This window comes from Nicrophorus vespilloides, unplaced genomic scaffold, assembly GCF_001412225.1.
Source record: "Nicrophorus vespilloides isolate i.1.1-1 unplaced genomic scaffold, Nicve_v1.0, whole genome shotgun sequence".
Lineage (NCBI taxonomy): Eukaryota > Metazoa > Arthropoda > Insecta > Coleoptera > Silphidae > Nicrophorus > Nicrophorus vespilloides.
Genome location: NW_017097713.1, coordinates 1 through 68,583, shown reverse-complemented (window position 1 = coordinate 68,583; position 68,583 = coordinate 1). Strand labels below are relative to the sequence as shown.

General features: G+C 27.9%; 4 protein-coding genes and 1 non-coding gene across 5 annotated transcripts; 1 reads left to right on the top strand and 4 right to left on the bottom strand.

The window, feature by feature from the left end:
* Positions 1-6,153: 6,153 nt before the first annotated feature.
* Positions 6,154-11,813, bottom strand: LOC108560794 (protein takeout-like). Its single transcript, XM_017918475.1, has 6 exons — positions 11,738-11,813; positions 10,983-11,075; positions 9,141-9,279; positions 7,470-7,603; positions 6,489-6,638; positions 6,154-6,426 (listed from the first exon to the last, which is right to left on the bottom strand). Exons 1-6 carry the CDS (start codon positions 11,802-11,804, stop codon positions 6,275-6,277), a joined length of 735 nt encoding a protein of 244 aa, XP_017773964.1. The 5' UTR covers positions 11,805-11,813; the 3' UTR covers positions 6,154-6,274.
* Positions 11,814-18,081: 6,268 nt separating this feature from the next.
* LOC108560792 (protein takeout-like) lies at positions 18,082-22,091 on the bottom strand. Its single transcript, XM_017918472.1, has 5 exons — positions 21,929-22,091; positions 21,771-21,863; positions 18,842-19,114; positions 18,567-18,716; positions 18,082-18,233 (listed from the first exon to the last, which is right to left on the bottom strand). Exons 1-5 carry the CDS (start codon positions 21,999-22,001, stop codon positions 18,082-18,084), a joined length of 741 nt encoding a protein of 246 aa, XP_017773961.1. The 5' UTR covers positions 22,002-22,091.
* A 2,677-nt stretch (positions 22,092-24,768) lies between these two features.
* LOC108560795 (protein takeout-like) lies at positions 24,769-26,158 on the bottom strand. Its single transcript, XM_017918476.1, has 6 exons — positions 26,022-26,158; positions 25,867-25,959; positions 25,669-25,807; positions 25,479-25,612; positions 25,275-25,424; positions 24,769-25,060 (listed from the first exon to the last, which is right to left on the bottom strand). The coding sequence occupies exons 1-6, from the start codon at positions 26,089-26,091 to the stop codon at positions 24,906-24,908; spliced, it is 741 nt and encodes a 246-aa protein (XP_017773965.1). The 5' UTR covers positions 26,092-26,158; the 3' UTR covers positions 24,769-24,905.
* A 261-nt stretch (positions 26,159-26,419) lies between these two features.
* LOC108560793 (5-hydroxytryptamine receptor 1-like) lies at positions 26,420-38,803 on the bottom strand. The gene is made up of 3 exons (XM_017918473.1): positions 38,592-38,803; positions 38,268-38,522; positions 26,420-27,692 (listed from the first exon to the last, which is right to left on the bottom strand). Exons 2-3 carry the CDS (start codon positions 38,475-38,477, stop codon positions 27,417-27,419), a joined length of 486 nt encoding a protein of 161 aa, XP_017773962.1. The 5' UTR covers positions 38,478-38,522; positions 38,592-38,803; the 3' UTR covers positions 26,420-27,416.
* A 21,088-nt stretch (positions 38,804-59,891) lies between these two features.
* Positions 59,892-59,963, top strand: Trnap-ugg. The gene has a single exon. It is a non-coding gene; the product is annotated as a tRNA-Pro (tRNA).
* Positions 59,964-68,583: the final 8,620 nt, after the last annotated feature.

Genomic DNA, 68,583 nt, shown 5'->3' with positions numbered 1-68,583 from the left:
CAAAACTGCAGAATCGACAGATCACACGGTGAACAGTGACCTGAAGCGGAGCGTCTTCTCAAAACGTGCCTTACTCCTCAAACTCCACATTCATTTTTTTTACAAAAACTTGCATTAAATAAAATACTAAATCATCAATATGATGGAAACGTTTATCAGTTGAAAATACGAAGAAGCCGCAAACGATCACTGTCTTCCGTGGGATCTGCCTACTCTGCATATTCATTCTGTTAATGATCTATAATTTAGTGGTTGGACACAACAAACAAGAGAATGTGAAAAGTTGATCTAAGTAATCAGTCTGTGTACACTTATCGTATTACTTATCGTGGAAAGAAATGGTGGTGGGTACTTTATACCTATATGTTTAACCTAACCATGACGAATAATTGATAACCCTTTACGTTCTCAAATATGTCACTCTATAATCAAATGGATTTGTAATAAAATGTAGTGCGTAGAATTACAAAGTACATACATTCATTGAAACTAATTAGTATAAATTGCGTGGTTACAAATATATATCACTCATATAAATTACAGTGTTATTAATTATTCAGAAAAAAAATATTTATTGATGCGACACTTTAGTGCGACTTTTTAGTAATATTTTTTATAGCAGATGTAAAAATAGTTAACCTCGTTCTGACATATTTAATAGATTACTAACAAGTAACAATTATGATAATCTCAAAATAGTGGTTAGGAGATTTGTTAATGTGCCGTATTTTTTACGAATATCTTTGCAATTAAAAATTGTATAAAAATTTATTTCATTCAATCAATTATTCGTACAAAAAGGAATCAATATTGGCTGGGTAGCTTTCAAATCAATTTAATTGTTTCAAGTGGTTATTGCAGTGTTGAACTTACATTTATCGTAACATATATATGTGATAATAACTGATGTTCTATAAATATTGATGCTTGCTTTTATGAGTAATTTAATTCTAAAGCAATAATATACAAAAGCGGTAACTATCATTTTTTGAACAACGTTAGTGGCAAAGGAGAAAAATATTTGCAATTAATAATATAAATAATTGCTGTCACTTTGATTTGATACAATTAGAAATAGCCTTGTAAAAACGTTTTTCATGTAATTTTTAATTGGTTCCACTTGCATATGGATTATTTTCATTATAATTTAACAACCATAACCGGTCAAACGATACTTTGATCATTTTAAGTGTTTTAGCAAGTATATACATATATATATTCACAGCATAATAGTTCTTTATATATGTTTTCATAGAGCTATCATTTTGTCAACTAATTTATAATTGAAAAGTTTGATCTAACCAGTTGGCGACCATACACATCTGAATTAATCGTTTGGTTCCTAGGAAACAGCTTAAACTATATAATACATTTGTAATCCTGTCAAACTCACAGCATAATTTTCTTTTGGTGCATTTCAGCTTTCGTAGTTGTTTGCGCTGGTTCATTTTCTTTAGACTATGACCATGACTTTCGATTTACGTTATGATAAACTATTGATTTTTATCACCTCTAGTTATCAGAATTAAAAAAGGTTCGATTTTATTTCGTTTGAGATACAAATCGCAGATGTTAATGCGTTGAGTTAAATTAATTTTCTATAATTCATGAGGAATCCAAGTATTGAGTTTTGTAATGAATGCCATGATTTTAAATTGTTGTGTGTGATACATTTAACCTTTTTGCAATCTCTCGCACAGAAATATGACGATCCGAATCAATTATGGCTTTGATTTGAACATCATCAACTTCATTTGGCCTACCAGATAACAGATCATATTTGAGTGAAAAATCATCAAAACGAAATGTATTAAACCAATTCTGGCACCGTCTTTCATTTAGAGCTTCATTATGTGTATGCTTAACTTTTTAGCAGCTTGTGTTGCGTTCTTTCCTTCTCGGAAATAATAAATAATATGACGAAAATTAAACCTTTTATTCTCCATGTTAAAATTTAACCTACACAAACAAATCTCACAAAAAATATACTTAGTTTGGTTTTTAGAAACCAAAAATTGTCAAAACTATATAATTGTAACAAATTTCAAATTGGCAATTTCTTTATTGTCAACGGTTCTTCTGGTAACTCTGACAAAGCTTTTATATAACAAAGTCAGCAATTTCAAGCAAAAGCTAAACAGAATTTGTTAACGAAGTTATTCATAGACGTTGAACATAGTTTTCTAAAATGACGATAATGAGGATGTTAAAAAAAATATTGAATACCGAAGATGATAATTTTTCAGTAGATATTTTGGAAAAACCTTGTTATCACGAAATTGATGAATTCTAGTTAGAAAAAAAAATAAAAGGTTCTTGAAAATGTATTATATTTTGCTTTGATAATTATCCTGATTTAGGAAGAAGTATAGTTGTCAATCGATCAACATTAAATACAATATCTACTACAAACATTGCTTTGGACTCATATTTTAAAATGTAATTTATCTTTCCATTCAAATTTTGTTTTTATTATATTTGAATTTTACTACTAAAATTTTGAAAGTATAATCTTTTTTATAGTTATATTTTTTATATGTTCTTATATGTGAAATGTGAACGTTATATTACGTGTGGCTCTTTATATTACATATGAAAAAAACGTATTGCAGTGATCGCATGTGTGCGGTTATATTAATATTATATATCAGGGCTGGCTGATAATAAAATAACATAATAATTTTGTTAAAATTGATTATGAAAAAAAAATGAAGTAATTACAAAAGAAATATAAATTTATATTTTGAAAAGAAAGATAAAGAATTTACCAAGGCATATATGCGTTTAAAGTAAATGTTTTTCAGACCAAGCAACAGAAATATAAGTTCTGTGTTATTTTGAACTAATATTAATTCATAATATATAATTATAATAATAGTTTTTAGCCCTACAATAAATACAAATAAACAAGAATAAAAGCTTTTCATTGTTATCCATTATCCAAATATAAAAATTAACCTATAAATGAACAAAATACTAATACATGTTATAACAGTAACTAATTGATGAATCGTCTCAAGCATTTTACTTACATATTTAAAAGCTACAGTAAATTTAGTATTAACTTAATACTATATATATAACATTTTATTTCCAATCTAAAATTCGATCAATTGCATAACAAATTCAATGACATTCTGAGGCAAAGATATTAAAAATATGATGATTTTCATTGAATCAAAGAAGCAATTGACAAAATAATTATAAATATAAAATAAAATAAATATAAGTGAATTTATAAGTTACTGCAAATGAAAGAGTTTGAATTAAAGAAAGCGATATGTAATAAGTAAATTATGTTTGGCCATTTGACAAGTTTCATGTACTTAAATCATTTTTTTAAAGATACAGTAAAACGCCTATTATCCGGGTATCAATTAACCGTCTTTGCTGCCGTTTTTGTGTTTAGTTATTTTATAAGCTAAATAGTAAAATTGTCTCTGCAAAACTACCGTTTAGTAAATAATTTTACAAGGAAAATAATCAAAAAATACAGAAATGATTAAAAATGTGTTTTTGTATATCAATTCAAAGATATTAAGTTTTTAAACCAAATAAAAGTGATGTGTGTTTTAACAGTGTTTTTCAATTGTCCTTGTTTTAGCGTTTTTGTTATAATAGATACAATAGATACAAAATTACTTCTGTAAGAAATGCGAGTCATTTAAGCTCTCCCACTATAATAAAACATATTAATTTCATGAAACTTTTATTTAATTAAAAATATATATGGAATCAAAAACATTTAGTTTATAAGCATCTTTGATTTTTCACAGGAAAATTCTTCCTTCCTCCAAAAATCATGAACCATTTGACTATTAGCCAGATGAATGTACAAAATTTTTGAATTACCCTGACATCCTCTTCTTTTAACACACCTTCGATTGTCATTCTTGCAGTTTCGAATGCAGATACAATTATCTCCGTGTGTTGCCATATTTTTTCGCAAAAATCGGTAATGTCTTTTCTCGGCTGCAAGTTTTGGTTAATGTATTCACTTCTTCGTGTACATGGTATGCTTTTATCGACCGCTATCCAATCATCCCAAAGGTATCTCTGCCTCATAATTGCATGGAATTTGTTATGCAACTGATCGAATTTGCCGAGGGTGGATTCTAAATTATCAGTTTGATTATAATTTAAGATTATACCCATGCACTGATTCAAGATTTCAATCATTTCGTCGCTAGCTGTCATGGAAACTTTATCTTCAAAACTTGCCATCTTAATTTTTGATGATAAGTATTGATACAATCTAATAAAATGGTTAACTTCACTAAAGCTCGTGTTACTTCAAACTAATGCATTGTTGATTCTCTACAATATATTTATACCCAAAAAATATATAGGGTATTAGTGATAACAAAAGTGAAGGTGGGGGACTGTAGTGATTAGGATGTAAATAAAATGAACCATAAAATTTTCAGAATTTAACTTTCAGTTTCATATGTTTTTAAATATTGCAATTCTTTAATTGACACTACATTTTTTGATGGATTAATGATGGATATTTTGTACATAAAATTAAACTAGTTTTCATTTTAGTAAATTCAAGAAATATAGATGAAACTTTCATAATTTTGTTTTGATCTAAAACAAATATACACTATACAGACACTGATATGAGTATGTTTATTTTATAGTATGTAAATAAATAGATTTCCTAAATAGGTTGTTTAAAGTTTTTAATTTATATAAATTTAAATGCATATGAAAGTAATTTGATATGGTTATGAAAACGTGTTTTATTTGCATCACGATAAATCAGCTGCAATCATCTCCTGTTTTATGAAGAACCATCAGCATAATCGAGGAAACTCTACATAGGGACCACGGGTGGAGTTGTGATACTGTGGGATTCTTACCGCACTAAAACCTCTCCCATTCTTCGTCAATATGCAGGACCTGTATCACTCTACTACTGTGCGATGCTAATTGTTTTGGCCTGTTTGCCAGCTCTCCGCACTCTTCAGCATTTCACTGACAACATTTTCCGGTACCAGCAGAACTTCCAATTCTGTCTCCGCTTCGTGCTTCCTTCTAAGCCATCTGCAGCACCTAAAACGCGTGTGCTCCGGGCTATCGTCCTCATCAGAGTACCAGCACCTTTCGTCTTTCTTTTTTTGTAATAATGTGCAGGTACTTGCCAAAGCATCCATAGCCAGACAGCGCCTGGTTGAGGTGAAATGTTGTTTTGTCGTGCTTTTTGCTTATCCAAGGCTCTATTTGTGGGATTAGGCGTCGAGTCCAAGCTTCCGACCTATGCTATTTATCTTGCCATTTTTTCAGCAGTCTGGCTCTAGCATTGCCAATAAGGACTAGAAGTTTAATAAGCATGGAAGTTGCATAAAAGTTGGAAAAATGTCATAGGACAAAAAGTAAAATATATAATTGATTAGAGTTCTTTGTATAACAAAAAGTGAGTTTTATTTCACAATAAAAAACAGACATTAGTTTTTTCCCTACTCTATATAATATATATAGTATATATGAACAAAATGAAATATTTGCTTACAAACAAATCACTAATTTTTATTTATTTTCTCTACGGTCTTTTTCTGCTACCCTTTCGGTGCTTATCGACAATACAATGAATTTTATTGTTGGTGAAATTCAAACCTGTTACCTTTCCTATCAGATTTTATGATACAGACGTCCATATTATATCATTATATCTATAAATTAATTTTGAACCCGTGAGCTCTCGCACACAAAGCAAAAAATTCAATGACCCTTTTACAATTTGCAAGGGCACAAACATTTATCTTATTACAAATCTCTTTACATAATTGTTTTAGGTTTGCATCGGTTTATATTTCTTACACTTTTAACAATATTATGGAGATAATTTCCGAAGTAATTATTTACATTTGAAGTGTTTAGGATACTTAAAATTAGAATTTTAAACTATGGTTGTTAGTACATACATGAAAATCTCAACTTTGAAATTTACTTTAAGTATCATAATTCTCTTTAGTCATCAACAACCAAAAAAGAGTATAATTACATACTAAAGAACGTACGTATGTACTTATCGTTATACAGTGGAGATCAACAGAATCGGTACGCAATTTTTCAATTTCTGGTACAATCATCACATTTTCTTAAAATTAATAAACACATAAAAGGAACAAATACAATAAAAAAACAGAGTTAAATTTTATCTAATATTTAATAGAAAATACTTATATACATACAACTGTAAATACGTCTATGATGTAAAAGGAGTAGAATACATTTAAAATAATATTGTAAATATCAATGTTGTCTATTTTCATGGACGTACAAGTTCGTGATAAGGAATTACATTTAAAACGTTTTCAACGATTTCAGTTGCAATTGCTGAAATCGTTTCAGTGATACTGGGATTCAATTCTTTGGACATCTCTTTGTGGTTCTCATTCAAGAATTTGTTCATTTCCTCACCTAAAATCAAAGTTATATAATACTTAATTTTCATATTGTCTTATATATATATATAACATTACCAAGTCGTTTATCACCGTTGAACAAGTTATCCAATTTGTAATAAGTGCGTTCTGATACCAAAGTTACATCAGGTTCAAGTGCTTTTATGTATTCAACACCGTTTTTCTGGATAATATCATATTGGAAACTGTATCCAATAGCTCCATTAACTGTAATTAAAATATATTTTTAATTTATATACTAAGTACAATATATTATTCAGGTTCATAAAATTACAAGCGTTTGCTTCACGTTATTTCATAAATTGAATAAAATTAATTAAATGATGGCAACAAAATAATATTGCCACGATTTATATAAAATAGTAAAAAATAAATAATTAAAATTCCCTTCCCTTTAAAGCAATAACCAGTAATAATTGAATTAAAGGTATTGTTTGAAATTTTGTTAGAAGATTATATTATATTTTGATACAGTTAATCAGTAATATTTCTTAAAAATCTTTACTCAATCAAACAATTATTAATTATTTTCAAATAATTAACACTTGTTAAACTTGGTAAACTTATCATGTCTTTATATAAAAGTAGATCATAAATCGTCATTATTCATTTGTATGGTAAACCTTGATATACATTTATGTCCACAGTTTGACCTATCATTCTCAACAATAAAATAATTAATAATATTCAGTATCTGTATATAAAGCAGCATATTAACCTATAAACATTACAGGCTATAAAAGGTCAGATTTTAACATTTAAATTTAGCTGTTGCATAAAATATTGGAAAATATAGACAAAATACTAAACCAATTTGTGATTTATTTTTATAGAAATATTTTTTTTTTTTTTTTTTTTAGCGTTTATTGTTCATTCACAACCTGCCATCTCGGGCTATAAGTTGAATGCTTATGTTAGAAAAAAAAAAGAAAATAAAAACAGAAAAAACAAAATGAAAAACATATGATAACATAAATTTAAATGAAAATAGGATAAAGTAAAATAAATACAAAATAAGAACAGAAAAATATTTATTACCCATTGTGACGTTAATTTTTCCGTTTCCTGTGATTGGCAAAATTAAAATCCTTCCATCGATTGTGTAATCACCAATAACTTGGATGTTATCGTTGTGCATATCCAATGATATAGTCTGCTTCTCAAGATCGAAACTAAAAATATTAAAAATATTTAGATGAGATATTTTTCATAATAATTACATAAGTACATAAGATTTATTTTTATGATTATGTTTTCGCATTGGCTATAATCAATCTTTTTTTTATATAAATACAGAAATACTTCGCATAGTGAAATCATTATTTAATCGAGGACTTATAGCTTCAAATTAATCATCACAAATTGATTTTCAACTATAAACAGAGAAAAATCGATCATTTATGTATAAAAACTAATTTTGTATTTGTTTTTAAACTTTCAAACTTTCGCACTTATTGAAACCGCACTATTCGAAGTATTGCTATATTTGAATACTTTTACAATTTATTTGTGCAAAATAAATAAAAAGCAGTATATAATTCATTATTCAATAGTGGAAAACTGATGACTTACAAAGTTTATTCTAATCATTAGAATGCTCACAATAAATATCAGGAAACAATGTTTTATTTTCTGTTTATAAATAATAACGTTGCCTAGCTACGAATGCTAATCCCATATTGACCTTGACCGTAAATTCTTTTTCTGGTAAAATATTTACTAAATACTTATTTTGAAAGAAAATTAACTGCTTAGTTTCTCTTTTTAAATTTAGCCTTGACATTGAATGTAAAATAAGATTGATATTTACTTTTATGTTGTTATATAAAAACTCTTTTTCTATTACTAAACTATACAGCAATAGCAATAAAAATTACGTTCTTGCTATTTTTTTCTGCAAATAATTATTGATAATGAAGTAAATTAACAGTACAGCCTCCATTGCATTACTCTCTGTCTCCAGTGTATGTATGTATGTATGTATGTATGTGCATTGGATGTTGCAAGCTATTACATAACGTTTTTCGCGTACGTTTATCTGGGTTATGTTAATCTTCGTGTACTCCAAGATTTGTCTTAAATCGTTTAATTTCAAAATACTGACATACATTTTCCATTTTAAGAATGGTTTCCATTACAAAATACAAACACTAAGATTTGCGATAATTCTCTTGAATATCATTGGCTAACCGATAGAGTCATTATTTTAAGTTTAAATAAATTTAACATCAACATTAAAGTATGATTAAAAAAATTAATTGTTAATGAGAAATTATATTTTTATTAATTAAAATAGTTTTTTAATAGATTTCATTCAAACCATTATTTTATTAAATTGAAAAATAAATACAATATTATGAAAATCAAAATTCTGAAAAGCCTCTGTTTTCGAATATAAAATCAACACCAAAATCGTTTTGGTTTTTGCAAATAAATATAAAGTATTAAAAACTAGATATTTTCCACGTTATAAGATATTAAACATTTTACTTTCTAATATATTACATTTATTAGCAGTGAATATAAAAAAATATGTTTATACATTTTTCAGAATTTATTTTTATTTTGTTCGTTCATTATATACTTTGATTAGAAATTTATTATAATGAATGAACTAAACTGATTGAAACCAGACTATGGATTATATAATTTGTAATTATATAAATAAGTGAATTTATAATATATAAAATAAATAGGAATTTTACTTACTTCATTTTTCTTAGTTGCATATTTCCTAATCCATAGAGGATAACGTCAGTAAGTGTCAACTTTAAGTTACCACTAGTATCGATGCGAATTTCGGGTATGGCTAAAGGTTCCAATACTCTTAATTTCAATCTTTTATCACCTGCAAGTAAATTTCATATATTTAATTTAAAACAATAAAAAATCAAATGTATGGGCAAAATATATATTTTAATACTTATATAAAATGATGTGTCTAAAAAGATGAAGATAATCTCATATAAAAGAAAATTGTTAATATATGTTAGTTATTGTTTGGTTAATTTAGAATGTCTGCAACAATAATTGTTTAACAGGTGTTAAGTGTAATTGCTAGCGTTCGCGAGTGAGAGGTTTCCTCAATTAAATATTTTGTTTCGCATCGAATGAATAGAGTATTGTGCAATGATTTCCGAAGGTTACAAAAAATTATTATATTGAAAAAGAAAAAGTTAATTTGTAATAAATTATTAGAATCTTAAACTCATCTTATATAATAACTCGTATATGCATAATCAATTATCATCAGCTTTTCAAAGATAAGCATAGATTTTACAAATATATTTGCATGGATAACATTTTATATTAGAAAATATTAATTAGGATCTTATACTGAAAATAATACAGTAAATGAAGAAATTTTTAATCTCAATTTATTACAGACAAATAAATATTTTCAATATTTATCAAATTTAAAATAATGATTAAATATAAAATGTGTCAACATTATATATATATATATTTATATAAATAAAAACAATTGTTTTTCTATTGATTATTGAAGTTCTAAAATCAGAATTAGAAATTTGTGTTTAAAATTATTTTATTTCTGACCTATAAATATTATTTTGTAATAAAATAATTTTGCTAATGCCAATTTAATATATTTAATGTATTTGAAGTTCAGTCTAATCGTCCTCAAAGTGCTTACAAAAATACAATGGGAATACACAAATTTTAAGCCATTAAGGCTATTACATATTAATACACAAAGATAATTTGGTATTTCCGGTAAGCTACAAAATTCATATGAAACGGAAAGTTATTAAATGGCAATTTTCGAAATTATTTTTTCCAAGAAACGATGGATATGTTATTTTCACAATCTTGTTCACTACTTACAGAACTGGTATATATTAGACTTTGGATGGTCATAGCAGAAGTGATTGTATATTACGGAAAGTAACATTTCGTTAAATTACAGTATTACAAACAGAATTATTGCTACACTTTTGCATTCCATTTTATAAATTCAACTGGAATTTTGTACCTCGTAAACAAATAAGTCTTTTTATTATTTTTATTTTATTGTGTATACACGTGACTTATTTATAAAGAAAAACAACATAAATATATAATATTAAACAATTGATTGATGTAAATTTTTTACAAAAAAAAAAGCCGAAAGTATAGTAAAATAAACTTATGATATAATAATTATATATTGCATATATCATTTTCTCCATACTTGTTACATTGCACTAGTTGAAACTTTATTGATTACATATTAATATTGGAAAAGCAAAGAATACTAGCAACATCTAAAAATATAAATAATAATCAGAAAATATGCATGCTTGTTTTCATAAAATATAAAGAATTACTAAACAAAAGATTGTATTAATCATACACTAAAAAATGTTCAAACTTTTAAAGAATTTTTATTTATAATATATGTTTATATATGTTTATTTTTCTTAAGTTTTTTTTTTGTAAATTCAAATTTTAACTAACTTCTCAGGCAGAAATATTGGTTTTGTAAATTAATAAAAAAAATATTTAAATAAGATAAGTTTATGATGATAACCTACATTTTTATAAGCTTACCTTTAGCTAATTGTGGAATTGCTCTACGTCCAGATTCCAAACAACATTTCTGAAAATTGGGATCTGATCTGCTGCATGTTGTTAGGTAACTTGCTGAAATATTAAGGATAAATGTAATTAAATAAATAAAATATTGTATTTAATAATTTATATATCTGAAATTATTTATTGATAAAAAATAATTTCTTTACATACATTATTATCAAAAATTGTTTGTTTTTCAATAAACTTGTAATAATTAAAAGTTTTAACTTTTTATTGTTTACAAAGTAAATAATAATGTTATTATGAAAAAAAAAACTTTTAGCAATAACAGTAAATTTAACATAAAATTACTTTAATTGTAATAAATATATGTATATTATTAAATATACCTCATAAAATATGTTAAATTTTAAAGCGTGTAAATATCTGTTACTTTTAAATTACTATACATTATATTTGGTTGTAATAATTATTGACTATATTTTAAATAAAACTTGCAATAAAAAATAAAATTATTTATTTGATATTAAGTACTTATTATGTTGATATTTTGCGAAATTTTAATATTATTGTATAATTAAATTGAATAGTAAATGATTCAATAAGAATAATATGTATTAAAAGAGACATACAAAATTATTAATTAAATATAATTAAAGAACTTTATAAATGTTCAAAAGTAATAGTGTTATAGTGATAATATTAATTTACATTTCATTTTGATCTATTTAAGTTACTTATGAAATTAATTAAACAATTGCAATACTTACGTATTTCAGCAGAGTTGCATGAAAGGAAAGCCGCAAAAACGGCGAGCAATTGCACGAACCTGGACATGTTAACAACTGAGAGCGAACTTGAACGAAAAATGTTCTTCATTCACTTTTATATACGTCTCTCTTCACCTTGACTTCTACGTGTGCATCACATTAAACACATACAAAAGTAACTACACATATACATACATTTCACATCAAATCTACTTAATTACCAAAAAAAATATATTCTGGAAATAAAATTAATGGGAATAGCAAGTCCACTTTTTATTTTATTATGTATATTTTTTGGTTCAACAAATCGTCGTGTATAAGAAGAAAGTAAATATATTGAAATGTCTGAATATCAAAAAATCAAAACAAACAAGAAATAAATAAAAACTCAATGAATATTTATTAACGTATTTTTCCAATAAATTTCAGATTTCCTTTATGAAGTGTTATTTATTATATGGTAATAATTCCAACTTTTACGAATGATTAATGATCATTCGTAAAAGTTGGAATTATGTAATATGTAATGTATACTTAAAATTGATTGCAAAACATTAAACATAATTATTTTTTAATTTTATTGTATAAATACGCTTCAGTTTTTTATTTATGTGTTTTTAAATGTTTCAGTAAATATTATTATAATATTTCTCTTTAACCTAAGACCTTTTTTGATAATTTATTAAAAAATATATACATTTTAACTATATTATTTGTTTTTCCATTATTATTGATTTAATTTAAAGCAGATCAAAGAATTCACATATTATTTTGTTATTTCTGAGTAGATCTGAGTACAATCTTTTCATTATAATATAAGTTTGTATCCATTTCTGGATTAAATGAAGGCTCTTTTGTACGTGATATAAAGCACGAGCACTATTTCCTTCGCTTGAAAAGAATGCAGTTCCATTTACAAAGATCTTCTTGTCTTTATATTATAATAAAAAAAAAAGCCAGGTTATAAACAAATTCGGGTATAATATAATGTAAATATATTAATATCAGGGGGTCGGCAATCTGGGGCTCGTTTTGTTCCTAACCTTTTACTACTCGCGCCGGTGTAAAAAGTACACCAATTTTCTAAGAAATTATACTACATCTATATTATCTTTACCTCATCTATGACACTTAAAGTAAACTGTTTACTAAACACCGGTGCAATATTGTCGCAGTCAACACAAAGAAGTTGTTTTTGTGGACGTTTCTACTGACAAATATATAGAGGGCAATGACGACAATTCAGATTCAGAAATTATTATATTAATGTATTACACATAGTTAGGAATCTATTAAAAAAGCATTATTTCACATGAAAAAGATTTTTCTTGTCGTAATACAATCATTTATGGACTCCATTCAAGGTTAAATAACCTTTAGAAGCAACTAAAGTCATCCCGCAGTCTATTGATTCTCCATCACTTTATGCGATTATTTAAATAACAATACTCATGGCTCTTTGATCCAAAAAGGTTGCCGACCCATGAATTAAACTATATTATTTGATATTCTAAGTAAATAATGATTAATTGTCATAATAGATGATGAATTTATTACGTGCTCAAAAACAAATTAATTTTAGTAATTTGGTTTAAATTTCACCAAAATTTTGTAGCATCGCTAAAAATAGTTACTTAGTTGTTTTAATTAGAATTAATTGCATTATCTGCTTGCAAAACTGTTTAGTTAAAAAAATCATTGGAAATAATTATAATTAAAACTAACGTCAAATTTATGTTAATTGTTCAGATTTGCCATATATTTGTATACTTTTTGCATTATTTGCAATTCTTTTACTAATGACATCTATTGCATAATATCTATATTAATATAATTAGCATTAATTACTATTATGGTCACTGTTTCTCATCTTTAATCACTTATCATAAATTAATTTTAAAAAAAATAGTAAAAATAATTACCATAAATACCTATAATAGATTTTCTAAAAAGTACCATATAATTATATCAATAATAAATTTAAAAGAACTGTAATTTTCTTCAATTATTGCTTTATTGAATATTAGAATGATTTTCGCGGGAATTATTAATTAAAAAATCAGAATTATTAATACAAATAGTTTTTCTCTTTCTTCTCTTTCCTTTTCTCTTATAAATATAAATTATAAATATATAATGTCCAAAAATCAGTGATTTCGAATAACTAAAAATAATATAATCTTGGCTCTTCCACTTATTTTAATTAATATATGTTATATCATAATATTTTTTTCATATGTGATGACCCTGAGGATGATTTCCAATTAAATTCCAATATTGTATTTATGGTTATACCAATATTTTTTGAAAAATATATTTCTTATATACTTTTCGCGCCTCTTTTTATATTTATATATATATATATGATTATGATTCACAAAATAATGAAAAATGCATTTGCATTGCACTTGAAAAACAACCTTGGTTTAATTCAAGAAAATATAATAAAAAGATTTAGTAGAATCAACGAATATGAAGCAATGCATGTCACGTTTTCAATGACTAACTATTTTATTGTTCAGTAAATCTCAATAATACAATCAACTACCATTCATATCGATCATAGTTAGTAATCTTTCTAAAATTATAATTACATTAAATATTCATCATTAGTTAAATAAAAAAAAAAAAGAAAATTTACATTTAAATTTATTGTTTACGAATTTTCTATTATATTTCTATTATAGTGAATCTGCACTGATCTTAGCCACACTATGCGAGGTATTGTTATATTTGCAACTCAAAAAGTTTGATTGGAAATGAAAAGTTCCATATTTTTGGATGATTTTTAGAAAGATATATTTTATTAGGTAAAGGGTGTCCCAAAATAAACTGATATTTTAATTCTATTAATAAAATACATTTTTTAATTGATAATAGATTTTTTTATTTTAATAGAAAGTAGAGACATTTGGACTCTTTGGATGAAAATTTCCATAACATGTTAACGTAATTGCTGGTAAATGTCGGCAATGATGTATCAAATTCATCTTTATGGTCCTTATGTTTTGTGGTTTATTGATGTACACTGTATTTTTAAGATAACCACAACAAGTAGTCTAACAGTCTCAAGTCACATTGGCATCACCTCGCTTCTTGGCAGTGTGACATGTTATACCGTCTTGTTGAAATTATATGTCTTCTACGTTCATATCATTAAATTTATACCATAAAAAGTTTGAAGCTATCTTAGTTTGTAGTTAGGAGCCATCTTAGAAGTAAGGTCCAAAATCCGTACTAAAGCGTGTTCTGTCGAGGATGCCTATGAGTTCTTCAATCACTTTTTGCGCCTATTTTTTTCCGAAAATTTACAATCAATTTGCTTTTTCAAAATCCAATTTGCAAACTCCCAACAACATTATTAAGTGATTTTTACAGTATCTACACGTTCTATGATCATGTACTCTTCTATACTCTTATCTATACTCTTAACCTCAATGTTTACTAATAACAGCATATAAAAATCACTAATATGGTTTTATCGCAAAAAAAATGTCGACAAATTTAAATTGTCAGTTGTTTTTGGGACAACCTTTATATAAATACATTTTTAAATTTTTCTATGTAAAAAGCTGCGTCTTATAGTCCGGAAAATAGTTAATTATTTTAAATTTATTTACAATGCTAAAGTTATTAATAGTTACACCGCTTCAACAAATATTATTGAAATGCATTAATTGAGAAAAAATATGTTTCACAAACATGTTTTTAGTAAAATTGAAATTTATAGTAGGTTATAAATTTCAATTTTCTTTGATCAATTATTTTTATTTTATTGGATAAGAAATATTATAAATAACAAAAAATATGAATTTATTTAGATTGAACCCTGAAACTCCAATTTTATAATGTATTTATAATTATATATTTCATAATGTTTTTATAATTGTATAATAATACCTTTTCCAGACGAAGAATAATGTATAACATCAAATGTGTAGATTCGTTAGCGTTAATAACTACTAAAGTTAATTGGCTATAAAAAAAAACTAGTGTACCTGAAAAATGTTACTACACAATATACACAAAAAATAGTTAAAACAAATAACAAAATAATGTCTTATCTTTTCACCTAATACAAATAATTTAGATTAATTTAGATTAAATTTTGAAATTTAACTTTAAACATCAAATATATAAAAAAAAATATTATAGTCTATGTATACATACACCACTAATTACAGGAAGTAATTTGTAGTTCGTTTTAATTGATTATTAAATATAATTGAATAACAATTTTCACATAATTAATTGTAAGTTATAGTTCACTTATTATATTTTTTATCTATACCAACATTTTTTTAAATTTATATGATAAGTGATCAAAGATGAAAATCAGTGGCCATGATGGTAATTAAATCTGAAAACTTACATTAATATATTTTTTTTTAAGTAATTGCCACTTATTTACCAAAGACAAAAAAATTCTGTATTTATTATTTATTTCCGTATTTAGAAATACAAGATACGGACCAAAGAACGACCTTTGAATCTAGACAATATTCAAGTTTAAGTTCCACGAAACCAAGCCACGATCCATTTCTTTTATTGTACACATTGGTCGTAAATTTACACAATTATACAAATACAGAAAATGAAGCAACTTTTATATATATATATATATTGCGTAAGAAATGTATATAATATAATTATCATTGACGTATATAATTGATATGATAGTGATTTCAGTTTGACTTTTATGGATTGTGTGTTTATTTCAATAGAGTTTTCTATGTGACAAAATGAGAAATCCGTTGTGCTGTCGCAACACATTAACAATTCAAAATTAGGAACAGCATCTAAGGTTGTCTTTATTGTTATTGCATGTTTAAGGTTGATCCATTACTCAAGACTGTTGACCTCTCTTTTCCTAAAAGTGTTTTTCGTGGAAAATAGTGACATGTGACCTTTGTATGGTAATTCATAAATCGTAGAACCATAAATTGAAATAAAAGTAAAAAATTTCCGAGGAGAAAATAATAAGTGTGATATGTGAATGAGACTACTTATTTATTCATTTAACATGTTATATTTCCAAATTATGATTTACTTTATTTTGATACTCTGATGTTTTGTATCTATACCTTTTTTAATTCGCCATATTTGATTAATAAGACAAAAAATAAAGAGTTTGATGAAATATGTTTTAGGACTTAACGTGTGATGATATTCTTTATTAAGTATTGTTAATTATTAATGTGATGATTGAATTTGCAACTGCTTAACAATTGTTATATTCCTGGTTTTTGTCTTAATCTGCAAAAGAGTTCAAAATCCACTTTCGCAATAGTAGGCAAATGAAAGAAAGCATGTAAACTTTAAGATAAGATTGACGCATCAAAATATTGGATATTATCTCTGAAGTGAATAATGGGCATTTTGTTACCATGTAGTTTCAAATATAACTTATTTAGCTGATCTGAGATATCAGATAAATTATCTATTCGTGGGATGCAGATATCGTCATTAAAGTATGTCATAAACTCATGTCTCTTTTTATTTTTAAGAACCGTTTTATTAAAAAATCTCGACCAATCTGGAGCAATATCAAATGATTCCTTGATTACAGCATTGCATAAAACAAACTGTGGTTTCTCTTTGTCGTTACTAATAACAGTTGAAAATCCAAATTATAAATAGTTCCCCGAATATTTTCTTTTTTCTACGTATATAGAATTCTTAACATTTTATCACTTTTAAATTTTAAAATTAATTTTGTATTTTAAAACCGACGACCCCCTGTATTTGTGGTCATAGACATTCTCCAAACACCATACTTGTATCTGCACCATTTCTCCATAACATGTTAAGATTAAGGGTGGTACTGTATAATCTTCTGAGACGCAGAGTAAATAATAGGTGACATGTCACCAATAAAGCTCCTAGCTTGAGAAAGAAGTGAGAGACTGAAAATAGTAAAGAGACTGCTAGAGCTCTACATGCTATAAAGTATGACATACGAGTACACTCGTCTCTTTTATTATTAATGTTACTATTAATTATGATTTTTTTAATATTTTTTTATCGAATTTGAAAATAGCTGTATCATGGAAAAATCGTACAAGCTATATGGTTACATTTTTGATAATGTACTTGCTTTAACAAGCAGGTCATATACAATTTTAAGATTAGGATACTCATATGAATTGAATTCGATTTTAGAAATGAATTGTGTTCGACAACCGAGGTTTTACTATGCGTATTTTATATAATTATAATTAATAATTATAGGTCCAAAACCAGAATATAAAAAAAATACGACTTAATACTTAATTAATTTGTATTTTAAATAAAAAAATAATAATATATTATTTTTTAAACAAAAATATTAAGTTGCAAAAATCTTATGGTAAAAACAAGTTGTTGAATGGAATCCTTCCAAGATAACCGGATGCAATGGACGTGATGAAGGTGCCAATCGTCTCCCTCAATGAAGGATATAGTTCTTCAGAAACATCCTTCCAATTTTCATAAAGGAACATGTTCATATGTTCACCTACAACAATTATAAACATTACAAAATGCAAACATTAGATATTCTACACCCAATAACTTGCTTTAATTACCGGAAAATTTTCTTAACCGCAAATTAGTTCAAGAAAATACAATTAAAAATGTATTTTTAAAACACCATTAAATAATATGTTATTTTACTTCATTTTTTGCACGTGCGAAATATATGTTCCTAATTGTTAAATTAATATTATTATTATAACGTTTAACCAAAGTGTTTACATGGAATCATTTTAACTTTCAATAAAATGATTCCAATATTTTTATGTTTTGATAACTTATGTTTTTTATATATAAAACCTGATTTATTCCTCACCTAACATTTTATCTCCGTTAAAGAGATTATCCAACCTTATGTACATTCTCTCAGATGTGTATTCCAAATTGAATTTGTCGAATTTCAAAAAATCCCTATTCCTTCTCATAGCTAATGAGTAATCAAAGTCGTAGTTAAAACTTCCACCAACTGCAATAAGAGAATATTGGAAAAATTGTAAATAAAAATAGATAAATTAAATATGCCTTTCGTGTTATGACAAATTATCAGATCTTCGTAAACACAATCATTAAATCAAAGAAAAGAAAAATTACCTAAAGTAATATTCGCTGGACCTTGACCAACAATCGGCAAAATAAGAAGATGTCCATCTACTTCGTAATCGGCCATTAAATTCAGGAAGTCAATGAACGCGGTAATTTTGCACTTTTTGTTATCGAAGTCCAAGTCCATCTTCTTTATCACCGCATTCTCAAGGCCGAACAACTTTACGTTCTTCAAATAAATCTTGAGCGATTCGGTCACCATAAGATGGATCTCCGGTATCTCCAATGGCATTAAACTGGGCAATCCATTTTTCTTGTCACCTAAAAAAATAAACGAACAATTTACCAAATTGCGTCATTTCTTCAAAACATACAAAATAAGAAGGTTTTTTCGAATATAGAAAATTATGTTTGAATCATTTCAATCAAAAAGAAAAATCATCACATTTGATATACAATAAATTTATATGGTACAATTAAACAAGCGAGGCAACTGGTAAGAAAAAAAAATCATTATATAATTCTGTCTCATTACATGTAATTGTATTATTGTTATTTTGCATTTAACGTCATGAACTGACGGACAACTTAATTTCAGCTAATAAGAAATTGCTGTTCTGATCGTGTTTATAAATAAAAAGAAATATTAATAAAGGATTAAACACAATGTAGTTAATGTGTTAAATTTACCTTATTTAATATTAATTTTCTGTGTACATTAAACATTCCATATGTTTCTTAAATTAATTTTAATACATGTGATAATACTGATTTTGTTTCGTTTTTGATTGTATTTATCATTTGCATGAATATATATTAATGTGGGTAAAAAGATTCAAAAAAGTATCTATTATGTATTTGTACAATATTTCAACAAAACAAAAAACATAATTTGCATACAATAATAATAATGAAACAAAAAGTCAACTGCTGCAAAGGGTTATTGATCATAGGTCTTTCTGTCCAGTTTTATCATTATAGTAGAAGTTAATAAGTGCACTAATTTAATTTAACAATATTACATATAAATGAAATAAATAATAAATTCAGTGTTTCTGAAATTGACAATTAACATATATACATGAGATATTAATTACTTACAATAAAATATTAATAAAGCATGATTTACTTTCCTAACTTTCATGTGGTACATAATTTGAATAAAGCTATGATAAAAGTCGTAATCGTCAAACTAAAGTTACAGACAGTTACAAACTTTGGAGTAGAATTTCACAAATTCTCAAAGATAACATTACTACATCATACATACAATGATTTTTTTCAATATTTGATTATCCACATATTTCTTTTTTTTTTTCGAGAAAAGTAAGTCCCTACTTATCAACGGTACAAATGAAACAAATTGAGCATTGTTATGATTTATGTAACAAATAGACTCAAGGATGCACATGCATAATTCAATACAAATATGCATGGCAAGTATTTATACTGCTTATGTTGGGTGACAAAGTACAGACTTAAAACTCTAGTTGAGGGAACCACACAATATTATGGTATTTCCATTGCATTTAATGTTAGAAGTGCTATTTCAAGAAATAGATATATTTCAATAATAGCAAGACAATCAAAATATATGTGATGAGAAATATAAATAACATAGACAAAGGGTGATGAACAAATACGTTATAAAACAGATTTTGAGTGCGAATAATGATGAAGAATTAATGGCAAAATAACAGAAAATTTTTGTTGAGTTCTGAGATATGCACAAGACCAACGCAATATATGTGCTACTAGTCGGTTAGTTTCCTATATAATAAAACATGATTCCAAATCCGGAAAATTCCTAATATTTTTGGTAACAGGTATGACTTGATATGCTAGAACGTACACATGTTAGAAGGTTGGTTTTTACCCCATCACGGTAGTATTAAATAATGTGTTGAAGATTTGATTGTTTTATATTAAAAGCAGAATTACATGTTTATATTATAAAACTAATAGAAAAATAACTATACACAACACCATTTTTAAACAATTTACATTGAATATATTTAAATTGTTACTTTCAAGTATCTTTTTATTTCATTTTTACTGTAATTTAATACATTTCTTAAATTGTGTAGACTTCAATTATTTATTAGTCTTTTGACACATATTAAAACCAATAACAATTAGTAGAAAAAATAAATAAAATTTATTATACTATAGACTATGTATGCCCTAACTAATATTATATATTGTATATAAGTAATATTATAAATTATGTATTAAACTTATATGTGTCTGTTTTGGACTATTTGCTAAATGTAAATATTATGTGAATTTATTATTTAGTTTTGAAGTAAACAATGACAAAATATCATGACTCAAAAAAAATACTGCGCAAGTCATTGAAAGGTTATTTTAAATCGAACAAATACCTGAATTGATGACCAACATATTGACAGAATTCCATAAGAATGATGGCAAAACTTTGCAAAAAAAGCATTCACATTATAGTCACATTGATTTTTTTTATTTATATTTAATTTGATCTTTATGTAAACTGACAGAACTTGAAATTATAAAATTAAGCAAATAAAACAATATTTAATTTATTTACTATAATATGTCAATAATTGCGTAGCTCATAGTTCGTACAAATAATCACTAAGTAATATAATTAGTGCTGTAATTTATTGCTTAAACATTCAAGAAAATTAGTATATTTTTTTTATATACATTGTTTACTAGATTAATTTTGGGGTCGAAAGACAAACGGGATACGCAAGTAAAAAAATCTAAAACAGCTGTATAAGACGCACCCAGTTTTTAAAGTCCCCAAATTATATACATGGAGAACTACGATATTTAAAAATAATGAAAATATTAGAATTATTCACATTAACATTATTTATCATTCATTATTTATTCTTTATATAATTTATCATTATAACGTCTTCAAATAGTTATTACTAGAATATATATTTCTTTAATTGAAACTTATTGTTAAGTTTAATATAAAACTACTAACCTTTAAGAATATCCGGTAATGCTAAGTTGGCATGTTCCGCAGCGCATTCATTCAATTTCGGGTCGGTTCTGCTGCATCTGGTTATGTAACTTGCTGAAATTGTATATTAATTAAATTAAAAACTAATCTCTAGGTATCTTTGTAGTAATTGAACTTACGAAATTTCATTGCTTGGCATGTAGTAATGATAGCGAGGAAAACACAAATACTTTTTACCGGTCCCATTTTCATCACGTTTGTTTATGTTGAAATTCAAAATTGAAACTGAAAATTGTGTATTTGTGTAGTGTATTTATATGGATTTATATAAGCGGGTAAACACACCCCACGCCCACTTCTGTGGTTTCGGTAATTTGTGAATCAACCGCACTTCAATTTCACAGAATAGATCGATGTTAATCTTCACTCCAGGTAAACATTGAACAATACTTTAATTACTATTAAATCTGATGTTAATGATAATTTCTTATTATGTAATTACAATGTAATTAGTATTCGTTTAATATAGTATTATTCCATATGTATAATTACCTTGTTTAATTAAATTTAAATTAATTGTATTATGTATAACTAAGTACTTTTCCAAGTTTTTAAATTAAAACAATTTTTTTTTTATGTACACCCCAAAATATGATAAATAAAATATATACATAAGACTTAAAAACACAATATGTTATTAGAAAATATGAGATCAGTATTTTTTTTAATGAAATACAAAAATATAAATGCAATATGTCTGAGAATTTACTCAGATACTTTAAAATATGTAAATAATATTTCTTTTTATTCAAAGAGGTGAATTTATTTACTTCAAATTTCAATTATATTCATAATTCATATTTTTTTTAGATATAATTAATTTATATTACACGATTATTTTATAATTGTATGAATTAATTGATTTTAGTAAAACTTATATTTAGTGTTCACTTTTCTAAACTGATATTATAAAAAGAAAAATATAATTATTAATAAAAGGACAAAAAGACCTATGGTCATTAGACTTTTGCAGCAGTTGAAATGTATTATTGAAATAAATATTATTATTTGTTAATAAAAAGCTCTTATATTAAGAATTTAAATTCAAATCTAAGGTGTGTTGATTTATTTTCGTATAAAATTATACGGAACGAACAACAAATTGTGTTTTACATATTAATATGAGGAATTATCCATAATTCAATTTTCTATAAACATGTTACAATGTAATATAGTTATACCTCGATTAACGAATAGGATACGTCCATCGAAATTTCTTTGTTAAATAAATCTTCGGTTACAGACGTAAACATATGACCAGAATGGGAATACGTTTCTTCGTAATGAAAATAAACACTGAATTTTTGCATAGTAATATCAACTTATTTTCTTTATATATAAATTATAGAAAACTTTGTTTTGTCTTTGCTGTTCTTATACCCTCTATGTAACACATACATAATATGCCATGCGATTAAATTGTAGACCCATTTTCGAATTTCCCCCCTTAACAACCATATTGCCTTCCTGTGGAAAACACTGCTTTAAAATTGCAATTACGGGCACCACGTTGCCGTCCCCCGCATTACTTTGATCAGTCCCGATTCAATATATTTTGGTTTCAAAATTTCACATGAAACTAAATTTTAATTTAGCTAAATAAGAACAAAACTACAATATTAGTACAGATGATCATAAATGATCGGTTTTTTTATGTATACTGTCAAGTCTATGTACTTTGTCTACAGGCGTCCCTAAATTTACACGATTATCCGTTCTGTTTCTTAAGCGAATAAAAATTGCGTAAATAATGTCAATAAGAACAGAACAATATTTTTTTTATGTCGTGTAATTTTATTTACAATCTGTTCATCAATGTAACCATTAAGTAAATTTAAGATCGCGGTTGACATTAGGTAGGCAATCTTGCTCGGTGGATAATTACCATTATGATGATTTTTAATATTTAATTTTAATATTTGATTTGAACCTGTGACCACTGACACGTGGGTAGGGCGACTTAATCATTCGGCCAATCAGTCTCCCAACAATAATAAATGGAAAAAGTTTTTGAAATACATATTTATTTGAAATAACTTAACAAAAAATAATTATAACATTTTTAAAAACCAAGAGCGATCTTTTTTGTTGTCACTATCGCTATTTAAAACAAACAATATTTTCTTTTTAATTGTCACACAGTCATGGCTTCAAATATTTCCAACTTTATTATTAATGTAATTTTTTTTCGGATGATTTTTTTATCAATATTTTCATAAATTTGCTTATATTCGCTGCAACATTTCGTTAAATTTGAATATTTGGATCAATGTTTATAATTGTACTTTCTTTTAGTTAATTCAAAAGCTTTACAAAGATTTTCTGCAGTGAATTGAAGCTTATTTATGCAAGTATAATAAGGAGTTTTTGTAATAAAAAGAATATAATAATATTGACAGCTTCTTTCTAGTTTAGGAAAGTAATTGTATAAATCGATGTAAAACATTTACTAATTCAATAAATAAAAATATAAAAAAATATTTTTTAGAAGAAACATATTTCAACTCTTTGCTAACATTTAATTTGTATAAGACATCTAATAAGACAGTGAATAAAATATTTTATTTTTAATAAATTTCGCGACAAATTAAATTTTAATGGAGCAAAATAAATTCTAAAAAAAATAGTACAAAACTATATTTTTAACATATAAATTATCGTTTTTTATCGTCTATTTTTATAAGGTTTTAAAATCATTGGTTTCAAACAGTCCCAGGATATTGGTGAAACCGATTGTGCGAGGTATTGATGTATTTTTGAATATATATGATATGTATGCAACCAAGTATACACACTACAATGTAAAGAAGATATAAATGCTCCTGTTTTATGTTTCTTTGTTATAATAAAATATTTTAAACGCTTCATTTTAATGCTATTGTTTAATAAGAATAAATACATTAGAAAATTACATTTCATTTATTATATAATAATACAGTTCTTCTATTAAAACCTCCTCTCCCTTCACATAGCTTTTGTCACGCACAATTTCGCCAGATACCGCCTATAAATACAGGTAAGTATTCCAATTTACACCATATAATATAATTACTATAATTCTCATATTATATAATTCTAAACTACTGTAAGTTATTTTTAGTTGTCTTTTACTAATTCATCAAAAGGTATTTTACTTAAGAACTTATTGAAAACTGAAGTAATTATGGTTTTGATCGTTTTGTTTATAGCTGGAGACACTTCCTTACCAACTTCTTCCCAATTTTCGTTCAAAACTTTATTCATTTCGGTTCCTAAAACATAATTTATATATTATTATCATACAAAAATTTGTAAAGAATAAACTTGTATTTTATATAAAAATAAATAAAATAAAATCTTAATGTTTATGATGAAAATTTAATATAATAATTAAATTAAAACGTGTTTTATTTAAATTATAACACGTTTAATAAACTAATTATTCATTCATCGTTAATTAAATGTAATCAATTTAATTATAATTACCAAATTGTACATTTCCATTGAACAAGTTTTTGAAATCGAAATGAATCTTCTTAGGTGTAAATTCGATGTTGTCATTTTTCAACTGTGCATATTGTTTTCCTTCGATGTCCACCAAATCGTAATCAAAATCATATATAAAATGGCAGCCATCTATCAGAAAAAAAAAGTATAGTCATCTGAAAAAAAAAATTGAACCAATCATACCAAACTTAATTTGTGATGTTCCATTTCCAGAAATTGGTAAAACCAAAATTCTTCCACTGATGTCATAATGTCCATCCAATTGCATTAATGGAGTCTCAGTGATGAAGCGAACATGTTTTTTCTCGAAATCAAAACTGGTAGTAAACAAAATAATGTTTATATTAAGTAACCGTTAATTTTTATAGCTTACTTGACGGAGCTAGAAGCCAAGTTTTCTAATCCTGATATGATGACATCTGTGAACTTAATTTTCAGAGTTTCACCATTATCAATAAAAACTTCATTCAGTTTAAACTCCTTCAAAGGAGGCACTTTAAATGTTGGATCACCTAAAATGGAAACACCATTTAGAAAAAAAAAACACAATTATTTTATTTCAAAGACAAACCAATTGATATAACTTTCATTGCAGCATTTGCACTTTTAGTTGCACATTCGGTGAATTTGGGATCATTCTTTGAGCATGCCGTTAGGTAACTCGCTAAAAAAATATACGTTCAAGTTAGGCAATAAAATAAAAATGATATAATTAATAAAACTTACGCAAATGTAAAGCTTCAATATCCAATACGAGGAACGCAAAAAGTACACAATTGACCACAAGCTTGTTCATTTTGTTTGCTGTTTTCTGATGTTTAAATAATATATATAGCCTTCTTATTGACTTTGATGGATTCTGCTGTTTAACACTGTAATAGTTTTATATAATAAGAAAAAAATAAGCTGTAAAACAAAGTGTCGAACAACACATTTATTGTTATCTTTTATTGCAATTCTTAATAACTAAGTGTATTTTAATTTATTACTTTGAAATATTGAATATCATAATGAAGTTAAATGCACAATATTAAATACTTACAATGTAAAAGATAATTAATAATATTGAAACTAGTTGAAAATAATTAATTAGTTAAGTACTTAATAATAATAATTAACACTGTACAAATTAACTTGCTTGATTGGTTTGTTGTAAAATTTGTTAACTACATATGAAATTTGATTATTGAAACGACTGTGTTATAAATATAAATTTTGGAAATGAATCCATCGACATGTATTTATAAGAGCACCAGAGGATTACAACTGAATGAAGTACATCGACGGTAGTTTTGAAATTATTTCTTTAACATTATGAAACCTTGAATAGTTTAGCATTTATAATGAATACATTTTAAGGCTATAACATATGGTATTACGTATTTCAATCCGATGAATTATTTATTGATTTTAAAAATTAACATAATGATGAAATATAAATTTGGTACAAATATCTAACCGCTAATTACATTGTTTGGATTACACGTTATTTTATACGAATCTTAAACTCCTAATCGGTGCGTGATTCAATTGATTTCATTTGGTTTCATTATTCTCTAAGTAACGTTTCGCTAATATTAAATGTATGGACAATTGATTGGAGAAAGGATATTGGATGTACTTTGACCACCCACTTAGAGCTGTAGCTTTCTCCATGTCCAATTAGGAATACAATTATGTATGATTTCAGACATTCTAATTGTACACTGAAATCTAATCAGTAATAACATTTACAGTATTGTCTCTTATTACGTTAATTGGAATTTTATTTGTTTATTTATTTTGTATGTACACGAGTGTTTAATAGACCACTTAGGCAACTGCTCTGCTCACATTCACTTCCAAATGCAGCATTAATTACTATAATGTGTAATTAATGAACGACTTATTGCTTCATTATTGCGTGAATTGTTACAGATTATTATTGTCACTTATAATAAACGAATGGAAATATCAATAACCTCAAAGGTCTTTGGTGACCCCATAGGTGTTCCGAATCACGTGCATAAAGTACAAGACACTCTCTCACTTAGTCACAATGGCAGTCTCCGCGGAACTTCCCATACTTTCCAACACACAAACGGTATCATGGTATGTCGTTTGTGTGGTTTTATCCGATTTTCATAAATCTGGAACAGCCGTGTCCATGATCCTCATCTCCTGGGGTCCACCGTTGCATCTGGAAGACATGTGGGTTGTTGTGTACGCTCTCTGAAGTGCATGCAATGAGCTCGAAGATAGGGTCCTCTCGAGGATTTCGCCCCAATACTTCTCGGACAATCTTTCCAAATCACAGCCGGGCGCATGACCTAGTTGGCCGGAACTGCTGTTGCTGCAGCTATGCTGCTGCTGGTGCTGCTGTTGATGCTTTTGCGAGTCCGACTTTCTGCAGAAAAACTGTGAACAGAAAGAGAATTATTGCTTGGCACGATCGATTCTCTTTAATTTAAGAGATGCAAATACATGTCGGATATCCTCCGCAATAAATGCTTAACTTAAAACAAAATTCTTGTTGCATATATGTCACAGTTAAAGTTTATTATATCAATACTCTAACTTTTTATTAAATAGCGTATTACCGTGTAATTATACATTAGTATAATGAATCTACTCTTTATGTTGAGATATGTACATACAAATATACCTCGATTAACGAATGGTATGGCGTTTCTTCGCAAAAACAACGAAAAACTTTGTCTTTGAAAGAAATGCTTTTTTAAATAAATAGTCAACTTAATAATAACTTTAAAATATAAGTCTAAAGTTAATTGCATTTTTTCTCTGTCTAATGTGAAGTTATTGAATTTAACACTGATTGCTTAACAATAACCTCTTTAATCATTTCTTGTTAACATTTTTTTCGACAGGAACTTCATGTATGCTAACAAGGTTTTCTACTTCTTCCACCAAATTTGTAATATGCCATTTTCAAACCAATTGATTTGACTGGATAACTTCACTTATAATTTCTTAGATGTTAATTTCTTCTTCTAGTATAACTTCCGGCCATATACATGACTTAGTGACATCTTTCTACGAACTATTAATAGTTTTTATATTAATAGTTTAGAAATAATAATGTTTCTATCATAGGACGGTTATAAATACGGATCAACTGAAAATAAATACAATTTTGACAGCAATTAATTTATCCAACGTGATGGATCAGAAGAGTCGTTTTTTTCAGGAAAAAGTCGTTAATCTTCAATACATTTGCGAACTTCGTTTTATCAAAGCTTCGTTATCAGAGGTAACATTATCTCAGGTTTAGATGTAAACATAAAATATCCAATGCAACAGATGTTTGGATTAACCGTAAGTCTTTCCGCCCAGAGATACAAAAACCATATAAATTGTCACAATAAATAATACAAAAAAAATCATACATAAAAACGATGAAATTATAAAATAAAACCAAATAAATGTAAATCTTCTCGAAATGAAGAATGATAAAAATCGTCCAAACACGGTCTATCCTCCTTCATTATGAAAGACTCGGCAGTCCCCTAATTCATACACGTATGAAACTCCCGCTCCAGGTCATCCACGTCGAACATCAAAACATAAACATGATATCCCGAAAAACAGACGTGTGTTTCAACATTGAAGTTGTTTATAAATCGCTGCAGCAACTCTGCGCATTTTTAAGTGTTCACTATGTGGTCGTGTATTGTTATCGGCCTGTGTATTCTGTTGTCCTAAACGTCTTTAGGTAGCTCACTCGTCTTTTTATTAAGTGGCCTTATTTTGATGTTAGGTATACCCGGTATGGGATTTGTTGGCCTCTTCGGACATTTGCAGGTCCTCCGAGTTTCACCTGTGGGAAATTATTTTTTTTAATTGCGTTTTTGATTTATTACGAGAATGTAATAATTATAACATTCCTCCATAATTCAATATAATAATTAAAAATTTCCTATTATAATCTTTAGTTTATATGTATTTTTCTATTCTATAAGATAATTGTTATTTACTAATTATAATGATTATACAAATTAATTCATTATGTGTTTATTGTAATTATCATAAGAAATCTTACAATTGAAACTATTTACAAGTGCAAATATTTTTAGGCATTTTCCATGATTTGTTTGATTACAAATTTTATAATAATATAATTTGCTGTCGGAAAGTATAAAATTATATTTATTATTATTAATAATATAATTATTACCAACTTAAGATAATCCAACAATAAAAGATTAAGTAGAAATTAGGTAAAAAAAATGTAATTTATTCATACTGATCTTCAAATTAATTATTTTAAATTCATTTAAAAATATTAATTCTATATGCCAGGATTTCCCAAATATTTCCTGCAACTGTACACTCCGTAAATCCTTCATAAATAACATATAAACAATAAAATTTGAAAAAATGAGAGAAACATTTCTTGTATCTTTAGCAATTATTTCATTCCGCGGAACATAATTTGGGAAACTCTGCTATAAACTATTCCCATCAAAAATCATCATGTTATGGTAAATCACCATAACACAAACTATATGAGCAGTGAAACAAATGCATTTACATATTATTAAACAATCATTCTTAGAAACAAATTAACATACGAACAGTCTGAATTCCGCAGCTGAAAGTACAAAACAATATATTATTGTAAAAAATAACGTAACAAACAGAAAAATCACAAACGATTACAGAAATATTGGTTTATCCTTCAAGAAAATAAAATGAACTATGGTCAATAGTTCAAGGTATAATTAAGTACTACAAATACCGAAAAAATATTAGGAATATTTCCTAATACAGTCGATGTAAAAAATCCTTGAACCCAAATAATATAATTATGAAGTAATATTTAAATATAATTTCATTCCATCTAGTGATTTTTTTATTATTTTTTTTGTTTGTTTGTGAGAGTGAACTTTAATTCTTATGACCCATTAATAAATTTGAATAATTAATTCAAACTCAACGTACAAAGTTCCTCAACAAATTATATAATTGATATTTCTTCAGTTTTGTAGAAATTTTTGTTATAATTACATTTGAATGGTTTTTAATTATTTATGTCTGGATTACAAATAAATAAGAATTAAATTTACTATTCATGAATAATTTCAATTACTACTAACAAAATTATATCAGAAATGAAAATGTCATACATAAATAATTTCGTAATCCCATTTTATTCATTCAAAGAGTTTGACAATTTTGGTCTGTCCTTGTCTAAACAGTTATTATTATTTTTTATAAAAATGAATTAATTTGCTAAAGCCATTAAGATTTATTTCTATATTATTACTACTGAATAAAATATATGTTTTTTATATATTTTTTTTAAATTAATATGAAAACGTAAAACACGAATAATATGTTTGCTTTAGCAAGTTTCAAAACTGGTTTATTTTTATAGGATTGATATGTTTATTTAAATATTTTAATTTGTTTCCTTAGTACTTTAAAGAATATAACCTACAAATATAAAAAAAATCGTTTCCGTTTCCAAATTGTGTTATTTAACACATTAATATATTTTTAATATATTAATTGCAGCATAACATGTTTTTGTAATATTAAAATAAAATAAACTGTCTGAACTTGAAAAATAGATTGCTTTCAAAGAATATGACTGCCTGGAATAAACAATGAAACAGTTAAATAAACTTGGGAATATATTCCAGAAAAAATAATACGGTATTAAGGTACTTATATTTTTCAGAAAAGAGTTGTTCTTTCAACAGGGTAGATTTAAAGTTCAAAATTTTTAACTTAAATTCTTTAATAGATTCAATATAGAAAAAAATGTATAAAAAATTGTTAAATAAATATATATATTTTCTATTATAATACTATAATAACTACTACTAATTTTTACTTATGCAAATAAAGTATAAATATTTCATTTTAATATAATTTATATAAAAGCAAATAATTTTAATCTTCTCTATAACTTTCAATACTTCATATAGTTTCTTTATTTTGTTATTGAGTTTCAATTTGTATTCCCGTCAAAAATACAAATAGCTTCTAAATAATATTTTTATATGCAACAAACAATATACGAGTTGTGTAAACGAATAGATTCCAAGCAAACAAATATATTATCAACGTATTTCCATTTACTTGCGAAGTATTTTAGATCAAGTAAATAATAACTTATGATCAATATCTGCACTATAAATAGTCTCTTATATCATATCCTTTTTTAAATATAATATAAATTATGGCAAAAAAAAAATACTGTATGTAAAATAAAGACATTTTCAAATTCTTGAATAATTTTTATTTATTATTAAAATTATTCATACTAGTGAAATTCAATTCATCATCACTCTTGGTACTTTGGAGAAGTTTACAAGTATGTTTATTCGGATAAGTAACGGTAACGATAACACAAGAGAGCGATTATAGATATGCGGCCGCTTATATACCCTCAGCGATTATCATCCTTACCTGCCCTTCCATGTATATCTGCTACGGGCTGGAGTAGGGCGTACCGTACCCGGTTGGTACGTGACGTCATATCCGGGCTGAAGTAAGCGCCACAGTACCCCCTGCTAGTAATTTGATCCGTGGAGCAAAATAATTACGTAGAATCGTCAAGTTGAGGTCCGGATGATGCCTAGCTTGTCGATATTGTTGTTGTACAATACAATTTTTATGGCCCACCTGCTTGATACCTCTCTACAAATCACACTCTTCGACCCAATAGAGTCGTTCCTGGGACTGAAATTGTAGTTTTACTTTTTGTCGACAAGCAGGTTCGTAATGGCTATGATGATGATGGCGATGATGGTGGTGGCGATGGCGCGGGAGGAGGTGCTTCCTGACCGTGGTGTTGTGGTGATGATGCGAGTGGCTTTTGTTGCCTGAAAAACAACACTGGCCGTGGTCGTTCTTCCACGGAGGCTTCCAAGTCGGTGTTGAGGCAGTATGCAGGTTTTAACCTGTCGATGCTAATGTTAGACTGTCGGCCGTTGATTTCCACCAGGAATGTTTTTTCGAAACGCCGGATAACCTTAAACGGACCGTCATACGGGTCCTGCAGAAGTTTCTTCGGGGCGTCGTGACGCACGAATACATGCCCTGCCGTTGCCAGATCTTTAAAAACGAACGATTTTCGTTCTCCGTGTGATACGGTGTTTGCAGGTCTTCAATTTTCAAAGGACCTTCGTAACTGTCTCATATAGTCCGCTGCGTCGCTGGGTTCGGGATGTTTACTGGCGGAGAGGAATTCTCACTGCTAAGTAAATCGCGAGTAACTCCCTGTCGTATTTCTTCTCCGCTGTGGTGAATTTCTTAGAAAAGAAACCCAGTGGTTCCCATGCGTTGCCTATTCGCTGTTCGAGAGCTGCGCCGGCTGAAAAATCTGAGGCGTCGCTGATGATCGAAAGGGCTGCTCCGGTTTGCGGATGTGCCAGCAGCGCTGCTTGCGCTAAGCTCACTTTGCAGCTTTCGAAAGCTCTCTACGTCTGGACGGACCATTTGATGGGATTTCCGGAGATCCTGTGCTGTCGTTGGTTGCGGAAATCTTCTGATGGCTTCTACTTTCTCCGGTAATGGCCTTGTGCCGCTGCTGGAGACGCTGTGCCCGAGGAACGTTACCTGGGGCTTTCCGAAGACGCACTTTGCACTGTTTATCACTACTCCGTACTCCCTCAGTCTCCCAAAAACTTCTCGTACATGCCGGAGGTGTTCTTCCTCTGTTGTCGACGCAATTAGTATGTCATCTATGTATACATAGTAGAAATCTAGATTCCGCAGCACCTTGTCTATGAATCGCTGGAAGGTCTGAGCTGCGTTTCGTAGTCCGAACGTCATGAACGGGAATTCGAAAAGGCCAAAGGGTGTTGTAATGGCCGTTTTTGGGATGTCTTCTTCTGCGACTCTGATTGTACGCCCGCACCAGGTCTAATTTCGTAAAAACAGTCTTTCCTCGCAGCGAATGTGCAAAATCTTCGATGTGTGGCACTGAGTATCTGTTAGGAACGGTTCTTGCGTTTAGCGCTCTAAAATCGCCGCACGGCTCCACTCGTCTCCACTCTTTGGCACCATGTGGAGCGGGGCCGCCCACGGACTCTCTGAGCGCCTCGCGATACCTAGGCGCATCAACGTCGCGAATTCTGCCGGGGGCTAAAGATTTATCTCTGTGGCGGCGAATAAAAGAACGAGGGTACTCGCACACATGAGCACCCGTGTCTATTAGAAATCGTACGTTCATGTTCTTGTCCGTCACGAATAAGCGGCGTGAGAGATGTTTGTGGTTGGCGTTAGCCGCTACTGACGACTGTCGTCGTTTCCCTCCTGGAAGCTGATAAAGTCTTCTGGTACAGTTGTTCCAGCCAATTCTCTCAAATGGCGTAAGTATTTTGAAGGCGTGCGGTCGCCCATCTCCTCACGATTGAGTAATTGCCGTGTCTTCTGCTCCTGTGACTTGCATGTCCGTTCGATCAATGTGTTTTTCAAATTTACGTATTTACCCACTTCAGGCGTATGAATATTTATCCAAATCCGCGGTAATTCTAGCGGTTTCGAAGCAGGATTCCATCATGGTAAACCACAATTTTGTGTTCCATGGTATAAAACGCGGGCCATGGAAGGCGGGTTGGTCTCCTTGTTTGTTTTCCATTTCGTTTTAGAATTCGCTCAAGTTTAAATTAGTTATAATTATTGTCTTTTGTTAATTGAAGGTTATCACTTGTATGTTTTTTTAGAAGCCAATTGCGGGTAATTTAGTTTGGAGCTGTTATTTTTCACCAATACTAACGTTCTATTTGATTTGATGGTTTTCAGCCTCAACTTCGCTCGCTAATCTCTTCTGCATCTTACTTGGTCATAATTCCATGTAAATATCAACTGAAGGGCTTAAGCAACCAGGATTTGATCCATATATTAATATATTATTAAATAATACACGAAAAACTCCATAAAGATAATTCTAATAATTATTTTTGTCTTGTTAATTTTGAAGCGATTTTAATGTAATTAATTTATATTTGTCTCCGTGTCTCAATATACCATGGTTCGGGTTCACCGTGTTTTTAATATTGAATTATTTTATAAGCTGAACAATAAAATTGCCTATTATTCGTGCTTTAACATCCCCGAATTACCACGGATAATCGTTGTTTTAAAATACTTCGATTATTGTTATAATATTTATTTTATAAAAAAAAATCAATATATAATATATGTTATTTACATTTCTACGGTATTAAAGTATGGGATTTGACAGCAATCGTAAAAGTAATGTTAGGGTAGAATTGCAGGGACGCATATAAAATGAGCTACCCCTGAGCCTAAACATCTGAATTCCAATTTTCCTTTCCACTCCAAAAAGTTTATTATTTCCTTTTTTATACAATCTGATTACCTGAATCTGATTTATGTGAAAAATCAACTGAATTGTAACTGGCAGAACAATAAATCCTACTTGCATCAACAATGTGAACAGACTCTGAAAGTGTTCCAAAGTATGAGAAATTGGTTGGATAGATTTTTGTTTTTATAGTTGACATGAAATATTATATGATATTTAATGTAGTAATTCGATAAGCGGAGAATAAATAACTGAAAGTAATTCTGAGAAAGTGACATGTTTTTTAAAGTAATTATTTATTTATTGTAATTAACACGAGAGCTATAGAATAAATTAGATTTTAACCTCGGACTAAACGTAGACAACAACAGCATAATTGCGCATCGTTCATAACAACACGTTTGAGACATGTCTGTACTTAATTTAATTTGTAATAAGTATTTGCATATTTTGTTGAAGCATTATAATTTCTGAGATTCATCCCTTTTAATTAAAAGAACTTTATTAATTTTATAATTGCTAGATTACGAACTGATCAAAATAATTAAATATTAAAGAGAAAATATAAAGTAATTAAAGTGAGTAACCAACAAAGATTTAGAGTTTAAATTCTTATATACTTATATTCCCATACTGTTAAACACTTTTTAGAAACCTAATCTATATAAACCCACACTTTGGGAAATACTTCTATAGATTTTTTTTAAATATAATTAAATTATTAATTGAATATTGTTTTTATAACTTAAAGTCGAACTCATTAACAAGCACAAAGGATATAAATTAATCAAACAGTCTATCAGAAACACACTTTTTAAATAACCGCTTTAGATCCAATTTCTTAAGAATTTTTTGAATATTATAAAATTGTGTTACGTGTTTCTCTATGTTTTTGTTAACAAATTTCTGTGGGATATTTCTATAATAGTAAATTATTTTGTTTTAGTGCAAATACTATAATTCACGAATAAAAAGATATCTTAGAAATGAAAAACGTAGAGAAAGTTTTATGTGTGAGCAGCAGTAAAAAATAACCGCAAATAACCAAAAATTACTAGATATTTATAAGATATTTTTTAATCATCGAACATTAATCAGGTGACTATATACTTCATTATGTTAACATAACTTCTAGTAAAGAAGCTTAGATATACAACAAATTCCACAATTGCAAGCATCATTTAACATATTTCAATGTAAATCCAACGTCCGACAATTATCCTACAAAATATAAAATATCAGCCAAGAAATTAATTTATGTATCTCAATCAATAGATGTCAATGAACAGAATGTTATAAATGTATTAAATGCAGAGGATCAATGAAAGATTTAAATATTTAACACTTCTTGTTAAGCGATCATTGTGAAATGCAGAAGATATTTGTATATTATGTGAAATATTATTGTTTAATTATAGTTACAGTAGAAAAATCTCATAAACAATTCAAGAGTTTATTACATTAATATAAAGATTTTGTTGTTGTATAAATAATAATTTATTGCAAATCAATTTTTATTTTGCTCAATTCAAATTTTTAAAAAAGACTACATCAAATCCGGACTAATTGAATCCATATTAGGTAAGGAATAGCTATTACTACTATTATAAAGGTTTAAACACACTTCTTCGAATCTCCACTGTCCTCACTTAGTTAGTGGACTGTACAGTTTCACCAGTCTCCGCTTAAGTGCTCTTAGAAATAATTAAACCAACTTATAATAAACATTTTATGAGAAACATATTTTGTTGATGGCCTATCGCCAATAAATGAATGCATTAATAATGACTACGTTTAAATAAAAATGGAGACGTGAAATTCATAAAATAACTAAATGAATACCACATATTCAGGAAATGTTAATACAATATAATATATCATTAATTTACTCGTTAATTCATCAAGTTAGGCAGGTCACTTGATTAATTACGTATAACGGTTTATTTTAGAAGTTATGTAAGGAGTTGTGCTAATCTCTTTATTTCAGTTTCAAGTTTCCAGCTAATCTATTTGGCCACTTGTAAACCTTTGGCATTATTATAATAGTAGTAATTTCTATGTATATATTTATTACTACAATTAATATCGTTATAGGCGATTACGGTTAGCAAATATTCTTTTTAGAAAACCAATATGATCATATTTATACCAGCACCGCCTGTTGTTCGCTAATAAAAAGAAAGTATGAGTGAGTATAATTTACATATTAATGGTGACCACATTTATTAATCCTCCCAACAAAAATTAAATTAATTTAATATTTAAATTTCTTTCTTAAAAATTTATAAATATTTATTGTCAACTCTATTTTGAGAATTTTACGTATTACATTTTTGCGTTACTATTTTTTTATATAGTTAAGAAGATTTAAATCATATTTAGATCAATTTAACTTGAAATTAGAAAGCAGTCATAATGTGGCGCTGACTTCAGCCCGGATATGATGTCACGTACCAACCCGGTACGGTACGCCCTACTCCAGCCTGTGGCTCTCTCTTGTAACCTGTATCTCGCTCTCTCTCGGTGTACCGTGATCCGAATAAAGAGACTTGTGAACGCCGCCATTGTGGAAGTTAATCTACGATCTTTCCTCTCCAATCCATATAACTGATCTTCTCCAAAATAATATATATTTACATGTGTAATCAATAACTTTAAAATAATTTGATAATTAGGGCGGAAAGACCTCGGTCGTTAGCAATTTGGCCAGTCTATTAGTATATATATTTTTATTGTATGATAAAATTTATTTATGTATAAATTGTACTTTTTTTTCTCTTTTTCTTATGTATCGATGTTTGGCCAATAAATAAATAAATTATTATCATTTTGATAATTATTACCTAAAATTCAAATTCCAAAGGTAACACTGCACATTTTTATTGTAAACCTATAATATGCAAGATAAACTCTATAGTAAGTGGATAGATGCAGTTCCGAGAGCAGCATACGGCTCTACGTTGAGTCAAGTGCGGCTCCCATTAAAATTTTACCATAGATTGTTAGATGTTATTATACTTTAATGATAATTTAATAATTTTAGCAAACCGTTAAAATTATGTAAATCCATATAAAGTAGGTCAATAATAAGTATATTTTTAATTACAGCATTTCAAATGATAAATATCCGCATAAAATAGAATGATGTCAGCCGGACTAATCGACAACTATGCACGGAACATTCATATTTGTCTTCTGTTCAAGTCAAATCTATTTTTGTAACATTTCAATAGAGTATACAACATCATACTTTCATTGCAATTAGATTGGAAATTTTAATCTATTCTAGAGGCAAGCGGAGCATCGGTTTTTATAAAAATGGATTTTTATAATTAATAAACTAATAAAAGTATACAAAAAAATGTCAAAGCATGTATTTATATTAAATCGAAAAATCACCATCACAAATGATAATTTGAATACACGTTCAGTGAACATTTACTATAGTTATGTTATATAAAAGTATAATTCTAACGTTATAAAATTATAATGGATATTTTCAATTCCCATTATTTTAAACATAACGAAAGTTTGAATTACTATTTAAAAATGTATGATAGTTGCATTACAACGGTCCAAACAACCAGACTCATTCCGCAAATTTGCATTCATTCTAACCAAATATAGGTTATAAGGAAAAAATCATTTAACATATTCGCGATTATAAATAGATTAAAACACAGACTTACCCTACTGAAAAGAAGATCTCTACTGATTCGCCTGAATTGATTATTTAAAAGCCAGTACAGGAATGGATTCCAAAAACTGTTACTTAAAGCCAGCCACGTGGCAAGGAAATCTAATCCTGCCGGTGCTCGAGACCCCGTACATGCTGCTACGACTTCTTGTATTGTCCACGGTGTTACCAATACTATAAATCCCAGTGACATAGCTGCCATGGTCCGAGATGCATTCGTACTCAATCTTCTTTCTTGGCTCACCAACTAGAAAATAAAATATAAAATTGTTAAAACATATATATTGAACTTGTGTTTATATGAATCCAAACGGACGTGTTGTAGGAGAAGTCCTCTGCAAGAAGAGTTAACTCAATAATGTCCGTAGTTCCGTAGTTACACCGGAAAGGCAGCAGCTTAACGACTCGCAGCCGACACATTTCCTATTCCATTTCCAATTTCAGTGCGATCAACCAGGGACATTGCCCTGCAATTTTCATCTGCTTCACGTCAATATAAATTTCTTTCGAAAGATAGAACCCAGCAAACCAAATTTCGATGATCTACAATTTATGTATATATTTTTAACGAAAATATCGATGTCCAAACTGTATCTCTTCTAATTTTTTTAAATATCTAACTACTTGTATTAAAAATTTAGTAATACAATGAATTTGCTCCTTATATTCAAATAAAAGTGTTATGCATTTCATAATATTAAAATGTTGTCTATTAATTTTTAACTTTTCACTCAGCAAACCAAAATTCAATGATTTTCAATTTGCAGAGATATATAGAAAAAAAAATATATTTTTATAATTTTTAACGATTATGTACAATTATTACAATTATTTTATCGTGTTTTGAAGAAATCATATGTAAGATAATTTTGTTGATATATTAAAAATTTTAAATATGATTTTATATGATATGAAATAAAATGTATTTCTTTTTAGAATACTTTACAAAAAATATATATTTTTACTGCAGTAAGATAAATTTGTATTTAACTTGTATTACAAATTTTACATACCAAAGGCTTTTCCTCCTTTCATTCAAATGCGCTTGACGCATTAAGAAGTCAAAAGGTATATTTTCATATTCCATTATAGAATGTACAACGTAAGAAGCCACTTGTTTTATTCAAAGAAGTTGCTTTTCTAATTACATTGAAACAATAAGAAATGTTAAACTACATCTAAATTAGTAACTCAATTTGTTCCAAATGAATTGCAACAAATTGGTAGAAATTTCATTTCTTTAATAAATATTATCAAAAAATGTAATTACTCTATCAACTTATCATTACTAAATTTGTTTTTATATCAAATAATGAGTATGAACTTATTTCTATTAGTTTAAACAAATCACTCATAAATGTTTTCTAATTCCTACGTTTAATTTATTGTATATATAAAAAATGAATTAGATTATATTATTTTATTTATTTATTGTAATTAATTATAATTAAAAATTGTTAGTTGTATTTATTAACAATTATATTATATTTTTGTTTAATATATAGTTTGCATTTCTAACGGACTGAGTTAAGCGTCAAATTAACACTATTATACACAGTATTGATGCACGTATTCCATAACAATAATACAAATTTGAAATGCATTCACTATACTAGATACTTGTTAAACAATTATATAAATGGGACAAAGTGCAATTGACTCATAAATCTATTCCATTTTTTAATAATAATATATAATTTTACTACCCAAAATTGCAAGTGCAAATAATAATGCACTGACAATTAATGTAAATAATTCTATATAAATAAAAAAAAACTAGTATAGAAAGACGTACAGTCAGTATAATTAGTTTAGATTTATTCAGTACAGATTCACTTCACTATGGATTGAAATTTTTAAACAAACTATTTTTTATTGATAAATAAAAATAAATTCTAATCAATACAAATTTATTCATTTATATATTTCTGTTTGGTCCAAAGATAATATGAAAGCAACATAGCAAGTTTCTTATAAAGAATATTTTGTGCTAATAATAATAATATGATTACATAGATAATTAATATACCAGGTTTTCTAAACTTCGGAACACTTCGTAAATCCTTGTTTATTTTCTAGCAAAGGTATTACACATAAAGATTAAAATTTAATAAAAATATGAGAAAAACAGTTATTAACACCTATTAACACTGGTGTTATACAATATGATTATCAAGAAATATTAATTCAACTCAATAAAATATATAAATTAAATTGATTATCAAAGATCACTAATCCATATGATACTATTATATTGTATATAAAATGATCTGAAGTAGGCTGTTTTGCATTATTTTTTTCTTAGGTTTATAGGGATTGTTAGGAATATACGTGCTGCGTATCACTCTTATTCCGAACTACCGATAGAGAGCGCTCCAAGGAGAGGCACTGTCAGCAATTCTAGTGCCACGGACTGCTGAACCGTCAACAGGAATCACATTGTCGTTGAAAGTACCGAAAGAATCCAAGCCGATCCAAGCAACAAATGTGGCCCGCATACACATCGATAGCGTGTTATGCAGAACTTATTTTGATAAACATATGATACAAAGTTCCATATTTGAGTAGTTCTATTTAAAATCCTGACCGTAATTCTAACAGAGATATGTAAGTTAATGTGTCTAATCTTATACCTGAAAACTGTCAGCTATCCATATTTGCTTAACATTTATAAGTTTTCAAAGTAGAGAATTTATTATAATACACAATTAATATTTGACATTACAATGCATAGATTTTACCTTTAAAAATTCTTTGAATATCAAAAATAAAGATTCTGTCCATGAAAGCGTTTTACTAAATAAAATAATCTATGATGAATTTCCAAGAAGAACTCATACAAAGCATTATATTTTTACTGTGTGCAGTTTTTCTTCATGGTACACACAGAGAAATGATGAATGTTGAATGTGATCTGTTACTTGGTCCGTTGGTATCGCATAATACACATGACTTGCTTGAGGGTAATGAGGCGAGGCGACGTGAAATATCCTTTTTTTTAGTTTCAGGATTCGCCGTTGCGTTCACGTCTGTTATCCAAAGGGAAAAAAACCCGCTTTGATCTGGAGAAAACGGAGGCTGATTGGATAAGGAACAGAGGGAAGATCCATCGCATCTATAATCCCATACGAATCGCGTTAAATCCTTTTCCTGTTCTCACGCAACAGCGCCTCCATCGAAGCCACCGGCGTTCGGCTTCGTTTGCTCATCACCATCCGCACTAAAAGAAATTATTTGTTTTATTGAATCACTTTTATGGCCATTACCAGAGGAGTACTAAATTTGGAATTCATTCTGCGTTCCTCTATCGCGTCTCAGACACGATTTGTGGAACAGACGCTAGTGTCTGCAGATGTCGTCACTGAAACGACTGAGAGGGTAATTTGCCGGGAAATTTTATCTTCGGCAATCTCTGGAATACTACTCTGTACAAATCCGAATTCGCTGCGAATGAGAATCCATGTAATTTGTCATTTACTGCAAGACGCGGTACATTCAAAGAAACCGTAATAGGTCATGTAAGTAGTCCATTGATGAAAGATTAACTGACTCAGGAATTTATGTGTTAGAAGAATCTCATTTCCGATAAAGATAACAAAATATCTTCCACTTTTTAATTATTTTTTTAATACAACCGCACTATCATCAATTAACACACGTTCAATAATACGTACAATATTATTTACCACCTTCTTACGGAGTAACGCGATTAAGAAACCGAGGATTTTTTTCTTATATAGATTACTGTAAAATGTTATTCGTTTAAATTAATATGTAATGTAATTAGTCAAGTGATGAAGAATTAAAACTTATAAAACATATTTATAGTTTATTATTTCCGAAAAAAATCACTTAATTTTCAATTAAACATGTTTTTTGTATGTAGTCACTTTGCATTACCTACGTGCTCAATATGTACGCAAACCGAACATTTATCATATTAATGATGATACATTTTCATAACTAATATTTAATAATATGCATAAATTCCTGTTAATTTCACGGGATTTCTAATTAAATTAGGTGGTATGAGTAGCTTATATTGTTTTATTGATTAAATGTTTGATATTGGCAAGATGTGAAATAGAAATGTAACAGTTACATCCGTTTCTTCGTATTTACTTAGAATATCTAAACTTGGGTGGGTTCTGGCGTATAAGTTATGCAAAGGACCCTTCATCGTGATTTACGATCAACGAGAAAAACGCTGTCAAGTATGATGGAATCCGAGGAGTGAGACGAAGACATCTATTTTATCATAAATACCTATGGATCACAGTAATTTATTATTTCTAAAGCATACATATTCTATTTCTTTTCATATAATTAGATTAAATTAAAATAATATACAGAAAATTAAATCATAAATTAATTGACTACATATTAAAATTTACCAATTCTAAAAAAATCTAATAAAATATTTATGAAGAGGGAAATTCTAAGATTAATATGCTATATAATTCTATAGTATTTTGTATATTTATTGCATTTTGTTGCAATAAATATTGTTGTTTTAATTTATTTTCTTAAATAATGTGTACATATTATTAGAAAACTCAAAAAACTGAAGTTAGTGTGTATTCAAGTAATTTTAAGTAAGTATTATTAGTTGAAAGCTATATAATAATAATCAGAGCAGAAAGACCTATTGTTCTTTGAAGCAGTTGACTTATTTTGCATTATGATATTTATATTATTGTATTGAGTTTTTGTATTTTGTAATTTTCTGTTTCAATAAATATTATTACCATTTTAATAATAATCAATTTTCTTTAATCCTATTTTTACATAACAAATGTTCTTTCTAAATAAATTAAAAAAGTAGTAATTCTTGAAATAGTGTTAATATTAACAAAATCGAAGGAGTAGAGGAGAAAAAGATAATATCATTTTGAATTAAATATATTTGAGTAATATAAATTTACACAGAAAAAATATTATATTATTATGTTCGTGCCTTTTCAAATTAGTTCCTTTGAAACATTCCTTTGTAAGGCGGTAATTCATAAAGCAATTCATAAATGCATATGCATAGATGGTGTACATAAAATATGCATATGAGGTTTAATGAAAACAGAAATATTAGAATAATTGTTACTTCTAAGTAAAATTTATATAATTTATATTTATTAAAGTGATAGTGTAAAGTGAATATAACTATCTGTATATTACCTAATAGTAATAATATATAAATACAAATATTGTGGCATAATATGGTAAATTCATCACTTTACAGTTTATAATAAAAAAACTGTTTTAACATTTATTTACTAATTATTTCGTTGCTTTAATAATTAATAAATTTAAAATATTTATTGAATATGCATATTAAAGAATAAATTTCATGGAACGGAGAATTAAAAAAAATGCATTGTGTATTTGATATTATTGCTTAATTAGAAAGTAGAGACATTGATTTATGTGATACAAAACATCTGGCAAATGACCTGTCTTGGCACCACATGCTCACTCTTTTGATGAAATTTCCCATAACATGTTGACATAATTCCTCTGAAATTTCGGTGTGTAGAATGATATCTTTGAGATCCTCAATGGTTTATGGTTTGTTTATATACATTCTATCCCCAAAGATAGAAGACTAACGGTGTCAAGTCACATGATCTTAGCTGCCAATTTTTGTTAATTCGTTTCCAGAAAACAATTCAATTATTTTTGCAATAACTACATGGTTTAATTGCCAGTGTGACATGTTGTACACACATGGTTGTATACACATACACATCATTTTGTGATTTTTTACAATTTCTACGCAATCATATCGTTCGATCATAACTTAACCGCAATATATACTAATGGCGGAGAATTTAAAATAACAGTTCTTTACTAGAAAATTATTTTTTGTGAATTTTATGTAGAAATTAATTAAATGTTTCAGAAGCATTTTTGCATTTTACTTAATTAATCAAAAACTAATAAATTTACAAAAGATGGGAGGGAAGGACCCCGGTTGATACAAAATTTCAAATATTTTCTTTTCAATCAAAATTTAGATGATACATTGATTATATATGCTACAGAATAAACGTACAGATAATTGAATGACAACTTTCATTTTCCGACTGTCCCGATTTTGCCAAAATTAATATTTGGTTACCTAAATAATCTCCCAAATGTATATTTGTATATATTGTGGTGCTCACTCCAGCCCGCTTCTATGACGTCACCTACAAGCCTGTATTATTTCGTGTGTATTCTCTGTGTTGGCTCTCGGGCCTCGGACAACTTATACCGTAAGAACCCATTGTATCCTATTTATAAATAATAAACATATACTACAAGCATCTCCAAAATATGTTTTTACATTTAATTTTATGAATGTACAATGAAATATGCATTATATATTATCAAATTCAATTATTAAGATATTTACTAATTATGTAATTTGTAACAAAATAAAATTGAAATATACCAGGTAAACAAGTTAGTGCGGTGTTCGATGGTAAAATATATAAATGTATTCCCTATATGGTGAATGTGCAAATAAATGGTTTCATGAGTCATAATTCTGCAAGTTTTTGAATTTGCCACCACAAGTTTTCTAATACGAGGACATTAAAGGACTTGTGTTAATGATCTTCGAATCTGTTCAAATGCGGTACAAATTTTTCGCGCCTTCTCAGAAGCTTTGTTGTCGAATTTGTATTCTTAGAATATTCATGCCAATGTGTATAAAAAACCTTCACGAACTTATGGTTCCCGATATAAAAACGTTCTATTAATGGAATAATGGTAACATGATTTAAGAATATTAATATCATATGTTATTTGTACCAAATTTTATTAAATCCAATTGATTCAATTCATTTACTACTCTTTTTTTGTTTAAGTATTTTCCATTTTATGTACAAATAATTAACTATTAGCAAAACATTTTATTCCAAGTTTCCCATTATTAGAGAAGTTCAGCAATTCAGAGAACATTGATTGCGGGACGTAAATAACATTACGTACCGTCGGAATTTTGGGTCGGTACACCGGATCCGGCTGGATTTGGGTCAGTTCCTGGTCAGAAAATATGGTCCGGCCATTAAAACGTCATGATTCTGATTCTTTTTCTCCTTTTTTATACTCCCTTAACAGGCTACGTATATCACATGAGAATTTCCCTTCGCGCAGCTACCAAGAGAAACTTTTTAACGTCAGTTTTTATTTAAACTATTTATACATGTAAGCCGAAATGTTTGTTCCTGTTTAATTACAAGAAAGTTTTAATGAATTCGAGACTATTTTTGCAAGAAAAAAACAAATTATGTACATGGTTTACAGCCAACCTTTACATTTCGTTTATATGACTATTATTCTGTCATGTAATGAAGCAATTCAATTAGTATTCATAGTGTATATTTTGCACGACTTTTTTCTCTAATTGTAATTAGAAATTTATTATTACAAAAATAATATTAATTGTGAAAAAAAATATGTAAAAAATTATAATTATTACAAATAATTGAAAGATATTTTTTGCTATTTATATTTCGAATTATATAGGATCTATTATTTGTATTATTGAATAAAATTTACAATAAATACTGTTATATTATTAATAGTATATATTTGTATGTTTTACTCTTTAATCAATATTTGTGTCTGAAGTAAATATTAATTATATATCATTATTTTGTTCATTGACGCTTGGAATCTGCGTTTGATTTAAATTTAATTAACAAATTATTTGAGACGAATTTATTCAAAAATCAATACCTATCAAAAGCAGAATATAAATAAATCAAAAAGTTTATATTTAACAAAACATTTACAAAATTTATTTAATTTTCAGGCGGATAGATAAGTATGTTAAATCTGTATACATTATTACATCGGGATATTGCCGTAAGTTTTAAAGCATTAGTGTAATTCATATCAATTATTAAATATTTACAGTTTGTCTTTGATTCATTCTTCAATAAAAACTCATGTACAATACCAGATCTTTTCGTTTGATTATATATATTTCACATTTTAGTTTATATTTAGTTTTATATTTTATCCATGTTATTACTTAATTATTGTAATAAATATGTAAATAATAATATGTAAATATAGAAATATTGCAATTAATTTACAAATTAAAAAAAATCATAAAAGTGTGCTATGATTTTATAAACGTGAATTTTTAGAAGTAAGATTAATAAATACCTGGCGCATCCACTTATATTGAAGATTTGAAGATATCTAAATAAGATATATACAGAAACGTCAACGACGACAAAATAATTACAGCAAATAATGCGAAATCGCGTTTGCATAAGTTTTGAACAAGTTTATAAGTAAGTAACGAGCTGCGTTTTCAGTCTTAGACGGTTCCCTCATTTTCTAACCCCTGAAGGAAAGTTCTTCAACTATGGTAAACGCATAGCACCTCTCTTTTCCTTCCCTCTCCTACCTCTTCTTTTCTTGAGTGCGCAATAAGCAAGAAACTTTAAAGAAACGATTATGGCTGCATATCCTAAAGGAACGGTTTAAAGACTGAAACAATCTCTTGATAGCACGTGAGTTAAATTCAAGATACCATGTAGCCTATTCGAACATAACTATTATTATACCAAAACCCTATTACACTTTCTTGTGTTGCATATACAAGTTGTTAAAGGATGAACTCTAATCATTTGTTTGTTCCAACTTATATGCATAACATTTTTTTTTGTAATCACATCTTAATCTTAAGCTTTAATCAATATATTTTAGCTGTTTTAATTAAATATATTCCGTATTCAAGAAATGATACATATTTGTGTAAAATCACAATATAATTGGCTTTTTATAAAAGTTTTTCATATAATACACTGCCATTTTATATATAGTTACTTGCCATTAGTAAATTTCCTGTTTAGTTAATGATTACTGAAGTACAGTTAGGAAACAACGTACCCGCGAGATCAGTAAGTTACATAATTCCGCGCAAAGGAAGTGCTGGAAACTCGCGTTAATCCTGTATTTAGTGTGTACATGCATCAACAAATTTGAATCATAGTTGAAACATTTAAAATCCCGTACTACTACTGCATATTGATATGACATGTCATAATATAATGTTATATCATACATAATATGAGTCAATATGATAAGTAGAAGATTGCGTTTGGGAAATTAATGTCATTTGAGTCAGTTCACTCAAGGATGTTATTACTCGTCTTCAAGGTAGTGCATAGGAAATTGCATTTCTATTAGATCATCGTTAGCTTTAATAGCATTTCAACGATATTTTAATCCTTGTGGGTCCTTTGAATATTTAACGATATGGTAGTATCATACATTATATGAAATGTACGCTGGAAGTTAATTACGTAATAACTTGTAGGTGATTATCACGTTTATAATATTATAAGTTTGGAGCATACCTTGGCTATAATATCACCAACTTCAAATTAAATTAATTCCCGGTAATCCAATTTATATTATATAACATAAATATTTAGTCTACTATAATTAAAATGAATTAATTATTAACATAAATTTAATAATTTATTATTTTTTATAATAAATTATATTATTATTTTTTCTATAGGGTTGGTGCATAATTATCAGGCGTTTTTGTAGACGAGTTTTTTGTTAATGAAAATTACTGTTTAAGTAAACACTCTTTTCAATAAAAATATTGTATGCAAATCAGAAGTACTTTTCAACGTAGATGGTGACTACGATCTGAAATAATCACTCAAAAATATTATTGTAGATTTTTTATGTTTTCTTTTTTCATAATTAATATAGTTTAAAAACGCCAGATAATTATGCACCAATCCAATCATTAACTGTGTTTATACTACATATGTAATAACAATAATATTGACGTTGTATACAGCAATACCTTGCACAGTGTGCGTGATTAGTTTCGTCAAAATCGAGGACTAATCGAGGAACTAGACCTATGAAAAAATTGTCGTTTAGACATGAATGATTGTTTATTTAAAACAATCGTATGTACAAGTTTTTTAGAAAATATTTTGACATTTGTAAACAGGTCTTTAGTGATTCTGTACTGATTAAAGCTGCACTATGCGAGGTGTTACTGTAATTATATTGGTAATTTGTAAATATAATTTACATAACTGTCAGCGGAAATATTTTGATACATGTCTCTACATGTTTGAAATAAATTATTATTATTTATACACAACTTTTACTAAAATTTTATTTATTTAATAAAAGAAAATATTTGCAATGTTCGATATTTATATCGCATTTCATTCACAATAAACGCAAATTTATAAGAATTGTACAATTTATTTAAAATATGAGAAGGTCTCACAACAGAAATAAATCAGAATAATATGAATTTTAAAATATATTTATTTTAATTGTGATTCGGTAGTATTATTTCTGACGTTACGTAACAAATATAATACCAGCAGCTCAAGCCATCAAGGGAGCTTTAAATGCGTTTGCATCATTCTATTTTTTTCTGTGATCTTGGTTTCTGTAGATTTACGTGGTTTTGACCATTAATTAAATTATGTTAACGTGATAATTCCATGTAAATCCAGTTGACTACAGTTAATTTATATCTTCTAAACTTTTAAATACATATTTTAATTTTGTATTCACATTTGATTACATTTATGTATGTAGCAATACCACTCATAGTATAGGTATTTTTGTGTCAGTGTAGCATAAAACGTTATTATTATTAATATTGAATAATATTAATATTCATTACCTTTTTAGCGGTATATTTACTTCTTATCAGGTAAGAAGTATATATTAATTAAAACGTGCGATTAAGTAAGTTTAATTACAATGAATTATATACAATTTATCTTATGAGAATATCTGAAGTAAGGAGAAGGAAAATAATTAGATAAATGTCATTATCAGAAGTAATCCAGCCGGATTAATGACTTGCCACAAAGTTCAACTGATCAGTTAACAGTAATTATTAAACATCAATAGTCTGTATAAATAATACCAAAATAATATATTTTAGTTATCCCTCCTAGACAATAGTGACACCCCCCACAGACTAAAGAGACACAACACTCTCGACCTCCCCTTTAGAAAATAAAAGTTAGTTTTATTGTTTAAAGTTTCATAGTGCCGTCAAAATCAATTTTTATTTGGGTTATTGTCATCGAATTATTTCTTTTTAATTACATTTATAATTGTTTATAGGAGTATTTCCGATGGGAAATCGTTCCGCTCCATGCTTTTATTTTGTTTTTTCTGTTTTTATTTATTTTTCTGTCTTGGTCAGATACATTCAACTTATAGCCAGAGATGTTGGCAGGTTGTGAATGAATAATAAAAGTTAAAAAAAAATATTTATCAATTTAATTAATAAATATAACAATGTTATTTGGACAATAAAAATTTCTTAAAACAAAGTACAAGTTATATAATTGAATACAAATTTTGAATCATTGATAATTTGAAGTTATCTTCATAAATTTGATTATAAAAAATTGCATAACTTAATTAATACGTTATCAAAATAAATAAATTAAAGATGAAAATTAGTTTTTAAATATATACTTTACAATTTACTACGGCAAATTATACTAAATATGTAATTTATTTTCTTGTTTTATTATTGAAATCAATCTTATTATAAAAGCAAATCATTTGTAATATGTATAATTAACATTGAACTGTGACACTTTAAAAGAAATATCTAGCAAATATAATTTAGTACATTTCATAGTGCTCATTATCATGAGGATATGAAAGAAATTAGATCATATTTTTATGAGTAAAAATTCTAGTAAAATTGTAATTTAATTTTTTATTTAGAGAAATCCTAATTAATTCTATGAATTAATGAAAAACAAAAAACTTCTATGAATACTAAAATTACCGGTAATTTCTTAAAATGATTTGATGACATTTTTATTTCTACAACATTGCAAATAAATTTCCGTGTTTATCCCTCTATTTCTCTTCTGCAGAAGCAATATGTACAAAAAAATAATCAATTTCGTGTAGTAAGAATGTATTTAATCGATATGTCTGGTTTTCTAAAATATATTGTTCTGTTCTTCTTAATGTATTTTTTTATTAAAACTTAATATTCAATTTTAAATAATACCGGTTAATCGGTTTTACTTAAAATAGGCAACTTTACCGGTAAAAAAAAATCATAAATTTTGGACGCCTTAGTGTGAATGTACCTTTATGAGAACGTATATACTATGTATATAAAAATATTATATAAAAATAATCTTACAATTGGGGCTTAAGTGATACTTAATAAAGATATATGGTGTAAATATGTGTCATAAATCTGGGTCAATTTATGGTTGTGTGCGTTTTATCGTCCGAAATATAAAAATTAAGCATCAATAAACTGTATATAACTAATAAATAGTTAATATAATTTTATAAAATTTCAGGTATTAAAAATAAATTAAGTGTTAACTGTAGTAGGTCACGTGTAAATGGATAACACCAGAACAAGGAACGTTTTGTGTTGACAAATGAACATGCCGTAGTGCTAATGCAGCAGTCACGATGTTTGCACGGACAGCTCATATATTTCATTGCTTCAGTTGAGTAGGAAAACCCACAAGGACTCCTAGTTATATATATATAAACCAGTATAAAATTAATAATAACGAATATAAAAAAAGTATGAAGCATCGGATAAAAGCGGCCGTTTGGTGATTTATAGCCGTGCTCGTGACCAAAAGTGGATTGTAATTTCGGGACTCCCCGATTATAGCAGCAAATGTTCTCTCTCTCTGGCCACATGATTCATGGTCGAAGCTTAACTCAGGTCGAATCTGAGTGTGTGTATGTTCCGTGATAGATTGCCAAATTGCAGTTTTTGTTTGTTCCTTTCGTCTGCTTTTACTATTATTAATTCGGTTATATTCCATTAAAACCTCATCAGGAGAATGACAATAATATTAATATAACTAACGACGGCGATGAGTCACAATTATAGCTTAGAAACAGCATACGTGTCAAAATGGAACGAGGCTAATAGATGATGGAAGTTTGTAATGAGTATAGTGGATATTGAAGAAAGAAAAAGAATATAAATAAAAAGTTTTAAGTATATTCTATCGTTTTTATGGTCCTATAAATTTGTAAATATATGTTGTCTGATTAATCAATGTATCCTGTCCCCGTATGTATCTACACCAATAGTAGTAATAAATCTAATAATGGTCTATGACCAACATCCAATATTACACTCCTTCACATCGAAGTAGTTCCAACTTTTGTTTGCCATAAATAAATATATATGCACACTTATTTTTATATAAAATCAACCTGTGTTTAAAATTAAGTTCTATATTTCTATCTATCTATAAAACATAATAATTAACTAACATAATTCGGCGATACAGATATTAAAATATATTTCATAACACATACTAATAATAACTTGCGTGCAGAATGCTCTTGATACTTAGGCCATTAATTACCATCGTATGTCTTAATATTAGGGTGACGGATAGCCGAATGGTTAAGTCGCCCTTCTCACAAGCGAACCCAGCCAGGCCAATCCCCCTGTGAGCTCTCTTGGTGCTTGGAGTCATAGGGCAGCAAATTTGTAAAAAGAAGAAAATCTTCCATTGGGAAACTTTACCGATATTAATCGTCATAAAATTTATTTAATGTTCACAGCAATAGATTGTAAAATTAAATACTATACAACAACTAACAAAAAATATATCTTAATATTGGTAATAGCGTTGTTAAATACTAAAATGTCTGTATCAGTAATAAACTCACATATAAGTGCGATACGATACTATTAACTCAATTAAATGGTCCATAAATAAAAATAAAATGTATAAGTTGGTGCTATATGCAACATTTCACATGCTTTTATATTTGTACTTTAAAACTTTCGTATTTTTTTAAATTATTTTTGTAATTTAATTATTATTTCCCTCGCACCAGAAAAATATCAATAACTCAATGTAAAATTTTCAGCAAGGAACATTATAGCTTGTTAGTTAAATACAGTAGTTATGTTTTATGGCACAAGTATAATAAATTTAAAAAATTGTAGTATTTAATTTTACATTATGTGTTATGTATATTTCAGAATATGCTATATAATATTTACTGTTTCCAAAAGATGTCAATTGAATAAATTCATTACTGTTTAATATAAACAAATAACTAAACAATAAAGAGAATTGTCATGTAACAATATTGTTTTGTAGATAGTAAAAAACGGTCAACCTTTCTGTGAACATATTTGTTAGCATGTAATTTGTAACTTATTTGTTATTTTTATCTTTTAATTTTACAATAATATCTTTAAAAATATTAACAATATTTATTATTATCTTCATAAGTTTTTGACAATTTAAGCAATTTTGGTTAAAGCTACATCACAGTTAATCTAATATTTATTGCAAAAAAGTGTATACTTGCACAAATATTATATAATTACTTCCATAAAAATGTGCTTATAAAATTGCTCAATTGAAAAACCTGAACGAAATTTCAATAACGTATGTTCCATGTAGAAATATCTTACTCCTAGATATTTAATATTAATCACAAAATAATTGCTATAAAAAATATGACGGGAGATTAAGAGAAGAACAATTTTCGTGTGAATTCAGATGAATTCGGTATCATTCGGAACTTTTTCAAATTTTTATTGTGCGATAAAAAGAACTTTGATTGTAGTGTGCCGGTGCTAAAATGTATTCTTTAAATTGTTTTTTTAATTTTAAATTTTAATATTAACCGGAACTGAACCGAAATTTTTAGTCGAACCAAAACTAGAACAGGAACAATAAATATTCATTTAGAACGTAATGTAACTCAAAACTATGGAGACTCCTGCTCTAGATAAATTATTTATACATGAGACTTAATCTAATATTTATTACAAAATATAGTTACATAATCAATGTACTTGCACAAATATTGGATAATTACTTCCACAGAAATGTGCTTATTAGTACATGAATCATTGAAGACTATCCATCAAATATATTACAAATTACTTACAAAATATTAAATATATTAGTTGAGTTTGTATAATAGTCACAAATGTTTAGTGTATTTTTTGAAGAAAGGATAAGGAAGTGTTAAAAATGTGAGTGTCAAAATGGTTCACTAATTAAGTAAATATTATCTAGATGGTTCATTCCCAGCAATTGTTAGATAAAATATGTTGGCTGCGGTTAAAAAGTTGGCGAGTAGCCAGGTCGATAGGGCATAGCAAAGTCGAAGAACAAGAAGAAATGAGCAATGTGAACAAAAAGAGGTGGTACAATCGCAAACTGGTGTCATTTGTGGGGTCCGAAAAAGGGGGAGATCGAGGTCCGCCGGAAAATATAGTCGTCCATCTGCCGAACGTGCAGAAGAACATTTCAATTCCGGCGGATCCAGGGAGAGCTTTTTAAATTGAACGCTTTGTCTGAACTTAATTTCCATTCACCTTCCGCGGTCCGGGGTCCCTCAGAACCTTTAATTGCGAATCGATTGTTCACAACCTTCTGTGTCCATTTCCCCACCTCCTCCTTCTCACCCTTCCATACTATATACGTAGTAGTATAACTTCGATTCATCCCTTCGAGTACAAAAAAAAGCCGACGCTACAGTCGTACTTAATTAACTCCAAAACCACCGACACACGGCTATTGTGTACTCTCCTTTAACTCGAAATTTCATTTGCAAACTACACTTGCGCGGCTTAAACTTCAACCGTTACAATTCTAATTATATAAATAAGCCTTTCGGCTAAATGCTTTCATTAATTAACATGATGTCGTGAGAAATATTTCATAGAAAATAATGACACCGGCCTGCAATTCTCAAACTTTATACACAAAATTATTAAATTGATAACAATGACTACGAATCAGATATTTTATAATATATATTTTCAAGCATAGTGGGTATATAACTTTTTTTTTATAGAAAATCAATTTAAATGTTGGTTATAATATAAATAAAAACATATTATTTGTATTCTTATTAAGATTAATGTGCTGCGACAGACACTGAGAAATGCTTGTTGAGTAATGGTAAAATTATTCAAGAACTAATAATTACTTAGCATGCATTGGAACAGACACCGAAGGGATTTCAAGTGTCAATTTGGTTTAGCACGGTTTCTTGATAATAATATTATTTCTAGGAAAAGCCTCGGAACTTTTCACATCAACTTTGCATGAAAATATTTTACTAAAAGTAGTGTATTAAATCTATAATTTTAAAACCAGAATCGAATCAATTAACTTCGAATTAAAGAATCAATTTGACTGAATTTATAAATTGAAAAATATTTCAAAAATGAGTTTTAACACTAATAACGCTTTCTTATTTCGTCTAAAATTTTATATCTACTGATCTCAATATATTAATAGATGAGGCATCCAGACAAAACAGAACAGTCACAAAACAAGACATCGTCTTATTATAGGGTTAGTGTTTTTTAAACAATATTTATTATGAAAAAAGAAACATACAATTTCTACAATAATATTTATAAATGATTAGTCCGGATCGTAGTCACCATATACTTCAATAACTGCTTCACATTTTCTTGGAAAACGATCGATTCAAAAGTAAGCATTTTTTAAGAACATAAAACACGCACCAACCTAATATTAATAACACATAAATTTATAATTTAGTGTTATTAAAGTTTTGCCATTTGTTTATTTGTATTTTTACTAAGACTTTAATTATATTTTTGTTATAGAACCAACTGATGATTTTTTTATTTATTTAATAATATGCAACAAAAACAGCGCCAAATTTAAATCTGGTGTCTTTACTGGGATACGCTATAAATCGATATTTATTTTCAAAAATTTGTTGAGAAATCAGAAAAAACGGGAACAAAACTTTTTACATCATGCGCTCACTCACACTGCTGAAATAACCAATAACTTGTGCTCTGGCTTTAATGAAATATGCCCAGCACCTTATTCTACCGACCTAGCGCCTTGTGATTTCTAGTTGTTTCCAAAATATTAAATAAAATGAAAGAGTCTTCAATTCCAATGAAGATAATAAATTTCCATGGGATTTTTTTAATGCTCGGTTCTCGAATATGAGTGTAATCTGATATTCCAAGAAATAATTATTTATTTTATAAAATACCTATCTACAGTATTTAAATTATCGTAAAGTAGCATAGTTATTATATAGAATATCGGCTACGCTTTATTTCTAGTGTGTTTTTTAGTGAAATCACAAATGTTAGCTAGTTTTATTTTATAAATATAAATTACTAAAAAAATAATTTAAAGGTTGAAAGACCTATAATCAATAGCAAAATTTTAAATTAAATTTTATTACTTTTTTTATGTCGTATAATTTTATTTGCAATCTGTTGACGCAGTTGACATTAAATGGATAATCTTTCCTCGTGCATAGTTACCATTATGATGATTTGATTTTAATTTGTTGGTTGGCTGTCGTCTTGTGGGTTAACTTCAGTAGTATATTGATGCTCTGCGATTCCACTATTTCCTTTCACTGTGAATCTGCTGCTATCACAGCACTGTCATTGTCTATCGACTTGACTGAACCTCATTCATTTCACTGTGATGAACGATGGCCCTAATGCTGCAAGCACCGAGAGGGGTCTCAAAGGGCCTGGCTTGACCAGGATTTGAGCCTGTGACGACTGGCACGTGGGTAGGGCGACTTAACCATTCAGCTATTAGTCGCCCTGTTACTTTTATTGTAATACATATTATTATTAATTGAAAAACTATTTATAATCTATTTTTTAATAATAATAAAACCAATTATTTATTATTCATTATTTAAAATAATTTATCTTATAATTTAAATATTCAATAATTTGTCTGATAGAAATATTTTCATTGTTTATACTTTCAATTCTTGCAGATTTGAGACTTGAGTTTATGCTTTTTCTCAAATAGTGAAGAAGGCAATGTCATAAGTTTTTCCATAATTAACAATAACATTTGGTCATAAAAGAAATTCCAAACCGAAAATCGCTAAAAGTAAACAGGAAAATAATAACAGTTTGCTTTGGGGTTTGTGGATATGTTCAGACGATGGTGAATATTTTGTAAGCTGACCTAGCATGACCGTCGTTAAACCCGACGCCCCCGTCGAAGACTTCCAAATAGCGCCGCAAGCTAGAACCTTTTCCTTTCTACCCTTTTCCATCCTTTCTATCCTTTCCCTTAAATTTTTCAGCTGTGGCTGTAGGCGAAAGCCATTTCTTGCAACAACTCACCCGATGCTACTTCCTCGCATTATATTTCTCAGCCAGATACATACATATATAAATATAGGTCACAAAACATGAGTGTAACCCATTCTCGGCTCTTTTCCTCGCGGTTCTGTAGTATTACTATAAAACCATATAATCGAGATGCGATGATGGCTTTACGAGCTTTATTTATTGCTTCCGTTTTTCATGGGCATACACAACTGTCACGGAATTTCTTTCACCGTTTAATATGAAACAGAGCATTTTACATAATAATTGCATTATGCAAAAATATATTTTAATTAAGATGTTTTAAAATTTACATAACTCGAATTTACGTTATACCACGGTATATATTTTATATAATTTATATCAAATTTTATAGTATAAGTCTTAAAATCACACTTATACATTATTTTAAATAAAAATAAATTTTAGAATGTTTATATATAAATATATAATTAATGTTTTTTTTGGTATTGTGTGTGAAAAATAACATCCCTCAAATGACCTGCTCACAAATTCAAACTCCCACAAAAGTCGGATTTTGGCTTGATTATTCTTCTTGAATTGTTTGAGGTTTATTTACGTAAACCCTTGCTTTCAAGTAACTTCATAAAAAGAAGACAGATATTATTTTATTTATTTATTATTTTATTCTATATTCATATAATGCATGATGTAAATGCAACATAATTTATTAACAAACCGACAAAAAGTGTAAAAGAATAAAAAGTGCCATATCCAAATATATTATTATAATGCGTTTGGAATATATAAAAGTTAACTAATTAAATGTGTATGTATTTCATTACTATACTAATTATTTATATTATATATTTGTACTTATATTATTAATTATAATAGTTTTACAAAGTATATTTAGAATAAAAGTTCACTTAATAATAAGAAAGTAATTCTATAAAAAAATGATAGAAAAAATATAATTATTTTTTTTATAAAAAAGTATTAGTTTTTACAATTTTAAACATGAAATAAAATAAGAATATACGAAACAAATGTGTACCTCTAAAATATCGGAATAAGGATTGATTTTCACAGTAATATTAAATGACTTCATCTTTTTGATGCATCGTCTTCTTTCTACTTGTTTAGCAGTTGGTGCTCTGACTTTATGCAAACGAAGAAGTTTCAGAGAACTTCAATCAGTAAACATTTAGAGCTTTAACTTCAGAACTTTGCTGAATGTCTATAATACTATGTTTTAAACTGAAAATATGATATGTTAATGTATTATGTAATAGTATAAATCAGTCGAAATCGGTGCATGTTACTTTCAACTTAAAATAAGTTAAACTCAACAACAAAGTGGTTTCAGTATCTTCAAGAGTGAGATACTTGGGAATGCACCCTGGACACGAGACTGACTTGGAAAGACCATATAAAGGCAAAGGTGTGATTCGCATACGAACCCGTTGGCGGTCAAGCTTCTGGATAACGGCGTGACAACGAGAAGGTGTCACTGGGCAGCAACTTCCTAATGTCAACAGCGAACAGATTTGATAAATGTTCAGTAGAATACATTGTAAATAAAAACTGACAAAAAAGTAACCAATTACTAAATATTATTTTTATTATAATAATAAAAATACAATTATAAACTATTTTTCTTATTTCATTTAATTATTATTAAAATATAAAGTTAAGACTTATATTATATAATTGGTATAAAATACTCAATAAAAAATAGAAATTATAATTTGTTGGTCTAAAATATAAGGTAACATCAACTGCAGTACAAAATAAAATGAATATTATCATATATATTAATGCAGCGGTTTCCAAACTGGGAGTCGCGGACTCATGCCAGGGGAGGCGCCAAAATTTTTTAATAAATTAATTTTTATATCATAATATCTTCAAATAAATAAAACGTGTCTATATTATTTAATCTATTAAAACAATAAAAGGTATGGGAGGCGCGGAAGAAAAAAGAAATTCGGGGAGGCGCGGAAAAATTTTTTTTTTTTCGGGGATGCGTAAAGTTTGGAAACCGCTGTATTAATGTAATCATATTTATATACGCGAACGTATTTAAATTTGTAGTTATTTACATATAATAATTATATTTATTGCAACAGTTATACATAAATAAAAAATTGAAACATATTTATAAAATCAATAAAAAAAAACATAATATTATTGTTTGATTGGCATATTTTTATTTCTTTATATTTTTAGCAATATAAATATACAAGTTTAATTTGTTGCAGTCACGCATGATAAACGTTTGTGAAACCGATACATATTAATACAATATATTACGAATATATGAATATAAATGTATGTAAATTCTGCTATTTTATAGTAATAAATGAGTAATAAATAACTTTTTAATCATTTTCTTGTATTTCAAAATGTAATAAATAAAATTAAGTCTTTAATGAAATAATATATTTGTGTATTAGAATTGAAATAATATGATTATTTTGTAATACATTTCCTAATCCTTTCAAGATCTGTTGTATTCCAGAAAACTAAACCACAATTTTTTTTATCCATATAGTTTAATATCTACATTCCAATAGTTGTCCCAAGTAGGAATATCCTATATACCCTCTTTAATTAACTAATGCAACTATAACTGAAATTTTTCTGAACCCCGCTATTATTTTTTTAGAATTTTTTTTTATGTCATATAATTTTATTCACAATCTGTTCATCCATGTGAACAATGAGTAAATTTAAGACTGCGGTTGATATTAATTGGATAATCTTTCCCGGTGGATAGTTTACCATTATGATATTTGTTTATTCTTGACAAACCATGGGGCCCTAATAATATTTCTTAGGCATTTTGATTGGAACCTTTGTATAATTTGTAAGTTCGATTTACTGGCCGCACCCCATAATTGGATACCATACGGATTTCAGTATTACTTTGTATATAAGTAATTAATTTTCCACAGATAATTTCGACTTTTTCCCTAGAAGCCAGTAGAGTTTTCTAAACTTTATTTCTTATTGCTCCCTCTTAGCCTAAATGTGATCTTTCCAGGTGAGTCTTCTGTCTAGATGCATGCCTAGATATTTGATTTTTGTGCTTTGTGCAGATCTTGTCCATTAAGTCTTACAGTTGGGTAGGTGTTTTTCTTTAGCGTGAATGTGATATGCACGGATTTCATTTTGTTAACTGCTATTCTCCATTTTTAAGCTATTCTTGTAGCTACAAATAAATTAATTTTATGTACGTTTCTTTATATTAAAATGTAAAACTTTTATAACGCAAAAAGGTTTTCCCTCGCAACAATTTAAATTTATTTAAGAGCTAAAATATATTTTATTAACATGTAGACTTTAAAAATTATACATGATAGTATTATTTTCATATTCAATATTACTACAGTGCCAAATATAAGTACCCAAGGAGTCACGTTTGATATGAATCTCTTTGATACTTTGATACTTTGAATGGGGTTGGGGTCCGGGGGGTTCCAAAAAATGGCGAAAATAGTCATCAACGGCTCAATGGTCTAGGGGTATGATTCTCGCTTTGGGTGCGAGAGGTCCCGGGTTCAAATCCCGGTTGAGCCCATCTTTTGAATTATAATCAGCTCAATAGCCTAGGGTGCACCTCACAAAAAATTGAAAGTAATATTAATATTTTTTAACATGTAACCTTTAAAAATATATAAAAGAAACTTATTTAGTATTTTTTAAATATGCTAAAAAGCCATAAGGAAGTATCAAAAATGCAGCAGATTAACTCTTTTATAGCAATTTATACTTTTTGTCAATAAACATTTTTAAGAAATATTTTACTATACTTTTACAATCCATTTAATAAAACTCATTTATAATTTAAGAAGGGCGAAAACAGTTATAGTGAGTAGCTCTTTGTAATGGTTTATTATTTTTTGTTTTATTATGATTTGATTAACAAATACTAATTCTTTTACATTACTATCGCTATTACTTTTATACAGTTTCCACTGTTTTTGCATTACCTACTACTTGTACTATTTTTACAATTAATTTTATAATAAAGTTGTTAAACCTGCAACAGATTTGTCATAACTTTATTATTTTACTATTGTTCCATTATTTACAGTGAATTGTTATATAGACCTTTCACATCGGATGATACTAATTACAAAACACTGCTAAATAATATAACAAAAATCACAAAAAAAAATTACTTATTGCATTAAAATAACGTAAATATAGTTGAGATTAAACATGTCCTTAAAAACTTTTGCAAAAGTACAAATAGTATTTTATATTATATAGTTTAAATTTGCAACATCATTTACTTTACATACGTGCAGAACAAAACAATATGATATCGAAGAAAATAAGAATTTCTTCGTAAAGTATAAGCAAATAAAATTTACTGTATAGAAAATTTGCAGAAGTAGACAATATTCTTTCACTTGCTACGTACACACAAACATCGCATTTATTACTAGTACCAAACGTTTACACTTATTTACCACGAACATACGGTGAAGTCCCTAATTTATAAAATCTAAACTTATTTGTAAATAAATCTTTGCTGGATGTTTGCATAATTGTATTTTATTAGATATCTTTCTCAAAAAACGGTTTTTTAGTTTTTCTTTCAACTGTTTTAGATTTTTATAAAATTTATTAAAAAGATTCGGGTATGACCGCCATGAACTTATTCCCTATTCTGTTTATAAATTTCATTTTTTACTAATTTGACATTGTTTATGGAAAATTTTATTTTCGTATCTCGGGAATAAAAAAAGTTGCTCATATAATCTGCTATATTTTATGTTTTTTTTTCTTCATAAAAAATCCAATAATGGGATTAGAAAATGAATATACGTGGCATTAATTTACGCAATCTGAAAATATTACTATGATATACAATTGAAAATTTGAAAAAATCTTAGAGTCTAGAAAGCAACTGCAATACTCAATATATTTGTATTGTTTTCATTGATAACTGATAACCTAACATATTTGACAGGCATTGCTAATGAGTTAAGTTGGAATTTGAAGACCAAACATTAGTTTGTTTTTTTAAGAAAAATAAACTACCGTAATTTCAAATGAACAACGTCATGATTCTTGCAACAGCTATTATAGAATTAGAAAAATTAGAACACGTTTCTACTGAAAGTTGGAATATTCAATTTAAGTCACAACCACCGATTTAAACTTTTTCGATTTGTTTTTTAAACCCTATTCAATCATAACAAGATTCGCCGAACACAATTGATAAATTGATTGAATCTGTTCAAGATGTATTTAATAAATTAGAGAGAAACACTCTTTATAACGTTTTTACAACATTTCAAACATGTATGGCAGCGATCCCCAACCCAGTGCCCGCGGGCACCATGGCGCCCGACCGTTCTACGAGTGCCCGCCGCTGTGCGATTTTTTTTTGCATTATGTGCAACTATAACATTGAAAGAAAAAGGTTGCATGGAATCAATTATGTTAACAAGAGAGCAAAATTCCTAGAAATTTCCTTATATAAGTAAGTTCAAACTTTGTTGTGAGGGTCAATTAATTGTAAGCTATATATGTTCAAAAGAAGCGTTCAACAAAACTAAATCTCAGTTTAACTAAATTTGGATTACACTAAAGTTATTTGTATTTAGTTTTATTGTAATAATAAAATGAATTTAATATGTATACCATATTTTAGGATAGAGGGAGTAATAAATAACGTAGCCCATTTATTCTGTGAACCTTTTGCTGAATTCCCTATAATATTTGAATAAAGTTATGCAAATACTTGCATTATTTAAACATTTAGACGTTAGAATCAGTCGAACTTAACGGTATATTATTCAGTAGACGACCTTTTACTATACTTTTTAGATTTCAGACTCTATTTACGCAATCTTCATTTGCATAAGAAAAGTGGAAGTGAAATGTGTATAAATTTCGAAACGCCTGTATAGGCTTGATTTACCTGAAATGATAATGTAATACCTGAAATAATAATAAATAATAGGAAAATAATAGTAACACTTCTTTTTAATCGGATTTTAGTTAATATATAATAAACTTAACGAGTTTAATAAGTGAGGTTCCACTATAAATACTATTTTCTTTGTATTGCAGCTCAAAACAACAAATGTAATATTAATTAAGAATTTATAATTTGTGTAAATTCAAAGATTTTTTTTCAATATAAAATTGTATAATTTCTTTGTTTCATATTTTTTGTTTGAAATTATGTATCTATGGTTACTATTATTATGATTCTTATTTAATAACTTTGCATAATGAAATTAATTGAACATAAAGTACTTTAAAACAAAGTTCACAGTTGTGTACGATGCAGACGAAAGGTAGTTGTTCTTTTGCAAGGTAAAAAATAGCTTGGTATATTTTTATGCGAGCCGTTTATAAGCACGAAGTCGAAGCTTTCAGATGTAAATTCAATTCCAAGTTTGTCTCCCTCTCATTCCATATCTGAAGGAGAAACCTCCATTGGCGAAGACATAAAACAAAAGGGGATTTGTTTTCAGCGATTTAAAAATTTCGCTACACGTAGCTACTAGTCTGTGGAATAAAATGATCGGATGGGGATTTATGAAGCGCGTATTTCATATTCCATTGGAGTTTAAAAATGAAAGAAACTTTCCTTCGATTCTCGGCTCGTCATCAAAAAAAATACGTCTGAATATATTCGCGTCGATGCTGAAATTTGATGACAGTTTTCGCTTTCTACTTATTCCATGACGTATTTGATGTTTTCGCTTTCGTATATAAATTTGTGCATATCCTTCCTGCGTGTAAACTCGTTTGCATTATCGATTTGCTAGCAAGGACACGGAGGATGAGAAAAAAAGGCGGACGGTATAATCGCAATAAATTCGTAGGGAAATTACGTGTTGTTTCCTTGAGGGTGAATTTGCACGCGACAATTTCGGGTGGCTCCGCTTGGAAGCAAAGTGGTAATTCGGAAAGCGAGCCACGACGAAAAGGACTTAAAGGAAATGCAAGACCAGTGCGACACGTTATGAATAATCCATGCAGCAAAACAGGAAGCTTCCGTCCTTATAATAATAACTTAATTTAGTTAAAGAAACAACATCACTGAACAAACCTCGTATAGGTTACATTGAAGAAATCAGCTGTTTTTGCGTACAAACAAACACTTCTATCTGCCTCATTCTTCTACTAATATTTTTTATTACGGCTATTAATTCTTATCATATGAAAACTGTCAGTTTATCATTAAATTAATATTAATCCAACAAGAGATAACTACCGAGATTTACAAATAAATAAAATATAAAAAATGCGAATAATTAACCGATCTATAAAAGTTGTCTGTAGAAGAATGTTAATAACCTTAACAATTATTACAATTTCAATTAATACAATTACATGAATTAAATTAATTATAGGCGTAAAGACCTAGATATATTTTTTATAACATCTACTTTTATTTACAATGTTTCTATAGAAAAACAATAAGCAAATTTGTTAGCGGTACAAATGTAATGAGTATATGAAACTCAATAGTATCCATGTGTGCAAATTAGTATAATATCATTTAATTAAATCTATGTGGAAGGTCTACTTTCTATATTTGTGTTAGATTTAATAGTAGCTATTTTATTTGGGTTTGATTGTAGTCTTCATTGGTATCTTTGACTATAGTTTGTAATTACAATTTTAACCGTTTCCATTTTCAAGTTACTATGTATGACACTATTTGGGACATACCAGGAAGCATTGGTGATTGTACGCAATGTTTATGATTGAAATCGCTGGAGTATTTCGATGTTAGGGATGCTTGCTGAACTGTATACCATATGACCATGCTAGTTTGAGTATTGATTTGTATATCAATAATTTGTTGTCGAGCAATAGCACTGATTTTCCTCCGAGCAGCCAATATAGTTTTCTGAATTTCAGACCTAGTTGCTTTCTCTTTGTCCATATATGTTTTTTCCGGTAAAACTTTGTTATTTAGAGTTACTGAAGGACACGTTTTGTTCCTCATCGTAAAGGTGTCACGAGTCGATTTTGTTTTGTTGACTTTAAATCGCCATTATTTGAGCCAGTGTTCAATTTTTGTGATGTAACTTCTGGTTTACTGTCAGTGCCATCCACGAAGATGAAGATAAGATAAGATAGGTGCGAGTATACTTTCCTGTGATACCCAGATCGAAATTTAACATGTTTCTTTTATTTTCTATAGATTTAATAATAAACAAAATTTACTGTACAATCACATATAAAGGGCTCTTTTCTGCAGAATTTCCGCTCATATAGAATTATTATCTATTTTTTTTTGTATTGATATTGAAATATAAATATAGACTTGATTCACCTGAAATAATTAAATAAATATTAGTAAAATAATTAATTAAATTATTAAATGAATCATTGAAGTGCTCACTCCAAATGTTAATAATTTCCTAAATGATATTTATGTTGTTGCAGAAATCTCTTTAAGGTTGATTGATCATTACATCAACTTCACTTTAATTAAATATACAGAAGCTGTCTTTCATAATCAATCACATGTTTTGTTACAAAGCGAACACTTATGAGAAAATTGCGTGATATTGTTTTCAAGCCTATTTTCATCATTCAAAGTAGTCATACCTCGATTAATGGATAGTATTTGTTCTACGAAATTACTTCGTTAAGCGTAAAGAAAATCCTTTTTTCGAAGAAGGAAAAGCTATATTAAAATAAATAGTCAAATTATATGCAAGGAAAATCACAAATTGATTGGTTCTAAAGTTGTTGATGTTTTTTTTCTTTCATTTCACAATTACCTATATGAAATTATTGAATTTGACACTGATCGCTTGATAATAATTGGAATATCTTTTAGGTAAAATTGCGGACTTCGTTATATCTATATGTATTAGAAATAAATTATTTTTTATAATATTATGCATTATTATGATTTATTTTTTTTCTAAATATTTTCACCGTTTATATATAAGTATATATTATATAAGTTATATTATTAAATTAATACAACGTTTTCCAATACGATATTTTTTTTATATAAAAATATGCACCACATTTATATTCTTCTTCCTTATATTTATATCATTCTGATGTATGGTATCATCAGGCAAGTTAATAAAATGTTTAATCCTGTAAATCAGGACATGGACGACATGATATGCTGTTCCGACACATTCTTGGATGTTCGCCAAACATTCAACAAAGTGTAGCCTACAGGATTCCATAATATATGTTAGGATGTATTGGACTTACGACATACATTTTTGGGATCACACAGGAAGTAGAACATATCAATTATTCGGAGTTTCCACTTAACACATATCATCGGGTATATCCAAAACAGAAACATTCACATTGACATCCCAATAAATACTGTTGAGAAATATATCAAAAACAGTATATATTTTTTAATGACGTATGTTTTTAATATTTATATTGTATTATACGTGTACTTTTTTTTATTAAATCTGATTTTATAGAGTTATATATTTACGTAGACTTTATAGTTGCGCTTTCTTCTATATTTTAACATAACATAAATGTCAAACAGATGGTAACCACGCAATAATGTAGACGTGCTAGTTTTATAATATCTTATTATAATATTTAATTCTATTCTGGTATTTCACCATAAGTAGTATGTACTTGTCCTGTTTAAAAGGATAGAAAAGCATCGCATTATTGCATAATATGTCATAAAACTATTTGTTAACAATATTCAAGACATATTTGCAGATAATGTATTTGAACTGTTCTAATAATATTTATGTTATGTTTATCAATAAATGATATTACCTATGTACCTTATATATTCTAATTTTTTATTGTTGTAACAAAGTACATCTGATAGAAAAAATGTTAAATTAAATAATCATATTTTTACTCAATGGTCTTTGATAGACCATTTTATATTAAAGTTTATTAATGTAATATTTATTAAAAAAAATATTGTTATAATTATTTATATTACCAAATTATAAATTTTCATATATATTATTACTTATTAACCTAAGTTAATAATTTGTATATATAATCAATTTATTTTATCTAATTTATATTAAAAACAAATACATTTCTGTATATAATTGTTCATTATTCTATACTTATTCTTGTTATTGCATATAATAGGGCTGCAATTAGGCTGCGTACACATTTAATTATTGCATATTACATACTAAATAAAATATTTTCGTTTTTTAATTGAATGTTTTAACATTTTAATTGTTTTTAGGCGTTAGTATTTATCCATCAAGTTATAAAATCTTACATGTATATATTTTTTACTTTATATTATACAATGTTGTTATTTTATATAATAACTTGAAAAAATATAGAATAACTAAAATTTTAAGTTATATAATATAATAATATAAACAATATATTTAGGCATTAACATTTTAATGTATAAAGTAAATTTAATAAATAAGTTCAATATAAATGTAAACATAAGTATACTGTCAAACTACATAAGAATGTATGTAATTCTAAAACTCGTTAAGGTGTATAGAATCTGTATCCGATGTAAATTAATAGAAAAATAAAATAAAGTTTCTGCAAGTTTATACATTTCATTTGTTGCGAATTGGAAGTATACACAGAAAATAAGATGTCGGAAAAAAGGTCAGCGCGCACGAATCTTTCGAGACTTGTTTGTATACAATTTACATTGGCACAAAAGGGAACGGCAATAAAACGGAAAGAAAGTTCCTATCCCTAAGATAGTTCCCGAATAAGATTGATCGATTCTGGTGGCGGTTCGTCGAACTGCGAAGCCTATAAAACACTGCCCCCCTCTGCCCAAAAAAAAGAGTTATTTATTAATATACGAAAAAGGCATTAAAAAAATGAGGAGTGGGATAGAGGGAAGCTGTAAATAAGACGACGTCGATTATTTGTGCGAAAAAGGCCCATCCCAGATCCAGCCCTCCCTTCAATCACTGCATTTTTTGCTGCTAGAGAAGAAAGAGAAGAAACGGGAAGATCCCATTCGATGTTTTTTCCTTCTCCGTGAATTCTTGGATCTCTTTGAATGCAAGCCAGAATTAGCCCCATTCGGAAATTAATCCTTTTGTTATATTTTAATTGCCATTATCGTGGCTAATGAATACCGTTTTTTGTAATTGTTCGCATCTGGAAGCGACGCATTCGTATAATAAATAAAATCTGCAAAAAAAATCTCAAATCTGGTTACAAAAAATTACGTATGCACTATGATTGATTGATAGTTTGATATATCGAAATGTGACCTGCGAGCAATATGATCCGATAAATCATCTCTGTGTGTACTGTGTATTAGAGATATTATTTATTTTGTTAATCGTTGTAATTTCATAAAAATCGGCACGGTTCGATTATTTTTTGTTACTTGATGAATGTTTGTTTTGGGTTCGGTTTTTTTTTGTCAATACACGTGCATTACCTTTGATGATATTTACGTTTCAGTCGAAAAATCATTGAGGGACAATTGTGTTTTTACACATCCCTTGTATTGGTATACACTTCAATGGCAAAACATTGCCTATTGATTCATGCAATTTGTTGTGTGTAAACGTTATCGTGTATTAAAAGCAAAGAGATTCAATATATATTTTGTGATTCGATAACATAACTGTATGATTTAAGATATAATATTTATTTCAATTAAACAAGTTAAAAACATAATAAATTTATACGGTATATATATAATATTGAAAATTCTGTAAAAGTAAAAAAAAAAAATGGATTTCATAGTCTTCATATTTTTTAAATTGAAAGTTACTTGGGCAGACTTAGTTTGGTTGTCTTTAGTTCGCCACCTCTTCAGCCAGTCGTTGATGTTATTTACGCTGCCCAGAAGAATCGCCGATGCTACCTACAGTGGTCTGCTGTGAAGATTAGTTATAAGAGTGGCCCGCTTCCCTGAGGAACTCCGTGCACTACAAGTTTTAGGCAGGTCACCTCATCATTGTAACTGATCTTAAAGTACCTACCAGTCAGGTATGATTGGAAAATGTAGAAGTACGGGTGCGGAAGTTGCCTTTTGATCTTCTAGAGCAGAGGCGTCCAAATTTTTTGCCGCGAGGGCCAGTTTGGTATTTAAATTCATTGGCGGGGGCCAAGCATTGTAAATATGTGAATTAAAAAACCTTATTACAAGTAAAGCAGTAAAGTAAAGCAGCATTGAATTTTATTTTTTATAGTAAATTACAGATATAACAATACTAAACAAACATGTCTAAATTATATT

Excerpts from the sequence above, each read along its gene's own strand:
- LOC108560794 (XM_017918475.1), bottom strand. The coding sequence starts at position 11,804 with ATGTCCAGGTTCGTGCAATTGCTCGCCGTTTTTGCGGCTTTCCTTTCA. Across the intron at positions 6,639-7,469 it reads AAAAATTAACGTCACAATGG|TTAATGGAGCTATTGGATAC; the intron begins GTAATAAATATT and ends TTTTAATTACAG. Across the intron at positions 6,427-6,488 it reads CAACGGTGATAAACGACTTG|GTGAGGAAATGAACAAATTC; the intron begins GTAATGTTATAT and ends CTTTGATTTTAG.
- LOC108560792 (XM_017918472.1), bottom strand. The coding sequence starts at position 22,001 with ATGAAAATGGGACCGGTAAAAAGTATTTGTGTTTTCCTCGCTATCATT. Across the intron at positions 21,864-21,928 it reads ATGCCAAGCAATGAAATTTC|CAAGTTACATAACCAGATGC; the intron begins GTAAGTTCAATT and ends ATACAATTTCAG. Across the intron at positions 18,717-18,841 it reads TCCAGCGAATATTACTTTAG|TTGGTGGAAGTTTTAACTAC; the intron begins GTAATTTTTCTT and ends CTCTTATTGCAG.
- LOC108560795 (XM_017918476.1), bottom strand. The coding sequence starts at position 26,091 with ATGAACAAGCTTGTGGTCAATTGTGTACTTTTTGCGTTCCTCGTATTG. Across the intron at positions 25,960-26,021 it reads TATTGAAGCTTTACATTTGC|CGAGTTACCTAACGGCATGC; the intron begins GTAAGTTTTATT and ends ATATTTTTTTAG. Across the intron at positions 25,808-25,866 it reads AATGAAAGTTATATCAATTG|GTGATCCAACATTTAAAGTG; the intron begins GTTTGTCTTTGA and ends TTTCCATTTTAG.
- LOC108560793 (XM_017918473.1), bottom strand. The coding sequence starts at position 38,477 with ATGGCAGCTATGTCACTGGGATTTATAGTATTGGTAACACCGTGGACA. Across the intron at positions 27,693-38,267 it reads GAGATCTTCTTTTCAGTAGG|TTTTTCTGCAGAAAGTCGGA; the intron begins GTAAGTCTGTGT and ends TTCTGTTCACAG.